Here is a 72,089-nt window from a genome sequence, read left to right on the forward strand (position 1 = left end):
CTCCCTCGTCTGATTGCCAAGGTCAAGCAGGAGAGAGCATCAGTGATTTTGATAGCACCTGCGTGGCCACGCAGGACTTGGTATGCAGATCTGGTGTACATGTCATCCTTTCCACCATGGACTCTGCCTCTGAGACAGGACCTTCTACTTCAGGGTCCTTTCAACCATCCAAAGCTAATTTCTCTGTGGCTGACTGCTTGGAGATTGAACGCTTGATTTTATCAAAGCGTGGTTTCTCCGAGTCGGTCATTGATACCTTAATACAGGCGCGAAAGCCTGTCACCAGGAAAATCTATCATAAGATATGGTGTAAATATCTTCATTGGTGTGAATCCAAGGGTTACTCATGGAGTAAGGTCAGGATTCCTAGGATATTATCTTTTCTCCAAGATGGATTGGAGAAGGGTTTGTCAGCAAGTTCCTTAAAGGGACAGATTTCTGCTCTGTCTATTCATTTGCACAAACGTCTGGCTGAGGTTCCAGACATGCAGGCGTTTTGTCAGGCTTTAGTCAGAATTAAGCCTGTGTTTAAACCTGTTGCTCCGCCTTGGAGTTTAAATTTAGTTCTTAAGGTTCTTCAAGGGGTTCCGTTTGAACCTTTGCATTCCATAGATATTAAGCTCTTATCTTGGAAAGTTTTGTTTTTAGTAGCTATCTCAATGTGATTCTCCTTTTCTCATTTTTCATTCCGATAAGGTAGTGTTACGTACCAAACCTGGTTTTCTACCTAAGGTGGTATCTAATAAAAATAGCAATAAGGAGATTGTTGTACCATCACTGTGTCCTAATCTTGACATGGTTCATGCTTTAAAGTTTTATTTACAAGCTACTAAAGATTTTCGTCAAACATCTGCATTGTTTGTTGTCTACTCTGGACAGAGGAGAGACCAAAAGGCTTCGGCAACTTCTCTTTCTTTTTGGCTAAGGAGTATAATACGCTTAGCTTATGAGACTGCTGGCCAGCAGCCTCCTGAAAGGATTACAGCTCATTCTACTAGAGTGGTAGCTTCCACATGGGCTTTTAAGAATGAGGCTTCTGTTGAACAGATTTGTAAGGCAGCAACTTGGTCTTCACTTCATACTTTTTCAAAATTCTATAAATTTGATACTTTTGCTTCTTCGGAGGCTATTTTTGGGAGAAAGGTTATGCAGGCAGTGGTGCCTTCCGTTTAAGCACCTGCTTTGTCCCTCCCTTCATCCGTGTCCTATAGCTTTGGTATTGGTATCCCACAAGTAATGGATGATCCGTGGACTGGATACACCTTACAAGAGAAAACAAATTTTATGCTTACCTCTTGTGGTGTATCCAGTACATGGCCGGCCCTGTCCTTTTAAGGCAGGTGTGTTTTATTTTTAAACTACAGTCACCACTGCACCCTATGGTTTCTCCTTTCTCTTGCTTGTCTTCGGTCGAATGACTGGTAGTGGCAGTTAGAGGAGGAGCTATATAGACAGCTCTGCTGTGGGTGATCCTCTTGCAGCTTCCTGTTGGGAAGGAGAATATCCCACAAGTAATGGATGATCCATGGACTGGATACACCACAAGATAAATAAATTTATCAGGTAAGCATAAATTTTGTTTTTTAAATTATATCTTTGTGGACTCTATTTTAATATGTGCATCTCCTTTATAAACTTATACAGGAAACATTTATTTGCAAGACACTCTGCTCTCAAGGAGAATCTTGGAAACCAAGATACCTTAAATGGGCATGAAACCCAAAATGTTCCTTTAATGATTTAGATAGAGCATACAATTTTAAACAATTTTCCAATTTACTTCTATTATCAATTTTGCTTCTTTTTCTTGGTGTCTTTTATTGAAGGATCAGCAATTGCACTACTGGGAGCTAGCTGCTCACATTGGTAAACCAATGGCAAGAGGCATATATGTGCAGCCACTAATCCGCACCTAGCTCCCAGCTCCTGAGCTTACCTAGGTATTCTTTTCAACAAAGGATACCAAGAGAACTTGATATTAGAAGTAAACTTGAAAGTTGTTTAAAATTGTATGCTCTATCTGAATCTCTTTTTTCAAGATTATTCAATAGATTTGGCTAATAAGCGTAAGGAATTGTCCACATTATGTACAAACCTTAATAAAGAAGGCACAAGAGCCTTTCTTATGTATCCGGCGAAATTGAAAATACAAACTGACAGGGGGCCAAAATTTTTTGATTCTCCTCAAGAAGCACATAAATTTTTAGACTTAAAATCATAGCCGAATATAGGGAGTTTGTAAATAATGCTTTTGGATAAATGGAAATGTATGGGTCACTCAGGAGAATCTTGAGCTGCCCGATTTTAGACGGAACTCTTTTTTTTTTTTTCTCACACTTATTCACTACGATTATATGACTATAAATAATTTTTTGTCTGAAGAGACCTTCTAGGGTATATAATGAATGTATTAATATATAGAATTCACATAAGAAAGCACCTCTTTTTAGGTGCTTGCATACATTGGAAGGGTGGGGTTCTCCCCCTTCCTTTTTTTTCCTCACACTTATTCACTACGATTATATGACTATAAATAATTTTTGTCTGAAGAGACCTTCTAGGGCAGTGTTTTTCAACCAGTGTGCCGTGGCACACTAGTGTGCCGTGAGAGATCCTCAGGTGTGCCACGGCAGACTGACAACAGTGTGACATATTTTTTAAACTTTGCTTGTTTTTTACTCCCAGTGCAGGGGTAGTTTGTAGGAGGCATGGCATAACAGCACAATACATACAGTATGTGTGTGTTTGTGTGTATGTGTATATATATATATATATGATGTATTAGGCTACAATGTGTGATTTTTTTTAAATTTTGGGATGGTGGTGTGCCACAGGATTTTTTAATGTAAAAAAGTGTGCCACGGCAAAAAAAAGGTTAAAAATCACTGTTCTAGGGTATATAATGAATGTATTCACTCGATTAAAGTATATTTTAGACAAGAGGGGTTTGTATTACACTAAAGATAATTTGGAAAATGTTTCTATACGTAAATTGTTTTTGTTTTTTATGTAGAAGTGTACGTTTTCACGGTATGGTGTTTTGTTTTTTCTTCTCCATCTTCTCTCTTCTCTCTCCTCCCTCTCACTTGCCTCGTTTTTAAATAAATATCACAAACTGGATAGAAGATGGTAATTAAAATTACATCAAGGAATGTGGGAGGTTTCCACTCACCTATTAAAAGACACACGATTATTACACACTTAAGAAGAATAAAAACGGACATAGCGTTTTTATAAGAAATGCATTTATCTGATCAGGAACACATAAAATGACGCAGAGATTGGGTAGGGATAGTAATCTATGCTTCTTATTCTAGGGCTAAAAGGGGGGTAGCAATTCTGTTAGGTACACATCATAATGTTGAAATTATCAATACAATTATAGATACAGAAGGAAGGTACATGATAGCACAGGTTAATATTGAAGGCAGGATGCTGACTCTCTGCAACATCTATGCTCCAAAGGAAAAATCCAATAGATTCTGGACTAAATTGATACAAGAGTTGCTTCCATTTCATGATAAGAATTTAATTATGGGAGGAGATTTTAATCTAGCTCCAGATCCGGTATGTGACAGGTTAAGACTAAATCAGAATAGACCGTACCCTAAGAATAGGGCTATAGGTACATTTGAAAGGAAAATATTTGAAAAACTAAAGGAACTTCTACAATTAAGGGATATTTGGAGATTACGCAATCCAGATGGTAGAGATTATACATGTGCCTCAAAAGCGGTTCCTACTCTATCAAGAATAGATTTATTCCTAGTTTCTGGAGCTAAGATACATAAAATAATAGTGTCAGATCATGCACCAATAGAAAAAAATATTTAAGACAAAGAACCTTGTAAAAATAGAAATACATTTAGATTCTCTTATTACCTATATCCTTCAAAAAAATTCCAGGACTATGAAATACAGACATGGAATGATTATGCAACAGACAATATTGAACATACTAATAAACCAGAGCTATTTTGGGAAGGGGCCAAGGTAGTGATAGCAGGTAATATAATTTCTCATGATGCAAATCTGCGTAAAAACTCTCGACGGCAATTGCAAACTCTTCAGGAAAATCTGGCTAGGGTTTATCATGATTATTGTGACAGACCGTCAATAGAAACACGGGAAATATACTGGAGATGTAAAGAAGAACTTGATGCCCATCTCGTAGAGCAATCATCACAGACACAATTGAAGAACATTAGTAGATATTATAGATGGGGAAATAGATCGGGTAAATTTTTAGCTTCTATAACTAAGGTTAGAGCGGCTCGTAAACATATAGCGGCAATCAAATATAAAGGAATCATATACAAGACGCCGGAAGATATTGTGAAAGCCTTCAGGTGTTACTTTACTGAATTATATACTAAGCAGTATATGGATACAGCCCATTGGAGGGAAAAACTATGGGAAAATATGGATCTACCTCAGATCACAGAGGAGCAATTGAAAAATCTAAATGCTCCCATTTCTGAGCAAGAAATTGGTAAGATTATCTCCTCATTAGCAAATGGGAAAGCACCAGGACTGGATGGGCTACCCATAGAAGTATATAAAATACTGAAAGTACAAATAATCCCACTATTATGTAGACTTTATAACAAATATTTTCATGGAAAAACAAACACCTTCACAGTTTTTCTCAAGCGCCTATATCTCCTTAATATTGAAACCTAAAAAATAGGAAGAGCAACCAGAGTCATATAGACCTATCTTGTTGCTCAATGCTGATTATAAGATACTAATGAAGCTAATAGCAGAAAGATTAAAAATTATTTTACCAGATCTTATTAATCCAGAACAGACAGGATTTATGCATGGAAGAACGTCAGTGAAAAACTTAAGAAGAATTTTGCATGCACTCTCATATTTCTGGGTGGATCCCTGTAAGGAGGATACAAATCACCTGCCGGAGGCCTTCCTGCTGTCCTTGGACGCAGAGAAGGCCTTCGACAGGATTGAATGGAATCACTTGTTCATGACTTTGGAGAGGCTTGGGTTCAAGGGCCCATTTATATCGTTAATACAGAGTATATACTCGACCCTGATAGCGTATATATTGGTAAATGGAGTCTTTTCAACAGGGGTCAAGTTGCAATGAGGAACTAGACAGGGATGTCCCTTGTCACCACTCCTCTTCAATTTAAGCCTAGAGCCTTTAGCCACAAAATTGAGAATGTCGTATCCAGGGATAGGAATAGGAGGAGCTAGATTACACCTGTCGCTTTACACGGATGATATGTTATTGTTTGTAGAAGATCCAGAAAGATATATACCAATAATATTACAAGTATCGGAGATATTCCGGAAAATAGCAGGATATAAGGTTAATATGGTGAAATCCGAGTTCCTTTGGTTGAATAAAAACAGCAAGGATAAGTATAAGTACAATTTTCCATTCAAAGAAGTAGAACAGACTTTAACATATTTGGGTATACATCTATCTAACGACCCTTATGCTATGTATAAACTAAATATCTCTAAGCAGTGTGCAGAAGTTATAGCTATATTGGAGAGTTGGCATCATCTCCCCCTATTATTAGCTGGGAAAGTAGATCTTATCAAGATGGTAATTTTACCTAAAATCCTATATCCCCTTATGATGCTCCCGGTTCTTCTTACAAAAAGAGATCTGCATAACTTAAACAGCGCAGTATGGAAATTTTTATGGAAAAGAAAAAAGGCAAGAATTGCTCTTAAAAAGTTATGCGCACCTTTTTTAAGTGGAGGCTTAGGCCTACCGAATTTCAGGCTTTATAATTGGGCAGTTCTAACATGTATTGTGATGGATTGGCAATTAAACTCACACCATTTCTATGAAGAGGCATTAGAACAAGCAGTTCTGGGAGAAGTGGGTTTATCTTTTCTACCATATAGTCAACATAGGGACTTGCCAATAAATATCCAAACTCACTTTTTATACAAGGATGCTTTATCAGCCTGGAGATTAGCACACAAATACTTGAATCGAGCATTTCCATCTCCTAAATATATTCCATTAGTCGGGAATAGCGAATTTCCATCTGGGCTTGATACAAGCCCTTTTCAAATTTGGAAAGAGAAAGGACTTCAAAGGGTTGGAGACACTTTGGATCCTCTAAATAAAACAGTCCTGGCCTTTCAGGACTTACAAATTAAATACGAGTTGCCTAGAACACACTTGTATGCTTATTTGCAAACGCGACATTCTATTATGAATCTAATAAAAAGGGACACCGCTTTTTGGGATGTTTCGATTTTTAATTCATCACAAATGGAATATGAAAATAGGTCCTTTTTAGTATCAGGATTTTATGAAAATCTGAATCATAGAAATACTGGGGAAGGATTGGATGCACTGGCAGATAAATGGAGTGTGGATGTTGCGGAGGGTTTGACACCGGTACAAATAAGTAATAGTTTAAAAGTAGTTAAAAAAGCAACTCTTGCGATGCCCCTTAGGGAATCTCAGCTAAAATTATTACATAAGGATTATATTACGCCACGTAGAATGATAAAATGGAATCCAGAATTTATTAATAGGTGTAACAAATGTCAAAAGGAAAATGCAGAGTTCATTAATTATTTCTATGATTGTCCAAAGATTAAACATTTCTGGTGTAGAATACAGTACTGGATTAAACAGAAGTTTAAGATAGAAATACACCTAGGAATAGCTCAAATATGTTTGTTGAAATGGGTGAAGGCTCATTTTAAAGGACAAAATGTAATCATAGTGATTATTCTTCTAGCAAGGAAATGTATACTAGAACATTGGATCAACAAAAAAGGTCCAACTATATCACAATTGAAGAACAAAATTCATAGACAGCTGTGGATAGAACAATGGGACACCAAAATAGATTAAAAGGTTTCCTGAATAAATAGCAGATATATATATATATATATAAAGGTGATGGAGCCGAGAGAGCAGAAACAAATTTTATTACCATTTATCAATACTGAAGTAATAATGGAGGGTAGACTTAGAGGGCATTGGCCTAGCTTGGACGATAACAGTTTAGATTAAAATTTAGGGAGCGCCTCACAATGGGCAGGGATATTTCTAAATAACATTGACGTGACTGTGATAAAGATTTTTACAAATTTATTTATACATAAACGATAAAAGATATTTAAAATTAAAATTAAACTGTGTTAAAATTACTCAACACACAGATACATATAATCTCATACAAAAATATATAATGTCATACAATAATATATAAAAACACAAAAAAAATTATCATGGATCCATGAATGCAATAAAAAATATATGAATAAAACCATATAACTGGTACAAGAAAAAATACAATCCTAAATGGTAAAAAATCTCAATGATAAGAGATTCCTAGATATAATTAGTATATTAAACAATATGTTGTGTCTCCAAATATGATACAGAATCCCTGAATACAGGGTTTAGAATAGTGTTCCAAGTTTCTTAGGGGCAATCCAGCCCTGTGATGAGTTGGTCCTATGGGTAGTAACTGTGAAGGTGTCCAAGAAGGTGGTGATAATAAAAGTGTGCCTTAAAATACAAAAAATAGAAAAAATAGTGTCCTTGTGCTGTGGTCAATTAAAAAGTAAGGTTCAAAATTGTGATGAAAATGTTATTTGTAAAAAATCAAAATGGGTGATAAAAATAAGTGCTAAAAAATAATTTCAATATTGACAAACCAGTCAAAAAATACAGGTAATTTTGAAGTGTTCGTTCTAATATCCTAAATCCAAATGATAAAAGCACAAAAGATTCCCAGTGTACCTGTGGAATACAAAACAAAAAACAAATAGTGCAATAACGCTAAAATATTCAAATTAATAAATAATAATAATGAATACATTTCATTTAATTTAGGAATATTTTAGCGTTATTGCACTATTTGTTTTGTATTCCACAGGTACACTGGGAATCTTTTGTGCTTTTATCATTTGGATTTAGGATATTAGAACGAACACTTTAAAATTACCTGCATTTTTTGACTGGTTTGTCAATATTGAAATTATTTTTTATCACTTATTTTTATCACCCATTTTGATTTTTTACAAATAACATTTTCATCACAATTTTGAACCTTACTTTTTAATTGACCACAGCACAAGGACACTATTTTTTCTATTTTTTGTATTTTAAGGCACACTTTCATTATCACCACCTTCTTGGACACCTTCACAGTTACTACCCATAGGACCAACTCATCAGAGGGCTGGATTGCCCCTAAGAAACTTGGAACACTATTCTAAACCCTGTATTCAGGGATTCTGTATCATATTTGGAGACACAACATATTGTTTAATATACTAATTATATCTAGGAATCTCTTATCATTGAGATTTTTTACCATTTAGGATTGTATTTTTTCTTGTACCAGTTATATGGTTTTATTCATATATTTTTTTATTGCATTCATGGATCCATGATAATTTTTTTTGTGTTTTTATATATTATTGTATGACATTATATATTTTTGTATGAAATTATATGTATCTGTGTGTTGAGTAATTTTAACACAGTTTAATTTTAATTTTAAATATCTTTTATCGTGTATGTATAAATAAATTTGTAAAAATCTTTATCACAGTCACGTCAATGTTATTTAGAAATATCCCTGCCCATTGTGAGGCGCTCCCTAAATTTTAATCTAAACTGTTTTTGAATCTGAAGACAAACTAGGTGTCTTGCTCTTTCTGGGGAGCTAGTAGGATATAGAGGAGACGCTGTGAGGAGAACAACTTATTCTAGCTTGGACGATAATATAGGAGAATCTTGAGGCTGGTGGGGGGGGAGAGTAGAGGGGAGGAGAATCTTTTTTTTTTTTTTTTTAATATTATTATTTTTAAAAGCTAGAAATGCTAAATAGTTGGAAATCATCCAAGGGTCCTGCTGGGGAAGCAGAAATCATCACAAAAAAATAGGAAGATGAAACGAGTGGAAGAAAAAAATATAAGTAGAATAGAGTTGTATAAGGTTAAAATCCAGATCTTTAATTAAGGTGACATAAGGGGAAATTATTGTATGGTATCTTGGGTAACAAACTGCGGGTTAAGCTTATTATATAAAGGAACATATATATATATGTGTATTAATAATAGGTTTCTGACAATTGTTCATACGGGATTATGAATGCATACTGTATTTCTCTGAGAGCACTGTGTCATGATGTATTACTATGTTGATAATTCCTGCAGTGTAAGATATGCCAGATGCATATGTATGTAAATGTTATGTATAAATGAAATTAAAAAAAAATAAAAATTGAGTTTCATGTTTCTTAATATAATCAGCCCCTTTACTTTTTCTCTGAAAAAAAAGGCCAAAAAAATTTAAATATATTATGATCAGTCAAAGCATGAAACACCTTCAGTTTTTTAAAGTTTGATTCCTAAATTTGAAACAGATTTCAGATACAAATGATGTCAGCATTGCTCGTATTAAAGGGTACATATTTTAGTTCTTTTCTCACTACCCTAAAGTATATACATCTCTAACACTTAATAGAATCATTATGTTCAGCTCATTGTTTTTGTAAAATGTGAATAACTCAGTCACCACCTGAATACTGCCATTGTGTGAGATTTGTGGTGTAAGACAGGGGATTTAAAGAGATTGAATATCCCTATAATGTCTCTAAGGCAATAAAATGGTTTACCTAGGACAACAATTTCTTTGTGTGCTGATAAAAAAAAAAAAATCAGGGATATTTTACTATAATAAGGTTATTGTGCTCACATGATGAATGCAAAGGTGCATAATTTCAAGATAATGTAAAAGTCTAAAAAGATGGAAGAAATAGTTTGCAAAACATTTAGTGCCGATACTGTTTAGTTAATAAGGTATAAAGGGAGATTTCATTATCCATAAACTATTTAATTATGCAAAATGAACACTTTGCAATGTTCCATTGTTTATTTTGCCCTTTTTTCCTGTCATTTAAATCTGTAGGTGTTTTCACTCCCCCTAGTGGATGAAGTGCAATCTGCAGACTTCAGAACCCTGACCTTACTACACGTCACACAGTGAATGTTCAATTTGTACTGTAATTGCTGGCCACAGAAAATGTGTGCTCCTGAACTGCAAAACAAAACAAATTGTACTAACAAAATACATTTTAATAACAAAATAAATAAATTGTTTATATGCAGATGTTTTGAAATTCAGTAATTCATTTCTGGAGAACATATTTTCACATATTGTTTTCATTGACTATAGTAAATGTTTGTATTTTTTTAATAATTTAAAGGGACAGTAAAGTCAAAATTAAATTTGAATGGATTGGATAGGGCGTGAAATTTTAAATAACTTTCCATTTTACTTTTATTTAAGACTGCATTACATTTTAAATCACTGAAAACAATACTCAATCATTGACAGTACATTCAAAATCTTGAACTTCTTATATGAATATCTGAGAACATCTGGCTCCATAAACGACAAATTATGAGCAATTAAATTATGGCAGCATTAGTTTGTGTAAAGTCAATTCCCTGCTTTTATTTACGTGTGGTCCAAGGTAGGATCAACTTCCTGTCTAAAGTACTGGCGCCTAAATTAAAGGGAAAATTACACAGCGATCTGGGCATAGTGAATCTGGCTACAAACAAAAGACTCAAGCTTAGCTAAATTAAACAGGAAAACCTTTTGCTCCCATCCTATCCTTCAGAAATTCTGTCTATGGTATGTTGTTCCAACAGCTGCTTCCAATTTTAAATTCAAAGAAACAGCTTGACAGCTATATAAATTTGCACCTTCAAAGTGAACCAATTTTAAATCCTGATGGTTGGCTATTAACTCTTTCAAAGCCATGTTTCCCATCACGTCCTATACATAGTGGATTTATTTTTTGTATTAAAATATATTTTAGACGTTAGAGGCATGTGGAAATGGATATTAAAAGTAAAAAAAAAATAATAATATTGGTGAATATTCAACTTCTAGATTTAAACACAGTTTCTAAAGCAATTACCCAGAACTATAGAACAAACATTTAAAAAGAACATTAAAGGGACATTAAACACTTTAAGATGGTATTATAAAATAATACATTGTTCATATAAACTTTATAAAGCACTCTACAATATACTTTCATTATTTATTTTGTCCCCTTTTCCTGTAATTCCATTCTGAAATTGTGAGCATTTCAGTTCCTGTTAATTTCATTTTGTGAGCCCTTATATATTTATTTAAATTATTCTCTTCCCCAACAGTAGTGCTGACACTTTGTTGTCTTTTTAACTGTTAGAAATGGAAGTGCAGAACATGGTTATATTGCACACTCTGGTGACCTATTTATAAATGTCTCTAATTGGCCACAGCAGAGAAGGTAAACTAAGTTACAATATGGCAGCTCCCATTGTTTTATAGACATTAAAACTTTACAACTATTTGTCAAAATGTAAACAACTAATGAAACTAAAAGCATATATCTACATGTTATTCACAGGCTAATCTTTAATTTGAATGCATAATTCTATCTAGCACTTATTTAGTATTTAATGCCCCTTTAAACACCAAATAAATATTAGATAGAATGATATATTTAAAGCAAAGATTATTAGCTTGAGAATAATATGCAGATATACTTTTAAAAATTATATTGGTTGCTAAAATATTAAAAAGAAAATTGTAAAGTTATAGTGCCCATAACTAAGTGGGTGCTGCAACCTAGGTTTCATTGTCTGCTAAAACCATCAGGATCAGGAACAGTTAAGTAAATGAGTCAATAGAGTGTGAAACCAATGTGTGGGATATTGCAGTGTATAGAGAGAGTCTGCATTTCCATTTATACAGAAGTTGGAAAGTCCACAGTTGTTAGAGCAAAATTACAGGATAATGGGACAAAATAAAGAATTAAAAAGTGTATAGCATTTTTATTACACATAAATAGGTTATGTTTTTTAATATCCCTTTAAGATACATATTACAGTATATGTAATATTAGTAATTGGTTTATATATTTGTAGGTGCTGGTTTTATAAAATAATTGCATAAAACTCAATTTATAAAAAATGTTGTTTTTTTTAAAAAAGTCATGATATAAAATTTAGCTGTTATAAATTGCAACCACATTCTGTTTTACCCCTCTATTCTTCTAATGATCGATTTAAAGGGACAGTATACACCCTTTTTCATAGAACTGCATGTAATAGACACTACTATAAAGAATAATATGCACAGATACTGATATAAAAATCCAGTATAAAACGGTTTAAAAACTTACTTAGAAGCTACCAGTTTAGTTCTGTTGAAAAGGTTATCTGGAACATCAACTGAAAGTGCTTGTATAGCAACAATAGCAGACACTCCCCCCTCCCCCTTCCTCTGCATTTGAAAAGACTCTTTACACAAACAGGAGCAAGCTGGAGGAGGTATACATCAGTACTCTTCTAAAACTTTGGGGCTTGGTTAAGAGTCTGAAAATCAGAGCAATGTTATTTAAAAATAAGCAAAACTATACTTTTTTTTTTGCCCAAAACTGTATGGGCTATATAAATGGATCATCTACAAAATATTTATGCAAAGAAAAATTCTAGTGTATAATGTCCCTTTAAAGGGATACTAAACCCAATTTTTTTCTTTCATGTTTCAGAGAGAGCATGCAATTTTAAGCAACTTTCTAATTTACTCCGATTATCAATTTTTCTTCATTCTCTTGCTATTTTTATTTGAAAAAGAAGGCATCTAAACTATGGAGCCAGACCATTTTTGGTTCAGTGCGCTGGACATGATTTATCCACCAATCAGCAAGAACAACCCAGATTGTAAACCAAAAATGGTCCGGATTCTAAACTTACACACTTGCTTTTCAAATAAAGATTGCAAGAGAATGAATAAAAATTGATAATAGGAGTAAATTAGAAAGTTGCTTAAAATTACATGCTCTACCTGAATCATGAAAGATAAAATGTGGGTTCAGTGTCCCTTTAAGTTACAATGCAAAGTGTTGCAGCATTAAGTAAAAGACAAGCAATACGTCTGTTCTATATAAACATAAGCTAATGTTTATTTTATTATTATTATTATTTACCAAGTGTTCAAAATAGGATATTTTGCTCAAAATTGAGCCACTTTAGCAAATAGTAGTAAAAATAAATTGTCGGTGCCAAGTGTGTCCCTAGTTAACTTATGAAACCCAAAACTTTTATTTTGTGATTAAGACAGAGCATAACATTTTAAAAAAAGTTCCAAATTTACTTCTATAATCAAATGTGCTTAGTTTCCATGATATTCTGTGTTAAAGAGATACCTAGGTAGGCATCTGGATCACTATTTGGCAGGAGATAGTGCTGCCATCTAGGGCTCTTACAAATGGATAACATTCTTGCTAAATTGCTGCCATATAGTGCTCCAAAAATGGTCAAACTCCTAAGCATACATTCCTGCTTTTCAACAAAAGTTACCAAGGGAACAAAGAAAAATTGATAATAGAAGTAAATTAGAACTTTTTTTAAAATCACATGCTCTATCTGAATCATGAAATAAAATGTTGACGTTTCATACCCCTTTAAGAGTTTTAGGTCATTCCGTGATTTATTTCTGATTAAATATCATTAAAAGGGACATTATACACTCATTTTTTCTTTGCATAAATGTTTTGTAGATGATCTATTTATATAGCCCATAAAGTTTTTTTTTAAATAAATGTATAGTTTTGCTGATTTTTAAATAACATTGCTCTGATTTTCAGACTCCTAACCAAGCCCCAAAGTTTTATGAGAATACCATCAGATACCTTCTCCAGCTTGCTCCTGTTTGTGTAAAGGGTCTTTTCATATGCAAAAGAAGGGGGAGGGGGGGAGTGTCTTATTTGCCACTTGCAGTGGGATTTCCAGCTACCTTTTCAACAGAGACAAACTGTCAGCTTCTAAGTAAGTTTTTAAACCGTTTTATATCAGTATCTGTGCATCGGATTCTTTATAGTAGTGTCTATTACATGCAGTTATATGAAAATGAGTGTATACTGTCCCTTTAAGGGGAACTTTAATATGGTGTCATCTATGTTTTAGCTAGATTCTAAAACAAATGGACGTATATGACTGAATAAATGTCCTGTTCCTTTATTTAAATAATGAAAAACAATATCGTATTACTATTATTCTGTCCCACTAACTACTCCATCAGCCATTGCTAAGTAGCGACAACAAAGGAGACCAAGCAAATAGATTTCAGGCGGCTTTTCAAGAGGTTTATCTGTGCACTCATCGTGATTTATAAACCTTGTAGGGCCAGATTATAAGTGGAGCGCAAAACTTTGCACGCAAACGATATTGAGTTTTGCCGATCGTTTGCGCGCAGGCTAAATTGCGCTGGTATTACAAGTTAAAAGCAAATGCGATCGTTTGAGTGCAGTTCAAGTTAACACTCGTTGAGTTGGCGCTTCCTCAGAGCTGTGGTTAACTGTTTAACGAAACACAAAAGTGTCACAAAACACATAAAAAATACATTACAAAGTACAGCTACACTCATAACAACACCATCTTATAAAAATGATCAAAAAACATATTGCACACAAAAGTTATATGCGCTCAAAGATATGAGGTCGCAGGCAAATGACTAACATTGAGATACATAGATATTATCTAAAGATGGATATGTATGTATTTATAAATGTCTAGAAATGTGTAGCTTTGTATTTATGTATTTACATGTGTATAAATGTATTTACAGACATATAAACACAAATACATATGTACACATATCTAGTTTACTTCTAGCGTAATTAGCGCTGTAGCGAACGCGCTAAATAGTGCTCCACTCGTAATCTGGCCCAAAATGTGTTAATATAAAGGTATTGTTCTGTGAATTTAAATAAAACTTTATATACAAAGCAATGCAGTAATTGTTTATATAGGTTGTTTTATATAACGTGCTTCACCAAGGTGCAAACATTTTTTAAGTGCAGTTGTGTAATCTGGCATTAGGATTTAGCTCTGTATTTGCTACAAATAAAGGAAATTATAATCCCTAAAAACAAAAATCCATGGTTTTATTTGGAAATGTAAAAAAACATCAGAACTTAACAAATGTCTCTTTTTTTGTTGTGAAAGTTTAAAAGGGACACTAAAAAATACAAAAGAAAAAAGTTAACTATATTCAGAAAAAAAAAAGTGTACTTTTTTTTTGCTTGCTTTCACTGAAATTTTGTTTTTATTTTTACGCCTTTAAGAGAGTCTCAAGTAGATGTGCATTCAGTGACTCATTTCGCCAGACCGAATATGGCAGTGAGTAGCAGCTTTCGGCTTTTTTCTAAGCCAGATTTATTTTTGTGAAAGTACAATTCCAGATCTTTGAGTGTTGAAGTTATACACAAATAAATCCTTTGTTGAAAAGAGCTATCTGTGGCCATATTCAGCATTCATTTGAAACAAATCACCAAATACATATGTCTAGTCTCAAGCACATCCTGTAAGTTTGGGATAAATCAAAAAAGGATATTCCATATGTTTAAATGCTGCTCTCTTCATATAGATAAAAAAAAATAGTTTAGTGTTCATTAAAGAGATATCAAACACAGCCCTATAAACATTCCATTTTTTCTGCAATTTTTGTGCAGTATGTGATTCTATCTATCTCTATATAAAAAAAACATACACATATACACACACACACGGGTTGAAAATTATCAGTATAGTTTACTAGTCAGGGGTTAAAAGCTAGTAACCCAGAGGGAAAAAGTTACTAGTCCACTCAATGCTAAAGATAGGAAAAAGTCAAATTTCTAAGTAGTCAGCTGCAGTCCAGGACTAGCCCTGTACTATTTCAGAATATTTGGACATATGCAGACAGATGGAAAAAATGAATATTTACCACATGATTCCACATTTATGCCATCATTTTTATTAAAATGGGAAAGCAGCTCATATTGCAGCATTTGCTTTGTATCAGTGCATAACATAGCATAGAAAATAACACTAGCAATAGTCCATTTGGTCCGATTTCTTAAAAATTAGCCATATTTAAATGGTATGTAACAAATAACGGCACCCTCTTTTTGTTCTGCAACTGCATGATGAAGGGAACAAAGCAATCCCATTTAATAATAATAATAAAAATAATAATAATAATACTTTAGTACTCATTTCCATAAAAAAAAATCTGACATAAAAAATACAAAAATATTTATATGAATATTTACATTTTTTTAAGTTACAAAAATTAAGACATTAATTTGTATAAAACAAATATTTAGGATAATTAGACATTTCATATTTTTTATGAAAATTTTTCTCTGTTGGGAAACTCGGGCCATTGTGCTGGTCATTTCAATAGATTGGGTATTTCCTTCAATGTTCACAGATGAGGTAGTTTTTTTTATTAAAGTCTTGGCATGAAATAATCTCTGATCAGTCGCTATGAATCCAGCTCATAGCACTGAAATGTTGAAGTTCTATAATTTTCAAATGGTTGCTTCTGGCATAAAATTCCATTTTCTTCTGGAAAAACTGTCCTTTCTTGCTTTTCTATATCAGTCTCTAACTGTATATTCAATGACGAATGAGGAACAATGTGGCCTGGGATATGGCAAATGGTTGATTGAACGTATCCAGGAAATGAGTCAATCGGCGGTTTCCATAAAGGTTTTCCAAACGTTCCTGTAATAAAAATTAGCAAATTGTCTATTAATATTTAAAAATAAAATACAAAAATAGTAAATGGAGATATTTACAAAACTACAAAATAATCATAATTTTATGACAATATATTAAAAACAGGAGAGAAAAAAATTCTAGAATATACCTATCCTATTTTCATTTTATTTAAGAGATTAAGACAATTTATTGTTAATATTATTCTAAAACTAAAAAAGTGTAATGAACTCCATGTGCAATTTGTAGACAGAAATCTGGGACAGTGTCCCGAGTATCCGGTGATATCACCGTGGAGACGAGAGATCTGGGAGCCGCAATAGAGACATCTATACAAAGGGCTAGATTTATCAAGCCCTTGCGGCAGCAAGTTCTCACAAGAACTTGCTCGCCGCGATTTATCAAGCAGCGGTCACCAGACCGCTGCTTCCCTAACATCTTCGCCACATCTATTCTGGCGAAATTCAATCTCCTCGGTCGAGTCCGACCGAGGAGATTGACAGCTCCTGCCCGCGCGTGATTGGCTGTGCGCGGGCAGGGGGCGGGATTGCACGCGAGCGCAAAATTGCGCTCATGTGCAATGTTAATTACCTGCGGGTAATTGCGCCCCACCACAGGCGAGCTGAGGCGTACAGGGGTGCGTATACGCGCCCCTGTACGCCTCAGGGTTGATAAATCTAGCCCAAAGTGATATGTAAGTGCTTTCCCTATATCTCCCTAAGCGCAAGGGATGTCAAAGCTGAGGAATGTTTGATCTGATGACGGGGATATATTAGCCTACAGAGCTTATAAAGTGAAATTGTGTTATGGTGGTCATATAGAATTTTCCATTTTTTGCATTGTTAATGTAATTCTACATATATCATATTCAAAGAAGGGTCTGGATGAACTCTGCTAAAGTGCATGAATACCAATAAAAAGGATCTTCTCAGATCCATTAGAAACACGGACATTCTAGAAAAAGTATAAAACAATCTAGCACAGTTAAAGGAACATTAAACCCAAAAATTTTCTTTCATGAGTCAGACAGAGAATACAATTTTAAAGAACATCCCAATTTACTTCTATTATCTAATTTGCTTCATTCTTTAGATATCTTTTGTTAAAGAAATAGAAATGCACATCGGTGAGCCAATCACATGAGGAAAATACGTGCAGCCACCAATCAGAAGCTACTGATCATATCTAGATATGCTTTTCAGAAAAGAATATCAAGAGAATGAAATTATTCGATTATATAAGTAAATTAGAAAGTTGTTTAAAAAGGTATTCTCTATCTGAATCATGAAAGAAAAAATGTGAGTTTAATGTCCCTTTAAGGACTGAATTATTTAAAAAATGAATGTTGCAATCCACGTTAACCATTATAAATAAGGTTCATCCCATAGTTTATAAACACACTCAAGAGCCACATGACAATGCATCTTATAAACAGGACAAGGCCAGTAAACAGTTACCAATCAGGAATGGCACAGGGTTTGCAGAAAACTGTTTAATAATAATAATATGCTTGAATAAATGAAGTCTCTCCTCAAAAAATATTTTTGTAGGCATTTGCAGATACTGTATTTCAGGGGCTTGACAACCCGGGTGTTAGGGAGCCACTAGCGCCTTAAAATTAGGCCCTGATTTAGACTCCAAGACACCCGTGGCACCTAAAGTATAGCTTGCTGCGTGTGAATACTTTCTAGGCATCGCAGCCTAACGTGTGTATAAACGCACAGATGTGTATCATAGGGATGGCCAAATGTTTCTGGCTCCTAAAAGTATGGGCTGGCTCCTAGATTTTGAACAAATTTGTCAGGCCCTGCTGTATTTCATATAAAGAATTCAGCAAAGAGGCATTCAATTATAACTGCACTGTTAATGTAGGCCCAATAACCAATGCATAACAATGTCATAGAGCAGTTGTGGGGAAGCTTGGCCCTCCAGATGTTCAGAACTACATTTCCCATGATGCTCCACTGGACTTCAGAATGCGTAAGCATCATGGGTAATGTAGTTCTGAAACATCAGGAGTGCTAATGTCCCCTAGCTTTCAATTAAAACAATATATAAAGAAATACTAAAGCCTACAAAAGACAAGGGAATACACTACAGCTTTGCTCAATGAGCAACTTCCCCAAATAGTATATTAAAAAGTACTCAACAGGAAAAAAAGAAATGATTTTGTTTACAAAGAAGTAAAATAAACAAAGAAAACAGGATGTATACAGCTGAGCATGTATTGAAACCATATGTTAACAATGGAATAATGCATAGCCAATTAGCACTTAAAATCAGAGATATTTCTAGCATTGATGTGTTGTACAGACTGTAACATTCTGTAAGTCAGACACAAACAAACTTAACCCCATGTGTGAATTAACACATTTCTGGTACAAGTTAAGTAACTTATTGGACTCTCACCTATGAATTGTTAGTTTACAGTTTATATCTAATTATTTGTTAATCTTTCTCATCTTTTTAACTTAATGAAATTTACTTTTCAAATTGTATTTGAAATTTTCACCATATACTTTACAAGATTAGTAGCTATGAATACTAAATTAGACTTTAAAGGAACATGATATTTAAAATAAAAGATTCAGTGTTCAGATCAATCATGCAGTTTTAAGATTTTTCAATGTATTTCTATTATTGAATTTAATTTGTTCTACTGGCATCCTTTGTTGAAAAGCATACCAGGGTAGGCTCACATGCAGCAGTACACTACTGGGACCATGATTGTCTCACTACATGTGTTAAGCTAGCTCCTAGTAATGCATTGCTGCTCTGGAGAGGATTTTAAACATGTGTTTAATCCACTTACAGGGGTTAAATAGTTATATGCAAGAAGTAGCACAATAATAAAAGTCTCCAAAACTTTTTACCTCTGTGATTACCTTGAATTTCAGCCTCTGCAGACTGCCCCATAATCTTAGTTCTTTTAACAGACTTGCATTTTAGCAAATCATTCCCAACTCATAAATAACTCCACGGGAGTGAGCACAATGTTATCTATATGACACACTTGAACTATCGCTGTCTAGCTGTGAAAAACGGTCAAAATTCACTGAGATAAGAGGCGCCCTTTAAAGGCTTAGAAATTAGCATATGAGCCTACCTAGGTTTAGCATTCAACAAAGAATACCAAGAGAACAAAGCAAATTTGATGATAAAAGTAAAATTGGAATGTTGTTTAAAATTGCATGCCCTTTCTGAATTATAAAAGTTTAATTTTGACTTATACAGACTAAACAGGACTTTTGAAGGTACCTCCAGTATACTAAAAATTAAAAATGTGATTTTAAACCAGAAAATATATTATCTCCGATAAAACATTTTAAATACCTACCCATGAAAGTGCTATATGTAGCTATAGTAGCTTGCTCTGGTTTGTTTTTTACTCCTACTATGTCCACTTCTGAATTCATTTTTAACCCATTATCTTCAGACTGATGGCAAAGTGGGGTAGCAATCTGTTTCGACAAAGACTGTACACCAGGACAGTCCATACTACCGCCAAATGCATCCTCACATTGCTGTGTATAGGAACCAAAGTCTCTCTGCTTCAAATAATCTGACTCATAAGCATCCATGTTTGCAGATGTTTGATCAGCACAATACCCTTGGGGTGAAAAAAAATTATATGTAAATGGTGTCAATATACAAAAAAATAAAACCACAAAACAAGAACTAGCAATAAAGAATGTGTAAATAAATAAGCCTCACCTGTATGATAGGTATTGCATGCTTCGGGATTGTACACATTTCCTTTTAAATATAAAGGGCCAGGTTGTCCCATATAGTGAAAGAGAAGCGGATCCGTTGCACCTTCCAGGTCTGTTTCACTCCCATTATCTATTTGGCAAATTCCTTAAAAAAAAAAAAAAAAAAAATTATAAAAACATATTCCAGTCCCAATATTAAAAAAAAAAAAAAAAAAATACAAATAAAATTAAAAAATAAATACATTAAATATATATGAAATTTCAAGGAAATAACATTACTAATCAGTTTAGTACTTAACATACCATTGCTGTCTCTTTGCTGTATAAAATATCCACTCATTGATGAGGTTATAAAATGATGGCTTCCATTTTCAGATGAGCCGTAACCGTCCTGTCTATCAGCCAGCGTCCCTTGGGAAGATAAGTAGCTTGGTGTATCTACTGGCAGATTTGTCTCATCTGTAAAATAAATGCACAACTTTAAGCAGGTAGAAAGTAAAAACACTACATTTTCGTGCTTTAGAAAACGAAGGGATTCAAAAGGTGAAACCATAATGTGAAATAATTAGGAAATAATGACTCCCTGTAGCTTAATTTAAGTTATAGGAAACTAGATAGGAAAACGTTTTTGCATTCCCTGTAGTGGCTTTGTGACATATTTGGGTATTTCAGCAAGCTGAAGTTATTTTCTAAAAGTGATTGGTATGTTGGAGAAAACAACCCTAATTTGTGTGGGTAACTCAATACAAAAGACTGAAAATGGCTTCAACACGCAGATATGAATAAGTGCAACAGTGAGAAATGGTTACACAAATGTTAAGTTTAGGTTCCCCCAATTTTTTTAATGAATATTTATTACTAATAAATTTCTGCCAAAAATACATTTTCCTTTGACAGGATAGGTAAAATGAGCATGCTAATCACACAATAAATCTTGCATTGTGCATGTACATATTATGGGGATTATAATGTTGCTTCTACCACAGTTAGGAAGGTTTTTCAGTATAGTATGGTGTTTATTCTATATGGAAAAAATGTAATTTATGTCTTAATTGAAAAATTAATTTATTTCATGGTGGCGAGAGTCCATGAGCTGTTACATATGGGATATACATTCCTACCAGGAGGATGCAAAGTCTCCCAAACCTCAAAAGCCTATGAAAACCCATCCCACCTCACTCATACCTTAGTTTGACGTACAGCCAAGTGGTGAGGTGTTAGAAGGAGTAAAAGCCAAAATGAGGAGCAGGGAAAAAATATATGTGCTTAAACAAAAAAATAACACCAAACGGGTGGGAGCTCGTGGACTCTCTCCACCATGAAAGAAATTAATTTATCAGGCAAGTCATAAATTATGTTTTTTTTTTTCATATAGGAGGTCACGAGCTGTTACGTATGGGATAAAATACTCAAGAAGTGGAATTCCACTAGTAACAATAAATGGAGGGATTAAAATAAAAACAGCTTTTTTCACTGAGAAAATAATCTATAACCCAAAATAAATTAATCATACTTTAACCACCTCCAGCAGAGGCAAAGTTTAACTAAGTTTAACTAAGGTATGAGTGAGGTGGGGAGGGGTTTTATAGGCTTTTGAGGTTTGAGAAACTTCCTCCTCCTGATAGGAATATATATCCCATACATAACTCGTGGACTCTCGCCACCTATATGAAAGCAATAATGTTGTAATATGTTACTAATCAAATCTGAACAATAAAAATAATCTGGAGTTAAAATTGCTTAAACAAAAGCACTAAACAAGTTGTTTATAAATAACATAATAAATTACATAATTAATTACAATATTTCCTAACAAACTGCAATTATTTTAGATTAAGCAACGTTAAAATAAACATCTGGATCTTTTTCATGTTAGGCGTCAGCTTACCCACCTGTGTTTGTAACACTGCAATCTTCATTTCTTCTCCTTGTGTGGTATATGATGACCACCCACACAAGGGAGGTTCCTACCACACAGCAAACCACTGCTATGATCACAACGCCAACTGTAGCCCATCCATCATCTTCCAATGATGGGGCGGCATTTGCTGGAGAATCACAGGTCGGATTAGGAATGACATTAAGCTGGATGTTGCCTCTTTCTGTTCCTAGTATATTGGACATTTCACAAGTATACTTTCCAGCATCTTCAAAATCTGTGTCCACAATAATGAGAAGTTGATTTCCAGCCGCAAAAAAGTGTTTCTCTGTTATGACTAAGGGATTGTCATCTTTGGTCCAGTTTAGTTTTGGTACAGGACTGCCACCAGCAATGCACTGCAGCACTGTGGTCTCTCCCTTTGATACAGTTCTGTCTACTAATGGACGCAGGAATAATGGAGTTTCTGAAATATTAATGAAAAATAGAAAAAAAAATGTTAAACATGTCTAAGCTTAAGTCACCGAAATGATACCTTCTTGATTGAAAGCAAGATTTATTTTTTTATTTTTTTATTTTGACATCCGATAGAAAACAATATCAAATGTTATTAATTTTATTAAAAAATAAAATGCCTTAGCATTAAACTTGATTTTCTTGCTTTTTGTGCCCATTACAGCTATGGGAGCTGACCCTATCTATTAATAAGCAACAATGCTGCAGTATCAATTATATATTTTAACGAACCTCTAAACACAGTAGATTTACATAATCAACAAATGCATGATAAAAAGACAATGCAATAGCACTTAATCTGAACTTCAAATGAGTTGTAGATTTTTTTCCTGTATCATGTGACAGCCAGCAGCCAATCACATATGCATATATGTATATTCTGTGAATTCTTGCACATACTCAGGAGAAGCTGGTGACTCAAAAAGTGTGAATATAAAAAGACTGTGCACATTTTGTTAATGGAAGTAAATTGAAAAGTTGTTTAAAATTGCATGCTCTGACTCATTAAAGGGACACTGAACCCAAATTTTTTATTTCATGATTCAGATAGAGCATGCAATTTTAAGCAACTTTCTAATTTACTCCTATTATCAATTTTTCTTCGTTCTCTTGCTTTCTTTATTTGAAAAAGAAGGCATGTAAGCTATTTTTTGGTTCAGAACCATGGAAAGCACTTGTTTATAGGTAGGTGAATTTATCCACTAATCAGCAAGAACAACACAGTGTGTTCACCAAAAATGGGCCGGCATCTAAACTTACATTCTTGCATTTCAAATAAAGATATCAAGAGAATGAAAAGAATTTGATAATAGGAGTAAATTAGAAAGTTGCTTAAAATTGCATGCTCTATCTGAAATCACAATGGAAAAAAAATTTGGGCTCAGTGTCCCTTTAAAAGTTAATTTTGACTTGAGTGTCCCTTTAAATGTATGTCTGTCCTCAAATGGATTCAAAATCTTTAACCTTTTCTAATGCGCAAAAATAAATGACAGAAAAGAAAAATAAGGAGATTTTGCACTTTACAGAAGAGCAGAATATTGTTTTGTAGCTAAGAAATAAAATTGGTGTATACTTAAAAATGATTAATAGAGTGAGGTTTTAGAACAAGAATTTAAATGGTAGACTAAATGCCATCAGCTCTAGATACAGATCTACAAACCATCTCTCTTAAAATGTATCTGAATAAGCAGTTTTTAAGACATTATAATTCTCACCTAGCACTGTGAGTGTGGCATTGGCAGAGATGCTTCCAGCACTGTTCTGAGCAGTACAGCTGTAAACTCCAATATCTTCAATTTTCACATCCACAATAAAAAACACATCATCTTCTGGCATAACATGCATCCGCCGCTCACGGGCAGCAGGAAAGTCTGTACCACCATTTTTTTGCCAGGCTATCTGCGGCGTGGGATGACCAACTGCAGCACACTCTAACCGAGCCATTGCTCCAGCACGGATGGTGAGATCCATTGGGATTTTTGTAAACGAAGGCAACACTGCAAGAAACAAAACAATGGGTTAACAGAATACTGGGGGGAAAAGGATGCAAATCAGAAAAAGAAAAAAAAACTGTAAGGAAAGAAAGAATGTAGCTGACAAAAATACTTACTATTCACAGTAAGCTTGGCTTTTACAGAGTATGAAGAACCAAAGTGATTAGAAATGACGCACTGATATTTCCCTTCATTGATAAACTCCACATTGCGAAGTCTCAGAATAGTAGTGTATTCCATTACATCTCCACCTTGCGCCCTTAGATGAGCATAATTCTCAATTTCATCATCATGCAAAATTTCATTGTCCTTTTTCCATGCAAAAGTCATTGGAGAGTCACTACTACTGGCGGCAGAGCAAATAAAACTCACATTAGAACCCTTTATTGCAGATTGTGTTTCTGGCTGAACAGTGATTTGAGGTTTTGGAAAATCATCTGCAATTTGTAAGGAGAGAAAATAGATTTAGGATTAGTTTGAAATTGAAGTTACAGATGTTCTTTTGCAAAAGGATATCATGGTATACATGTCAATCAAAAAATATTATCAATATGCAAGACCAAACAAAATGTTATTACAGTTACTCAATCCTATTGGGAAGATATGAAAGTCATATGGATTTTGTCTTTAGTATTTTTATTCTACAATAAAAACACATTAGTACTATTGTTTTTACAGTTATTTCATCTGTCTATTTGGGCACAAGAGTCTATGTATGTAAACCTAAAACTTTAGAAAATGCAATTTAATAATCTCATTCAAGTACACTATTTTTTAATCAGTCCGTTAAAAACAATATTCTAAAAATACTAACTCAAATCTAGAAAAGGATTGTATAGACAATTTATAATCACACATTTTCTCTATTATTTATATAAAAAAAATATTGGATTAAACATTGGGTTAAGAGTATTTATTTAACCTGTCTAAGTTTATAATGATGAAGCCAGCCAGAGGGGGGGGGATAAAAACTTACCACACACAAATTCATCAGGATTAACAGCAAAAATGCTTCTGCCTTTAAGAACTTGGGGATGGGAGCAACTTGCATTTACAAAGGTCTGGAAGTTGTTTTCCGCTAACCACTGGGGCAGCCATTTCATCTGACAATCGCACAGAAGGCTGGAAGTGTTCAAGTGCCTGTTTAATGAAGAAAAAAAAATATTATCCAAAGGGCAAGTGCAGTTTGTGGACAAATGTCAGAATCTGTACGTGTAGTATTTCTACCTGTGAACAGATTCAATATCTGGTTTTAGTATTTTAAAGGTTATTAAGGGGGTTGAATCACTGCTGCATTTTTCTGCAATGAAGGGTTAAAGCTATGATATCATTTTCTAGAGAAAAAACAATAATTGATGAAAATCCAAAGTCTTTACAAGTGCAGTGGATGGTCTAGAATCTAGATTTACTAAAAATGGAAAAACATCACCCCTCTCCAAAACCATTATTCTATAAAGCCTGAAAAGGTTATATACTCTTCAGTGAATGTAGTTCACAGAATAGCTTCAAGATACATTCCATGAAGTTATATTTGCAATAGACAAACATCCATTTAGCATAAGAAAAAAAAAACATAGCCACAGTATGGTCAGCCGGGCCCACTTAGCTACTTATTGTTATCCACAAGGTTGTGGGGTACTAAATCGCCATAGCAGTGCCTTTATTACTTATAAAAAAAACAGCAATGGTGCAGCACATTTAGGATCATACAACCATTAAGATCAGAAAACATTCAAAGCTTTTAAATAAATATGAAAACTAACAAATATAAAAACAACTTACAACTGCTGAAGCTTTTTCATTTGGGAGAATGCATTTCCTTGCATTGACATTATTCCATTACTGCTTAGGTCTCTGTGAACAAAAGAAAATTAAAAATGTACACACACATAAAAAGGACAATTCATTGGAAATATAGAACATATTTAAAAAGAACAAGAAAAAAATAATAATAATTAAACGGTGTTAAAAAGGGCAAATATGAAATCCTGTCAATATTAGTATTAACATGCCTAGGCCTAAATCAATTACTTACAGGTATTCAAGTGAATCCAACCAAGAAAATGCTTTTTTTGAGATTGATCTTATTTGGTTACCTTGAAGCACCCTGCAAGAATAAATAAAGAACACAATTTAGATAACTAATGCTGCGTTAAATAGAAAACGTATTGTGCTTCTATTCCATTTTAAATAAATAATGTATCTATATTACACAAATAAAAGAATACATGAACATTTCTTACATAAGCAAATCGTACTTTTTGTGCAATTTACTTACAGTCTTTTAAGTCTTTCAAGTCCAGAAAAAGCTCCATTCATATCTTCAATTGTCCATGATATCTCATTGTTTTGAAGGTCCCTGTGAAATAATTGAAAATGAAAAAACTCTTACATACAAGATACTGGCAGGTTCTCAAACATTAACTACAGATTAATACATTTTAGTTGTGCAGTTCCCGTTTTTTCACTGTAAAGCTTCAATTAGAAAAAAAAAAAGAAGCTATTGAACAAAGCAACCTGAGGCAATGATAACAATCTCACATTCAAGCTTACATCTGCCCTTTAATGACCCTGTATGCATCTCAATGGATGTGCTTAAAAGTTTCACACTCCCGGAGAGCTTCTCAGGGCAGAGAACAATACATTTCATGCATTTTGCACCTTTTTTGAACCTGTTCATCTCCTCCTCCGATCTCCTACCTTTCAAAGCCTCATTCACAACAAGAAAACCAATATATGACTGATAATGATTAGTCTTGAAAACCTTTTGAATGTACTGAATCTCAAAGAGATTCTTTATGGTTAATAAAGCTTTGAACAATTCTCAAAGAACTGAGCACGAAGGCTGATTTGCACTGCAGAATAGGTAGACTTTTGTAATTAAAAAAATACCATATTATGCAAGTGATAACGGAGAAGAAAGAAATTCCAAGATTTTATAACTTAGGGTTTCAGTTTTTTGCTTCTCAGTTTTCTTTGATATACATATTTTACCCACAATATAGTTCTATCCTTTTTCTGAACTAAGAAATAAGTTTAATTAAAGGGACAGTCTACATCAAAATTGTTATTGAATAAAAAGATAGATAACACTTTTACTACCCATTCCCCAGCTTTGCACAAACAACATTGTTATATTGATATACTTTATAACATTTAAACCTCTAAATTTCTGCCCGTTTCTAATCCACTACAGACATCCTCTTATCACATGCATTTTTATTTGCTTTTCACAACAGGAGACTGCTAGTTCATGTGGGCCATATAGATAACATTGTGCTCACGCCCGGGGAGTTATTTAAGAGTCAGCACAACACAGCACTAATTGGCTAAAGTGCAAGTCAATAGATAATAAATAAAAAGTCATGTGATCAGGGGGCTGTCAGAATATGCTTAGATACAAGGTAATCACAGAGATAAAAGTGTATTAATATAACTATGTTGGTTGTGCAAAACTAGAGAATGGGTAATAAAGGGATTAACTATCTTTTAAAACAATAACAATTCGGGTGTAGACTGTCCCTTTAAAGTTACTTTAGTACAAACATTAAAATACCAGGTATTCCTGTCCTGAAAAAAACTGCATTCATCATTGTGGGGGTGGGTCCATGATCACCTACAGCCAGATCTATATATCGCCAGTGATCGGCTGTTGATAAATATTATATTTACAATTTGTTTCAATGTCAATGACATAATATTAACTTAAAAGGATATAATCAAAAAATTGTTGAAAATATGCTGTGCTGAATAAACCAACTTTTTTGTGTGTTGCCCGGTTAAATAGAGTCACATGACCCAGGCACAACGGCTTTAACTTAAATTTGTTTTTTCATGCAAAACTTAAATTTAATCTACTATAAAATTGACAGAGAGCATTTAAACTGATGCAATAACACAATGTATATGCAGGACAAACCCTAAATATGTATATAAAAATAACATTTAGAACAACTTACAATGTGTTCAAACTTGATAGTCCACGAAAAGCCCCATCAGCGATATAACTAACTTGATTATTTCCTATAAACAGTCCGCCAAGTAAACTTAATCCCACAAAGCCTGACTCATCTAATCTTGTTAGTTGATTGAAGGTTAAATCTCTGCGAAATGCAAGAAAAAAAAAAGGTTTGTCCAGATACAAATAATGTACACAGTGTAATTTCTTAGAGAAAACGAGAGAGAGTAAGAGAAAGAGAGTAAGAGAAAGAGAGAAAGAGAGAAAGAGAGAAAGAGAGAAAGAGAGAAATAGAGAAAGAGAGAAAGAGAGAAAGAGAGAAAGAGAGAAAGAGAGAAAGAAAGAGAAAGAGAAAGAGAAAGAGAAAGAGAAAGAGAAAGAGAGAAAGAGAAAGAGAGAGAGAGAAAGAGAAAGAGAGAAAGAGAAAGAGAAAGAGAAAGAGAAAGAGAAAGAGAGAGAGAGAGAGAGAGAGAGAGAGAGAGAGAGAGAGAGAGAGTGTGAGAGAGAGTGCAAGAAAGAGAATATCTATTAAAGTTTTTTTTTTTTTTAAGTAAATAGACCTAACAGCAAGAACCAAAAATATAGCCAAGATGACAAAATATGACTAAGTACAAAAATATAGAAGTTATTGCCTTGGAAACACTGTTATGAAAAAATGTACAAAACTGTGGTAAGAAACTCATGTTTTGGCATGAAATCTGTAGTAAGTCCTGGAACTAAAGAAAAGCAACTCACAGCTCACTGAGCTTTTGGCAAAACTCCCAGGCATCAGGGCTGATCTTGCTGATGGCGTTCTGGCTGAGATGGAGTTGCTGCAACATAAGCAAGCCATACAGCCAGCCTTTAGTAATCTCTGTGAGGTTGTTATAGTCCAGCTGCCTAAAGGGAAGAAAATATAGAACATAAGTCAGTATTCAGACAAGATGATTACTTACAGATAACAACATCAATACCAGACATCTAGATACATTTTAAGGACACCAAGTTTATGTGTTAGCTTAAAGGGACATTATACTCAAAACGGAACCCTCCATAAAACATTTTATTAAGAGAAATGCAACTGCTTTGCAATACAGATTCCTTATAAACTATGCAAATGTTTTTATGTAAAATACCTCTAAAATGTGAGCTTGTTCCACTCCATCCAGGAGGCTGGAGTATGGTCATAATACTGAAATATTTTACAATTATCTGACCCAGCAACATTATACTCTGTGATTGGTTAGCTCAGAGAAGAAGCTCATTATCCTACTAGGCTTTTCAAAAAGTGTAACCCTGAAATGCTCTTCATGTGAATAAAACACTTTTTTGGGAACAAAATGCTATTGTTAAATTATTTATAATTACTTACAAGATTTCCATGTTACTTAGGCCCCAAAAAGCTCCATCCATGAGTTTAGTTATTCCATTACGCTGGATTTTCAGAGATTTCAGTGTATCAAGGCCTTGAAAAGTAAGTCCATCAATTTTCCTTATTCTGTTACGGTTTAACTCTCTGCATAAAACAGAACATGGCAATGGTTAGTAACCAAAAAAAAAAAAAAGACTAAACACAGTAAAAATGGAATCCGAACCCCACTTCCTCACGTCATTCATCCACTGTTTATTACAGTCTAGCAAACAAACAAATGGTACTAAATTTTAATGCTGTATTTGGGTTAAATGTTTAACATAATTGACACAAGCATCAGTAAACTGTCCCCAACAAAAAATACAATTAAACATTTAGTATTTTGCAACAATATACAACATTTAGTGAGCATGTATATGCTAAGGGAAGCAATGCAGCATATGTACTTACAGGTGTTGAAGGTTATTAAGTTTGAACATCTTCGGAGGAATACTGGCAATACGGTTGCGGTTAAGTTTTAGCACTTGCAATGTAGGAGATAAATGGTCAAATGCACCAGATTCCACTGATGTTATTCGATTGCTGTTGATATACCTAGAATAAGAAAAAGAGTCACTTTTAATTGAATTAAAAGGCACCATAAAGTCAAAAGTAAAAAAAATCCAATATTTTTATGTGCACACTTTATGAAGCACCAGCTACTACTTTGCATGTGCAATAGAACACTGTATACAAGTCTGCGATTGGCTGACACTGTTACATGATTCAAGAGACAGAGAAATGACAGGACACTTTAAAATTTCCCTGGAAAAGAAAATCTACTACTCATTTCAAATTCAAGGTGTTATTATTTAACAATCCTTCAATGCCTTTCTACATTCTTAAAGGAAAAACTCTATACTAAAATGTAAATTAAACAATTATTTTACTTTGAGACCTCATTACTTTGTTGCCTACATTAATTATAATACTATTACTCACAGATATTTGAGCTGCAGTGCAGGAAACGATGCTGTTTTAAGTTCAGTTATAAAATTATTACTTAGATCCAGTGTTTCTAAGGACTGATAAGGGGTCAGATGTTCTGGCAAAATTACATCAATTTTGTTGTTGGTCCTGGTAAAAAATAAAATAAAAAGACATACTGAAAATATATTTTGAGTTTCTCAGCTTATTATTAATATAATCAGAGTTGCAAAGCAGTAACATTCTATAACACTATAGTATGTTTTCTAAATATTTTGTAATACACAAAATGGCATAATTATACCAAAAACTACATTTATATATAAATATTTTGTGGTAAAAAAAATTCTAATGACTAATACAGGTGTAGTTTGTCAAATGTGTATTTAATAAGCGAGACAGGTCATACTATAGGTTTATTAATAAGGTAACTTCTAGTAAAGTGTAAAAACCATAAATTACTATAGTGAGAAAAATGACTCCTTGCAGTAAGGCCGCCTTTTGCAGGGGCCAGCAATTTCCTGTGCTGCATAGTGTCTAAATTGCAGCCTGTGTTCTGTTATACTAGGGAGCAGGTAAACAGTGACGTCTTTGTGTAGTTCCTTCGTTACAATATTTCTAATATACAGCTGAAAACAGTCTATATTATACAGCATACACTATTATCTACTACACCACAAGTTCATTAACAGATCTGTCAAATTGGTTCTTCCTTAACCCATGCCTGTAGCCACCTGTAGCATAGGAGTTAAATTGAAGCGGACGTACCATAAAACTTTGCTAAAACTAAATAAATGTGATCTAGCATTTGATATCCAACTGATATCTCAAGAAAAATAATATTTATTGGTAAATGTATCAAGCTGCATTCACAGCTTTACCAGCTATGTGGCACAGGTTTGCATAAGCGAGCCTCCTCCACATATTTAAGAAGCAAAAACTGCTTTTTTCCTCTCTGCCACTTTAGAAGACACTCACTCATTGGGGGTGATTGACATCCCCTGCTCTAGCTCAACTGGATGCGAAGGAGCAGGGGGCTCATACATTTCGCCCTGTGATGAAACACTGCAAGGCAACTGCAGGTGGACAGGTTCACTACTTGCCAACCTATCCACTTGCAGGATGGTAAATTTACCCCTTAATGTCTTCATAAAAGGGCCACAATAACACCAAGAAGTTTGCTGGATATTATGAGGGATGTTCTTCATACTTGATCAGGCACATCAACCATGCCACAGTTTATAATAAGGGCTCCATTTATTATGCCGTAGTGGACAGCTACGTAAATATTTGCCCCTGTACGTTTGGCTTTTCCTCTGGCGGGCAGCAATCCGCTGCGAGCATTTACCATCAATTCCAAGAGGTGGCGAACAGGGCAGGAAATAAGCGGTCTGATGACCACTGCTTGTTAAATCTTGGCTGCCATCACAGGAGGGAGAAGGGCTAGATAAGTGGTAAGCCCTAAGTGACTAAATGACTAATGTAATATTAACAAACTTTCACTTTTACAACCATTACAAAACTAATTAGGTTAAACGCTGGATTTTAAAATGTCTTTGTTGCATAAAAAAGGTAACATTTCCGTACAAATTATATAATATGATGCTGGGCTAGTCATTTGTTGATAGACAAATAATGGGAACTTGGCACCGATAACTACACTAAGTTATCCCTATCATATGAGTCACTGGAAATACTATTGAATATATAGGATCTGAGGCTGATGTATTACTATATGTTCAAAGAGGGATGGGCATGCATGAAAAATAAAGTATTATTTTAGATAGTTTCCATATTCCTGAGTAGTTAATACCAGTCTCCGTGCACTGAAAATGTTTTTATAAAGAATTACATTTACTTTGTTGGAATTATTGCTAAAATAAATAAAACATGAAAGAACATAGCATGTCTTATTAGTGCAGCTGTCTCCCTTGTCTTTGTTAGAATACAAAACAGAAGTCTATGAAATGTCACCTTTAAATAAATAAGTCTTCCTACATGTGATTAGTGAAGTACAAACATTTTATGTTTAGACTTGCAGTTAGTGTTGCAAAGAAGTGTGTAATACGTCTGTAATGCATTGGGATCTTTTTACAGGAACTTTGCATTCACAGCTAAACCAGAATATCCAGTTTTATTTTGCTAACCATAAAGGAATATATCCTTCAAGCTCACAAAATGTCAACACGCTGATGCACAGATAAAGAAGCTGTATGGAGAACCTTTGATTTAATCTAGAGCTGTCCTTATGTTAGATAAGATAAGACGGAATTGTTACAAATTGGCCCTAATATTTACTAAACATTTTAAAAGAATTATTATTATATTACTGGCAACTTATTTTTAATTATCAATAAATGTTGCTATTTCAAATTTACTTTGTACACATACAAAAAACATTTCTGCAGAAGACAGTGGTTTACAAGGTTAAAAAAAGTGGATTATTTTTATTTTTAAATAAGCAATGCTGTACTAGAACAAAAACTGTTATCTGAAATTACTGGTAAACATTCAAGAATGAAAGTGGCAAATAATTAAGAATAAACAAAATAGCTAACCTCAAGTGATATCAAACTTTAGAATTTTACAAGTCTCTTTATAGATTTTTTCTCAGTGCCCACGTGTTTGTTTTTTGTGTTTTTTTTTTTCTTTTTGTTTGTGATCAGTAGAAGGGGGGAAGGGATTTTGTTGGTATCAAATGTCACAGGCTATTCAAACAGAATACCTCAGACAAAGTGGCAGCATAAACTGATCTAGTGCAGCACTAATCGTTGCTGCACTAAATGTATTAAATAAGGAATTGCTATATAGTTGCCATGCAGTCAAAGCATCTTCATTAACACTAAAGTGGATACATTTTGGGCTAGATTTATCAAGCCCCTGCGGCAGCAAGTTCTCACAAGAACTTGCTTGCCGCGATTTATCAAGCAGCGGTCACCAGACCGCTGCTTCCCTAACATCTTCGCCACCTCTATTGTGGCGAAATTAAATCTCCTTGGTCGAGTCCGACCGAGGAGATTGACAGCTCCTGCCCGCGTGCGATTGGCTGTGCGCCGGCAGGGGGCAGGATTGCACGCGAGCGCAAAATTGCGCTTGTGTGCAATGTTAATTACCTGCGTGTAATTTCGCCCCGCCACAGGCGAGCTGAGGCATACAGGGGCGCGTATACGCGCCCCTGTACGCCTCAGCTTTGATAAATCTAGCCCTTTGACTTAGTGGAAATCACATAACTTTGTACTGTATCAATGCATAAAATGTGTCACAAAATGGGACATTAAGAAAGAAAACAAAAATCTAGTATCCGTCAACATGTGTTGATATACATATCTCCCACAGTTCTACTGGAGGAAATTTAAATCATTTTTTTTTTATTTTGCTGAGTGAATTTGTAAAAAAAATTAGAACAGAACTTGAAAAAACAAAAATGCAATATTTTAATTTTACCATAAACACAAAAAATGGTTTTAAATGATAAGGCAACACAACAATGTGCAAATAGTTTGTGCAATACATCATATTGCTACGGAAATGTAAGATTTAAAAAGACATGAAAAGCAAATACACACTTAGCTGCAAAGCAAACAAAACAAATGTCTATACACTGAGAATGCAGAGTTAAAGGGACAGTCTAGGCCAAAATAAACTTTCATGATTCAAATAGAGCATGTAATTTTAAACAATTTTCCAATTTACTTTTATCACCAATTTTGCTTTGTTCTCTTGGTATTCTTAGTTGAAAGCTTAACCTAGGAGGTTCAGATGCTAATTTCCTAGACCTTGAAGCCCACCTCTTTCAGATTGCATTTTAACAGTTTTTCACCACTAGAGGGTGTTAGTTCACATATTTCATATAGATAACACTGTGCTCGTGCATGTGAAGTAATCTGGGAGCAGGCACTGATTGGCTGGACTGCAAGTCTGTCAAAAGAACTGAAAAAGGGGCAGTTTGCAGAGGCTTAGATACAAGATAATCACATAGGTTAAAAGTTTATTATTATAACTGTGTTGGTTATGCAAAACTGGGAAATGGGTAATAAAGGAATTATCTATCTTTTAAAATAATAAAAATGCTGGTGTAGACTGTCCCTTTAAAAAAAAGTCTGACATGATGATAGCATATGCTCAGCCTCCTTGCCTGTGAGAACTTTTATGGGAAGACCAACCACAAAATATACCCTTATCCAAATGTTCACAGTGGAAGAATGGAGGAGGTGAGACTGCTGTTTGTTTCAGGAATGTATTGTAAACCACAGCATTGCTAAAGCGGGGATCAGAGAGTACAGAAATCACCAGCAAATGATGTGCATCTTATGTGTGTGCACACTAGCTATACATTTTAAAATAAAGCAAAGTAAATCTTAAACATTTGTATATTCTTCATACTTACAATGAGAAGAGTGTTATATTTGCAGAAAGTGGGCCCAGATCTGGTATGGTTTGCAGTTCATTATTATTTAACCTCCTGTTAATAAAAACATTTAAAAGAAAATACTCTATTATAAACCTTACAATTAGCAAAGACTCATGATTAAAAAAACTAAATAGTCTGATAAGCATTTTTGCCATTGCCACAAAAAGATTATAGACATGCACATTTGTCAAGCATAAAAATAAGTTTAGGGATATGATTGATGAGCCAAAAAGAAACTTACAGTTCTCGAAGATTATGCAGATGATTCATGGAACTTGCTTTGATTGAAGATAGTCTGTTATGGCTCAAGTCCCTAAAATGAAACACATATATTGAGATCCTGTGTTTTAACATCTACTAATAAAGGAGACATTTTACACTTAAAGTTGCAAATAAAACTGCTTTAAACTTTTAACTCTTTGCCTGCCTGAGAGTGTTTCAACAGATCATTATGAGAAAAAAAGTTGCGCCCTTTTCTGACAGTCAAGGTGTTAATACATTTTAAAAAACACCATTACAAATGTGTTCAAATGCTGTGGCTGTCTGTTCTCGCTATAATGGAAACATACGTTCTCAGGAGTCCTCTTCACATGCAATAAAGCTATTAATTTTAAATTGTTGCGGCAATTAACCATTGCTGTACAAACATAGCAATAACTTTATGCTCATGCATGGCGAATGGGCATATATGCACAATTCTAGGTTGAAATGTGCTTCACATTCTTAATGAATCAACAGTCAAATGGCTATAAAGCTAACAGTCTGACAGCTGACATAACAGACCCCGCAAAGAATAATAGGGGAAGCTATGAAAGCTATGTAGACATATCATCAGGAATATAAATGAGCTCATAAGAGGCCCAGTCATAGACACATAAAGCAAAATAAAGGTAACAGAGTATGGTATTCCATTACAGAAACTATAATGTCTTTTTAAGCATCTTTGCAATATACTAATCTAAAAATATGATTCAGCAAAGAATTCTATCTACTTCCCTTACCACTGGTACGTGTGATTGGTCAGATGCACAAGAGTGCACTTAGGTTCTTTGGCATGTCACTTGTACCCATGCCTATATGTGAATACCTGCAGCTAATCCAATCAGAATATTTATTACATAATCACCAGCAATGGTACTTCAAAAATGTTTATTATCACTAGGGTATTGTTTCTCTAATGAACTATAAAGCCCCTTTAGGATATTCCTGCTTGACCCAGGTGGCTGATCTATTTGTTCTTTTATTTGGACTCATCAAATGTCATCAAAGCAGTCTTGGAACAAAGAACCACTTTATCTATACCTACATAGAACAACACTGTGCTTTCCATTGTCTCTCAATTAAACTTTCCACTAGCCGAGTTGTACAATTCAACCTGCCTATTTTTTAAGAAAACCATTAATTTAGTCAAAACCACCCTGGGCATATGGCCATCTATTATTTTTATTTTGGATTATAGTAAAATCATTTGCAGTCAGTTTAGCAATACGACAAAAGCTCCATTTCCCCAACGTATATGTCTCATTTTTATTTACTGTGCACAAATACAAAAATAAAAGTATATAGGGTCATGGATTTATTAAAAATATACCTACAAATTTATAAATGGTATTCTGTTAGGAACATGGAGATGTTTTTTTTTTTTTATCCTTTATTTATAGCCAATAAAAGGTACAAAATAAATAAAAATTGTATTCTCAAACCACCTCGCAGGGTGTAATAATAAGCACAAACAACAATAATACAAAAAAAAACAAAAATTCAAATATCGTACATTTGAAGTTATAGTGATAAAAGTCTTCAGGTGGTTAATAAGCACAAAACAGTACCACAATATTGGAGTTTTTAATATTGTTAACACTTAACCTAAAACACAACAAACTCATAAAATAGACAGAACAAAACAAAACAAACAAAACAAAACAGGCAGGGGAAGCCCCCCCAGACTCCCTCCTCTTCTACCCCAGTCCCTCCCCCTCACCACCTATCCATACACCTTCACAGGTTACCTCTCAATAAGGATTCATCCAGAACCGAGTATGCAGAAAAAAAAAAAAAGAAAAAGAAAAAAAAGAAGCATACTCTCCAGAACTGGCTCCCCTGGCACAAAAAGAGAATCAGAGACCTTCTATCTATACCGACTGGGCAATTCGCCTCTTAGCATAGCTTCTTCCAAAAAATTAGAGCCATGAAATGGGTGCATTATCTGCAGTTGGGTTTCCTCTGGAAATTATGAAATAAGGGGTAACCATCTCAAGAAGAAGCGTTTACTTTTCCTTTCCAGATTATCAGTAGTATCATATTGCTCTAGAGTCATTTGATTTAACAAGATATTTTTAAATTCAGCCATCTGTGCTTCTTAGAAATCCACTGTTTCAGAATTAAGTTCCTTCCTGATATAATTACAATATTCAAACATTTGTTAACACCTGTTTGGGTAGAGTTACTTATAAGGAAAAATATATGAATATCTTGTAATTTGAATGTGCAGTTGCACAATTTTTCAAACCAGAAATTTATTTTACACCAGAATTTTTGGATTTTAGGACATTTCCAGAAATAGTGATATATATCGGCTGCTGGAAATCTACATTTACTACAGACACTTGTTGAATGTCTCCCCCATTTGGCTGTCAATGCTGGTGTAATATATGTCATATTCAAAATCTTCACAGGAACATGGAGATGTTACAATATAAATAGGTATTGGAAAACAAAAATTGAATTTAACCTGTTGGCTGCCTGAGCGGATTACAGCACAAGGAGTTAATAAAACCATGATAATAAAAATGTGGTTATAAGTAACTATTGCACAAATACTACAAAAGCATTATAAATATACAGTATATATATATATATATATATATATATATATATTTTTTTTTTTTTTTTTTTAAATAAATGACCTAGATGTAAAATAGCAATAGTTTTAAGAAACGACAGAATGTTTATTTGATTATTCCAGAACAACAGAATTCCACTAACAAAGTCACACTATGCTAAGTACTTAAGATTTATTGAGATATTATCTGCAGGTCAAGAGAGCACTGAAGGCTTTGCATCAGTAAGCATTGCTGTGTATTTATTGCAGCTCTCTAAGAGACTTGGGGTCTTAAAAATTACTCTACATGAAAGGTCTATAGTTTTAAAATACTGTTGAATCTTACTTTCCTGCAATGGAGTAAGTCCAATTGTCATATTTGCTTCTTACAATTTCAGTATTTACTGTACTTTTAACTTATACATAGTAGCAATTCCCAATTAAAGGGACAGTCTAGTCAAAACTACACTTTCATGATTCAAATAGAACTTCAAATAGGACATGCAACTTTAAACAACTATCCAATTTACTTTTATCATCAGATTTGCTTTGTTCTCTTGGCATTCCTTGTTGAAAGCTAAATATAGGTAAGTCCATGAAGGCCGCCTCTTATCTCAGTGTATTTTGACAGTTTTCTCTGCTAGACAGTGCTAGTTTATGTGTGCCATATAGATAACATTGTGCTCACTCCCGTGTCGTGGATTTATGAGTCTCCATTGATTGGCTAAAATGCAAGTCTATCAAAAGAACTGAGATAAAGGGGCAGCCTGCATTGGCATAGATACACATTTTACTTCTGTGATTACAATGTATATAACAGTGTTGGTTATGCAAAACTGGGGAATGGGTAATAAAGGGATTATCTATCTTTTTAAACAATTTCAAGTAGACTGTACATTTAAACACTGATTTGCAAAAGATAAGCACACACCCGGCAGCACAGCGAGGACCCGGCAGCACAGCTGATCAGTGAAACAAAGCAGCGCGAGGACAGGCAAGGAGAGAGAGAAAGAGAAAAAGAGAAAAAGAGAAAAAGAGAGAAAGAGAGAAAGAGAGAAAGAGAGAAAGAGAGAAAGAGAGAAAGAGAGAAAGAGAGAAAGAGAGAAAGAGAGAAAGAGAGAAAGAGAGAGAGAGAGAGAGAGAGAGAGAGAGAGAGAGAGAGAGAGAGAGAGAGAGAGAGAGAGAGAGAGAGAGAGAGAGAGAGAGAGAGAGAGAGAGAGAGAGAGAGAGAGAGAGAGAGAGAGAAAACACAACACGGCCCGTGTGAACGGGCTTTAGGACTAGTATATATATATTTCTTTAGCAAACTTTGCATTGTTTTGTAATTCATGAATTACACAATATATAAAAAAAACTGTCTGGCATAGGATGGGATGTGCAACTCTGTGGCCACTGCACTGGCCAACCTAAATATGTACACAAAAAAGGAGAGGAGCTCCTTCCAATTCTCATTCAGCTTAATACACTTTTATTCCATAGGGACAAGAAGCAAAAAAACCAGCAACATTTCGGGACATGACCCTTAACCATGCACGATGTCCCAAAATATTGCAGTTGTTTGCTTCTTTCTCCCTATTGAATTAAAGTGGATTAAACTAAATGACAATTGTAAAGTGCAGCTCTCCTTTTGGGCTCGATTTATCAAGCAGTGGTCATCAGACTGCTGCTTCCTACTCTCTTCTCCACCTCTTAGGTGGAAAACTTTAATCTCCCCCGGTCTCGTCTGACCGGGGAGATTGACAGCTCCTGCCCGCATGTGATTGGAGGTGTGCAGATAGAGGGCGGGGTTGCAAGCAAGTGCAAAATATCGCTTGTGTGCAATGTTAAATTTGGGCAGCAGATTGCTGCCTACCAGAGGAGAGTTGGGATGGACAGGGGTGAATATATATGCTCCTGTCTGCCCTTTTATTGATAAATCTAGCCCTTTGTGTTTACTTGTAATTCATTAGCACAGATTGTTTAGTATTGCTCATCCTATCTTGTTTGCCAATTAGGGAAATATTTAACCCCTTCATGTCGGGGACAAGTGTTAAACATCAGAACTTAATTTCAATGTAAACATTTGCTTGTGAAAGGAAATCACACAATCGTCAATGTGATCACGTGATTTTCTATGCACGAATCAGATTTTGGGGGACTGCCTACAATGCTAGGCATGCCCCCCCCCCCCCAGTTGGCTTTTCCATTGCTTAAAACCAGGGGAAGCAGCACACCAAAAAAGGTAGTATGTTCCAGCCGCCCCAAAAGGCATTTAAGCCCAGTGCTTTTGGGACAGCATGGAACGCCCTAACGGCGTCTAGGGGCTAAAGTTACAGGCAACACCTAAATTTTATTTCATGATTGGATAGAAAATACAATTTTAAACAACTTTCCAGTGTACTTCTATAATCAAAGTTGCTTCATTATCTTGTTATCGTTTGCTGAAAGAACAGCATTGCACTACAGTCAGCTAGCTGAACACATCTAGTTAGCCAATCCCAGGAGACAAATGTATGCAGGCACCAATCATCAGCTGGCTCCCAGTAGTGTAGGATACGTGCATATTCTTTTTCAACAAGTAATACCAAGAGAAGGAATCACATTTCAAAATAGAAGTAAATTTAAAAGTATCTTAAAATGAAATGCTCTATCTGTATCATGCAAATTTAATTTTGACTTTCCTATCCCTTTAAATAAGTTCCTTTATGGATCAAACAGTCACTGTGTAGAATGTTTAGGGTTAGAGTTTAAAATCCTACAGAATCCACTCAAACCTCTAAATATTAATTGCCAGGAAAAAATATTATTAATAACAAAACCTTTTAAGAATTACAATTCAATGTTCTTTTATTTACAAAAATAAATGTTTCAAAGGATTCCCAGTTCTCATATGTGTAGCCTTTCTTACAGTTACCGAAAAAGACAAGCAAAAAGAAGAAAAAAAAAAAGGAAGAGGTCAGATTACATCATTGACTAGGCATCCATAGTTACTGGAAGCCTTAGCTTTCTATACTCCACTTCCAACCTATTCCGCAGTATACAATATAACATTATTTTTATTATAATAATGAAATCCAGATGACACTGGATATAGAGATAATTGGCTTGGAATTTCTTGACCTTTAACCTGTGCTTGGCTACATACACTGCTAACTTTATATAATACACAAGGAAGCAACTAAAACGATACCTTGCGCATTGCTTGGAATGCGTTGGACTTACCAAGCTAACGTTCTAAAACAGATCTGTGCTTCAGCTTAACCAGAAAGATGTCATTTTGAAAACACATTTTTCATGCAAAATTACTTTGTAATGTTTAACATATGTTCTTTGGAATACACGACAGCAGACAGAGTTTGCAAATACCAGAAATTAGAAATAGTTGTCTTAGAAACTTGCACCGCTAGTCTAATTAGTTAACGCAACACCTTTATTAAGTTACTATTTTGTTATTTTAGGAAGAATATTTTCACAGCAAAATATGTCTATGTTTGAAAACTGCAATATAGGAGATTTCAGAAAGAAAGGTTACTCCCATGAGACTAAAACCTGCTTCAACCTACCAAACACACAAACAGATTTGTTCTGTGGAATTATGGCATGCACAGAAAGTCAGACCTCTTAAAACGTACAAAAAAAAAAAAAAAAAAAATGCAGTTTCAAATACTGCTGTGCTTGATCACCACAGTGGAGCCAAACACTTTCACTCACAGCTACAAGCCCCTATCCATCTGGAATCTATCAAGACAGCCACAAGCGTAAAAACTTCCATTATGCATCAAAAAGAACTAGGCATTTCTAACACTAAAGATATGCAATTTTTTACAACTTGACATTTTAACTTAAACAACCATATAGAAATAAAGATCAATTGGATATTTTAAAAGATGTACATTAGTCATATATGGATATTTAACTTTTTGGTTGCCAGAGACAGGCCTGCAAACTGTGAATCAATTTATCTGTGTTAAATAATTAGAATATTCAATTATATCAATATAAGGGTTGTTGCATCTCTTAAAACAATAGAAAGAGCAATAACCTTGACTAGAAATTGACATGTATCAAGCTGCAACAATATATAAAAGTAATACAAAATGAAAAAAAGTGACTTGTACAGAAGCACAAATACAACGCGTTTCTCAGTGTACAGATGCCGTTTCCTCAGGCATAAGGTGCTAATCTTATGGATTCTTATTTAAAATGCTCAAGAACCAATCAAATCTGCAGTCTCACTACCTGTTGAGCTATCACAGAAACACCAGCTGTGGGATACTAATCGTTTACTGACTGAGTTAACAGACTGAATTGTTTTCATCAATATTTGTATAATCTACTTTAATATACCAACATGTGTGTTTGACTGTTCTCAAATCATACCCTACTCACAAGTAATATTTATAAAGATTTATAAACAATGTTGTTATTTTGTAACAATCCTCTCAATATTGGCACTCTAGCAGATGGTTGTGCAAGAGCAGGGGGGAGCTCTTGTGCAATGTTAAATTTCACCATGAGATGCTGCAACGCAAATGGTAATTACAGGTGGACAGGTTGTCTACTTGAGAACTTGTTTGCTTGTAATCTTGATACATTTCTCTTATCTATGTAACAAACAGAGTTGACATAGTAGAAATAACTATCTGATACATATATGGGGATTTTACGGTTTACAAATTGACTGGAACACTTTAATAATTGGTGAACCTCCCTCCATCCTGCACTGGCTTTAAACATCTTTTCACAAGGCCTAAAATTATCAAAAATTCATCAATGTGGAGAGAAATCACTAGCAACTTTTTATTTGGAGCGTTACATTGCAATGTCAATATTTCTCCTTTAAATCCAGAACCCCTCTAATCGAGAAACACTCAATCTACAAATTTCCCTTATAAAAATATGAAGAACCTTGCGGTACTGATGAGATAAACTTGGCAGAGCAGAGAGCTTTAGAGAATCGGGTCCACTATGCGTAACAAATTATCCATATTGTGACACACTGATGCCTCTTCTGCAGATCACATCACCTGATATTGTAATTTGACATCTGTTTAGACAAAACATGTCATTCTCCAGAAGCCAAAGGATCAACAAAGTTTTCTAGCAAAATAGATGTTAAATAGTAAATAGCTGTGGTGGTTCAACAATTGAGTAAAAAAATAAAAATTCTAATTATCAAAAGTAAAAAAGTAATGTCATATACCACCACCAAAAAAACAGTTACTACAGTGAATGTATAACGTTTTACACTCCCACAGTCTAAAGTCTAACGGTTAGGGAAAATTTAGCAATTAAAACATTTGTTTGCCAGATTACAAGGGGAGCTTTACATGCGCTAGAAGTAAGCTTTTTGCGCTTGTATTATGAGCTGAAAGTAAACTGTTTTCACTCGTGTGCTAACCCAACGAGCGCAAAAAGCAGAACTTAGAATATCGCATGCCCGTTCACACATTCCCCCATAGAAATCAATGTAGAAAAAACACTCATGTGCGCTAACCCAACATGAAAATAATTCCAATATTCTTAACATAGAAGAATATATTATTTTTTTCATAAATACATAATTTTAACATACATTTGATGTCTTTTTTGACACAATATAAATCTATAAACACACACACATATATATATATATATATATATACACACACACATATACATATATACACACACACATATATATATATATATATACATATAGTCACATATACATACACACAAATAAATATATATATATATATATATATATATATATATATATATATATATATATATATATATATATATATTTGCGCTCAAGTGATCACGTTTACTTTCAACTCGTAATATGAGTAATAAGCCTGACAAGCGCAAACACTTGCGATAAACCCCTTACAAACGTTTGTGCTTCACTCGTAATGTAGCCCAAAATGTATAACAAAACCTACTAGAAATTAATACTGCATGCTGACAACTTAATACACAATTCCCTCTCAGGTGAAAGATAAGTGTTTCCTTTATAGCCATATAATTTAGGTTAGTACATTAAACTTAATATATGATTTTGGCAAAATTACTTTGTCATACACATATAATTAGCAAATAAAAATGTTTATTGTATAGAGGCACGTAGACAGGTCCAATGAATAATGGGGAAAAAAAAAAAAAAACACTTCACAGTGACGATAGGGAAGTAAATCCTTTGCAACACTTTAACTAGAGTAAAATGGTCATTCCACAGAATTGTCCTCCCCTTTAATTTGTTCCCAATGATCCATTTTACCTGCTGGAGTGTATTAAATTATTTAAAAATAGCTCATTTGCCTTTATTTCAACACCTGAAATAGCTGGTTTTGTCTGTGGTATCTCTACCTATACTGAAAGTTTCTATACTTAAAAGGGACACTAAACCCAAAATGTTTCTTTCATGATCCAGGTAGAGAAAACAATTTTAAGCAACATTCCAATTTACTTCCATTATCTAATTTGCGTCATTCTTTAGATATCCTTTGTAGTAAAAATAGTGATGCACATGCGTGAACCAATCATGAGGCATCAATGTGCAGCCACTAAGCCTATCCAGCAAAGAATATCAAGAGAATTAAGCAAATTAGATAATAGAAGTAAATTAGAAAGTTGTTTAAAATTAGAAAGTTGTTTAAAATTGCATGTTCTTTCTATATCATGAAAGAAAAAAATTAAGTTTTATGTCCCTTTAAGTATTGCTATAAAAAGGCTGTGTAAACATAGCCAGTAGAAGAAATTACGCTCCCAATGGGATGTAGGAGAGATAAGCAATAAAATTTTAACATTTTTCAACTGTTCTCTCTAAGTATTGGACTTTGTTTTACAGACAAAGATAATATAAAGAAGCATGTGTGTTTATAGAAAGTAATAAAATAAGCATATCTGATTTCACTGCAAGCGCATCAAATTTTAATAAGTTGTGCTTTCAAGGAACGCCAGTCATTTCATGTACAAATATAAACCTAAAGAATCAATTATCAAACATGTTATACTCTGCAACTGGTATAACAAACAATTCTACAGTACAGTGTACACTGTCCCTGTAAAGGGACATAAAATTCAAAATTAAAAATGTTCACATTTGAGATAGACCATGTAAGTTTAGGAGACATTACAATTAACTTCTGTCATCAAATTTATTTAATTATTTTTGTATTATTTGTTGGTTCCTAGTTAGGCTTGGGAGCTGCTGATTGGTGGCTATATACATATGCCTCTTGACTTTGGCTCACAAGATATGTTCAGCCAGTACAGCATTGCTGCTCCAGAGCTGACTTAATAATGGTGTAACAATAAAATGCCTTAACACAAATTACTTTATTTTTGCACTTTTATGTCCATTTAGGATTTGGTTAAAGTTAGAATGTGTTTTCCATACAGTATTATATTATAAAACTGGGCTCAACAAACCCAGGAGCCAGGTAGCCATTGGCTCCTAGAATTTTACCCCTGGCTCCTAACTTTTTGGGTTATTGTCCATATTTCTATATACAAATACCCCTGCCTGGCTCCTAAAAGTATGACTGGCGCCTAAATATTCTTACTGGCTCCTAAATTTTAAACAAATTTGTCGACCCCTGTATAAAACATATTTCTTGTTCAGTAGCTGAAACAATTTAATCAATGTGTTCTTTTCATGTGCCATAAAAATAGGTCTGTATTATGAACTGCATGTACCAGTTAGTCAGTTTACTGTGTTACTGTGTTGCAGAACTAGATCCTGTGCCAAAAAAACAACCAGAAATATGCAGGTGTTATGAAAGAATCCTGAAGACTTTTTTTTTCCTCTGTTATTTAAAAATATATGACCGTGCTTTTCAAATAACACCAACATTTATTGAAACTTTAAGCCGTATTTTCAGCAGTTTGTTTAGAGCAAACAAAAATTAAAACTAGTTATAACTAACGCTAGAGCTTTAAAGTTTAGAGTTAAATATTTGTAGTTAGCAAACTCTTTTTTATGACTTTTTTCAGCATGAAATTAAGCATGTTTATTCAAAGAGCCGACCACATGTGTTCCTCACACCTATAGAGATGTAGGCCTGCGACTCCAGGGCCAAATGTCACAGCTGTTAATTGGGCAAACACAGTAGGGTTCTGTCTTAGCTTCAGAGTTTATTTACACAGATGCAACTTGCTTAGCTGAATTTTAGGAATGTTAACTTGTAAAAAGAACAACAGAAATGAATCTGACTTGCAAAAATTTTATTTACGCGACACATAAACAGCTATATAAACAACAAATGCTATTGTGTACCCCTTTGTTCTAGCAAAAAAGTAATTTGGAAATTCCAGAAAAAAAAATCTAGTAAAAAACAAAAAAAAAAAAACACAATAATATTTGATTTATTGTCACCTTTCTTCTTGAAATAAATTATAAATTCATAAGAATGCATATAGACAAGTAAAAAAATACCTTGACCTCAATTTAAAAAGTAAAATAATAAAAATAAAAAATCTGAAAATGTCACTGACCTCAGTATTTTTTGTATAAATTATGTGTAGAAATTAAATCATAAATTCATAATGCAATGTGTGGACAGAAAATTACAAAATAATAAAATTGTCCAAAATGATCTAGTTATAATCATAAACTTTGACCCCATAAATTAAAAAAAATATATATAAAGAATTAAGAAATGTTGCTGACCTTTGTCTTAAAAATTATTTACTGGAATTTATAAGTTTTTATTAAAGAAAAAGTATAGACTACAAAAAAAAGCAGTTCACAAAGCTTATTTGCTCTCCCTATTGCGTTACCAAAGGAAGTTGCGCACCTCACAAAGCCACTCAAATGCTCAATTCCATATGTTGTCAATACAACTATTCACTCTCATGAATAAAACAGCATGACCTCCAGATGAGGTAATTGAACAGAATTAGCCACATCTAATTGAAAGCCTCCCTGCTTAGTTTAACTTTAAAACTCTTATCTATACTGGGTAAATGTAACAGAAAACTTAAAATGATCTGGTAAAACATATGATAAAAGACTAACAAATTGCATACATGTTATTGAATTAAGTATACAATATAAAATGTGGCATACACAGTATGATTATAATATTATTGTTAACAACATGTGTTTAACCAAAGTTTGGCTATGCCACCTTCAGGAATAAAAAGTAAACAAGTATGCACAATAGATTTAAATCTAACTTTTATTTTAAACATGTGTAACAGCTGAACAATTAAAAAAAAAATTGAGTTGGAAGGGTCTTAAAAATGTTTAGCAATTTATTTTTATTTTATTTATCAAATGTTTATTTTTAGATAACAGAATATGTTGAAAAGACACTAATAAAAATAATTCTGGCTTCTAAGCCGTGAGCCCTCAATTAAGTTTGTTATATGAAACACCAGCTATAAAAATTGTCATAAAAATCCTGGGTGTCAAATTCAAGCACCTTCAGGATTATTAAACATACTGAGTCTACAGAAACAAAATGACACCAAAGTATAAGCAATCCTCTCCAGAACTTAGAAAAAGTTTCACAGAAGTTTACAAAGCAAGTAAAAGTATACTACACACAAGAGTTTAATATTAAAATGGAAAGAAATAACCAGGCCTTATTTTGCTGCTGCAACAGTTGTTACCAACTACACCTAACAAAATATATAAAACATGTATGGCAGAAAAAAAAACTATAATATGTAGTCACAAACTACAGAACTGTGTAAATTATTAAAATCTTAATTTCCAAATTGTAGATTCCAGTATTGTAAGCAGATAAACACCTAATTATATTCCTTCATATTTGTTTTAGTAAAGTAAATGTTACCCTATTTTTTTTCATAATGGGATGTAGAAGACTAGGTTATGTATATGAAGAGTTATATTTCAATTTAAGGGACATTCTGATACAATAATGATATTGATATGCTTTTATTTGTTTGTTGATTTTCATATTACTAACCATTTGCCAACTATGGCCTAGTTTCCATTGATGTGGTATATTTTGGAAACTGGTGATAAAATAAACATCTATCTCCATTAAAGTCTTGGAGATATTTTTTTGTTACCACCAGTTTCCAAACTTTACCACCTCAATGGAAACTAGGCTTATGTCTTTAACCCCTTACAGACGTTAAAGGGACGTTAAACAGAGTCTGTTCACTGCTGTAATAAAAATGCACTAATCAGCGAGTTATATCTAATTGAAATCATTGTGATATTTATTTTTCAACATTTTAAAAGGATTTTACCTTTTATTTCTTAATTTTAACTTAATTTGTGCAGTATCCATTACTTCCTGTCACAGCCCTACAAGGAGGCTATGGTCTCTACAGGAACGTTAATCTAGCTTGATATCAAATCTTCTAGAGTAACTTTATCTGGCTTTCTATTCAGATAATGCCGGAAAGACAGCAAGTCTGTTTCGCTCATGCTCAGTAAGTTAGTTTGAGGTAACATTTGTTTTTACTATAGGAGCACTGTTTAATATCTCTGTAAACACATAGAAAATTCATGTCCATGAGCCACAAGCAATGAAGCACAAAAAGTATGAAGCTGTTGATGAGCCAATAAGTATTCACACAAAACCTCACTCAATGTACATGTTCTGTTTGGAAGCTGGAATGCTTGCGGCTCCAAAGTGGGATGTTACCTATGTGCGCAACTCAGTTATCAGGAATATGAAAATTAAATTATCTAACAAATTTGAACATGCCCCATTAGTATGCTACTACTACGTGTTTGGATAAAATATATATTCAAAATATATACCCGGGTAATTGTTTTGGATGGCTCTGTAGATGGCACTTTACAAATTAATTACACTTATGAAAACAAAGTATATTGGCTCTTTACTTCTACAAAGTTCTGAAACATTTGCAATATTAATGTAGCGTTCCTGGACATGAGTCTGCATCATATAGAAGAGTACTGTATAGCCAAGATATGAAAAGCGTTTGGGAGGGAAACATCTGGTCAACACACCAAATACATGAGTCATGGCAAGTGATTTAAACATAACTCATCAGCAGTATGTACAAAGTAAGTATGATTATAGGAAAATGTTAACTGTACAAGACTTGTAAACATAAATTTGAAGTCAAAACCCTTATCATGTCTACAAACAAAAATTTTATGTAGAAAACTTCTTCTAACTAAATACATTATACACAATTATTTTGGTTTAAAAAAAAACACTGGTTAAATATATATTAATTCACAACATTGAAAATAAAACAAAATTCCAAACCTAGATGTTATGTATCACATGTATTTTAAGTGTAGGCCTCTTACTGTAGAAGGCAATACAAAATGCTATTTCTCCTAAATTGATATTAAAACCTTGACTACCAAACAGTGCTATGGTGTATTGAGTCGAAGGGTTAACATTGGTTTCTGAATGGAATGCATTCAGAACTTTTTTTTCTTTAACATGGCTTTGCTGGGCAATCAAATCAAGATAAAACTGACACATAATTTACAGTTCTTTTGTGAGGGGACAATCAAATGCTGTGTTGAATGAGTGTGTTGGTGAGAATTGGTAAATAAAAGTAATCATTGAGCCATGAGTGGGTAAAACAAAAGATCAGTGTATTACCATAATTAAAGTAGAGTACATCCTTTTCCAGTATACAAATCCCAAACAATGAATATTTTGGGTTGCAATTCAAGGCTGCGAATTCAAACATCCTGATGGTTCCCAAATGACTAAAACGCATAATACACATTTTATATAAAACCTATAAAAAGAACATTGTGTAGTATTTGCCCTGTTACCAAAAATATTCTAAAAACACGTTTTGAATAGCCACATATAAAATGTGCTTTAAAAATGGTCTTAATATTTTAAGCAACTTTCTAATTTACTCCTATTATCAATTTTCTTCGTTCTCTTGCTATCTTTATTTGAAAAAGAAGGCATCAAAGCTTTTTTTTTTTTGTTCAGAACTCTGGAGAGCACTTTTTTTATTGGTGGATGAATTTACCAAAATCATCAAGGACAACCCAGGTTGTTCACCAAAAATAGGCCGGCATCTAAACTTACATTCTTGCATTTCAAATAAAGATACCAAGAGAATAAAGAAAAATGTGATAATAGGAGAAAGTTGCTTAAAATTTCATGTTCTATCTGAATGACGAAAAAAAAAAATGTGGGTTCAGTGTCCCTTTAAGTGTTTTATAGGGGGAGACCTAATCTGCAGATGTGTGAATTAACATCTGGTACCAAATTATTATAAAAATACATAACTGTTAAAAAATAATCGAAACCTATAACTGAATGTGGATTTGTACATAGATAGATATGTGCTAGAAATGAAATAATAAACGAAATTTCGCCAGTAAGAATCTGGTTAATGAAGCAGATCCTTGCCTGCTACCCTTAGCGCATACTTACAGCTGTACTACCCATCCTGGGAGATTGTCCGGGACTCGGGTCAGCTTCTTGCGGCTGCAGTCTAACAGATCCCCCAGACACCGGCACGGAGATGGACAAGATCCGCGATCCCGACCCACTCCAAGGACCGAACCTCCAGTCCCTAGTAGGGACACTGCAAGCAGAAGGAACAGCATTCCTCGCCGGAAAGCAACCATAAAATCCGACCAGACACAAATCCACATCGCTGTAACCCAGGAATCCTTTATTCCAACAATCAGATTAGTAGAAAAAAAGGAGAGAACTCCAAATCTAACAATAAACCCTCCTTATTCCAAGCCCAGTGACTTGCATGCCTCTGATCCGAGTAGAAAAACGCAGCATCCAAATTCTAAAAAAAAAGTAAAAAGAGACAAAAGTTTCGAGCAGAAGCAGCACTAAACCACAACTCCTGCAAGTAAACTTTCCCCCTACTGTCCCCCTGGCTCAGCGTAAGGAGGGTGCTGGGCTCTCTTCTCATTGGTTGGAGCAGCCCCCCTCACGTGACCAAAACAAGCTCTGCAATGTAGCTGGGGGATGGTAAAGCTGGCAGACTGAGGAAAGCAATGAGTGGAGATTTACAGTACTCCACCTAACACCTCTCAATCAGCAGATTACACAGATTGCAGATAACGAGTGATTAAATCGCAGTTTCTCTCCTTTTGCTATAGACGTTCTCAGCATAGAGGGGGATGGAAATAAATCCAATTTAAATCTTGCTAGTCAGACAGACACTGTAATGTTATTTAAAGGTGGATTTGGTAACGTGAAAACGAAACAGTTTTTAATACAATAAAGATAACGCTGTTCTTACTCCTATTCAATATAAGCATGTTTGTTGTATGCATATGTGTATTATACAGATTCTGTTCAATTTGTATACAAAATAAAGAACTTATATGGTAGCAGCCACAGTTAGAAACCCTATATACACATATACAGATTATTTATAAAATAAACAAAATATAGTCCCAATCTACTCTGTAGGTAAGACCTATAATACTTCAATAATAACTACAAGATGTTTTTCACACAAACATTACAGACCACAGTAAAATGATAACTGTTTCTCTGTGCTAGGAATTAGCCTGACATAGTAGTCGAAGGGTATTAATTTAGTGGGAAGCACATACTACTGTATTCGTTTCAATTTAAACATTTTTTTTCAGGCCACATTTTTAATTTTTAAATGCCCCTTTAATGTTCAATATTGCAATGTAACTTCTTCTGGGCTTTTCATTGGTCAAACGTCTCCTTTTATATGCCCACCTGTACACAATTGCCCAATTTCTATCTGTGCCCATTATCTTTGTTTATGCATTTGTGATGGTAAAACTTGTGTACTAAAGTTTTTGCACATTTTTACAGTTGTATATTTAGTTTTTACTTAATATAGTATAAGAGTTACTAAAATATGTTTGAGTCCAGTGCATACAAAAATACTTAAATATGTTTCAGAGTTCTGTACATAAACATCTTGCTGACTAAAGATAAAGCAGCAGGTAAGGCTAAAAGAGGAATTTAACCCAGCAAGGCAAAACATGGTACATCATGCAACAAGTTTCCTATATGTCAGTGGGGCCAGGTAGGTAATAACAGGGGCATCGTTTCTGGACAAAGATGGAATGTATTCAGATGTGGGTCAAGCTGATACAGTATACGGAATTTCATGGTATATAGAGATAATAGAGGACTAATGGAGTGATGCAGTAGGTGAAGAGTGGCGAATAGTAAAGTTGAATCTAGTAGAGACATTTTGTATTATTATTATTACTTACATTTAGTAGAGCTGGTTACATGTACAGAGGTACACAATGTCACTAATTCATAGTTAAACATAAAAAAGAAAAAAATACAGCTACACACAACTTAACAAAACACATTTACAAGAGCTTACAATCTACAAGAATCATAATGGATTGAATGAGGAAAGATGGTTGGTTGTTAGACTAGCAAGGATGCATGTGAAGTTTCAGTGTAGGACTCAGATTTTATTTAATGAAAAATGTAAGGGCTTTGGAGATTTTCCCAAGAGGTTCATACAGAATATGATTGGAAGTAAAGAAAAAATATATTTTGAAGTCAATTACAACATAATGGTATATGGCATGAAACAGCAGGGTTTAATATTTGCAGATGTGATGTGTAAGGATAGCAGACAGCATTTACAGCATGTGCACTGTATTTTTGGTGTCAGCAGGTATGCGCCATAAAAACATATTCATTAATATAGCCTTATATAATGCTTGTCCTATTTCCTTTAAATTATTTCATAAACTATACTAGAAAATCTACATTTATTTTAAAAAGAAACAAAACATTTGCAATGAGTACCACACCCTTAGATGTGCAGAAATATATACTGGATAGGGAGCTGCTTACATAAAAGTAAAGAAGAGGGTAGGATTGTGTGAAAAATGTGACTCACCAGCTCTGGAATGATCATGAAACCAGTTTGATTTTATAATAAGGTAGGATATATTGACTAAAAAAAGAATAACTATCTCAGATTGAAACATGTGTCACTAAAGAAAGTATTAATGAGCGAATACGTTTTAGAGAGAGAGACTGAGATTGTGGTTAGAGAATGAGACAGCTGCATCAAAGGCACCATATGAGCGGAGAGTTTTGAAGAGCATGTTGAAACCTGAAAATATGTTCTGAAAAATTAGAAAGAAGCAGCCTTTAAACTTGGCCCTAGCTACTCATGTGTAAGTTAAGTGAGTGCTGTGCTGTGTTTGCAGACAGAAACCAGATTGCAGATGTAATAAGTAGGGAACATGCAAGAGGAAATACGTGAAGGTGTTATAGACAAGATGTTTGAGAAATTTCAGGCAAAAAGAAAGGGATAAATGAATAGATGGAGATGGAAGGGAAGCTAAGAGAGTATTTCATTAGGATAGATGTAACTAGTACAGGGGGTGTCAATCAACCCGATCGTATCTGATTAGTCTGATTGCTGTCTGCCGCCTCAGAGGTGGTGGACGAGTTAGGGAGCAGTAAAGTTGCTTCTTAACTTCCACATCAGGCGGACCTGAAGCAGAGGGGGTCGAAAGCAGCATTCGCTGCTTCATAAATTCACCCCTTAGACTGTAAGCTCTCTTAGAAAGCTCAAACCCGATGCCAGTCAGTATAGTTATGTTTTGCTGGACTTTCCCGGCAGACTGAAATAGAAAGCTCGTCGGACAGCCCCAAGTAGACCCGTGTGGATCTAGCCGGGTCTGCCGAACTGGAAGGGGGGAGTTGTCACCGATACCGGGCTGCAAGGGTTAAGCACCTACCCCCTACAACCTCACCCCTGTTGTTTCTCAGTGGTTTTGGACACCTCAGAGCAACCACAATCTCTGGAAGCTTTTTGTTTGCTTTTGTTGGCTTGTTTTTGTGTTTTAAAACTTGTTAAGAGAAGAGCTGGTCTATGACCAGGAAAACCCTCCTAGGCTGGCCGGGCTCCTTGAACTCCTGGTCGGCCGCCTCACAGCAGAAACCCGCCTAACCCCTCTCAGGCTGGTCGGGCTCCTGGAACTACCGGTCGGCCACAGGACATCAGGACACCCGCTAACTTTACGCCTGGTCGCTCCAGCAGCCCTTTGACCCAGAGCTTCGCTCTTTTGGGGATTGGTAGCCCCTAGGGAGGACAAGAGCTGGGGGAATTATCGGAGCGGAGCTCCTTTGGGAACCGGGTGTTTTGGACACCCCTAACCCCATAACTTCAACAGACTCTAACTCCGGTCCCCAGTAACGAATCATGCTGATTTTTTGACTGTGGAATCTGGGAACCGGGAGCTTCAAAATGACACACTAGAAGTGCCAAAACCATCACCCCTGTGTACTGGGATTTTGTGGGACTATGGCTGCTATGGAGGTGCCGGTCTGTCTGGAAGGGCGGGAATGGCGGGAAAATTGTGGGATTGTCAAGGCCCTTTCAAGATGGGCTGTGTGTATGAAAGGAGTGTGTGTTTTCAATAAAATCAGTTCTTGTTTCACCTGAATGCTAGTCTGTCTAGTTATTTGAGTGGGCTCCAGCTAAAATCCCTTTCCTGGGCTACATAGCAGCCTGTCCCAGGCAGAGGAAGGACCATCAGGCAGAGCTACCCAGTCGGGGTAGCTGGACTCTGCCACAGGGTGAGACCCTGAATACTTGTGCTGTCGGGCATCAGGGGTGGCTACAGGCTGTGGTCACTTGCCAGCTACATAGCTGCAGTCACCAGGGAGGAAGCAGGACACGGTTGGCAGAGCTACCCAGTTGGGGTAGCCGGGGTATCCGTTACATTGGTGGCAGCGGTTGGATGCTTCCAACTTCCTGGGACATTCAAACCACCAGCTAGAAGTAATATTGAATGGAGACTCGAGGAAAGACTGCAGGTACCAGGAGCAGAACTACCCCCACCAGAGAAATGCTGGGAGAGGACCAGGCGGCCGGTGGGTCAGATGATGACCAGGGCAATGAGCCATCCGTTACAGTGCCAAATTCAGCACCAAGTACAGTATCCACCCCGGGGACATCCACGTCTGATATCCAGCGGAAAGTGCAGTGGCGGTTGGCGTTGTATGACACCCGGCCACCAGAGGAGGTCATCACCAAGATCATCTTGGATGTTACCCAGCTCAAGTTTGCGTAAATCCACCAGTCCATAGGAGGGTCTCCATCAGCCCATGGAGTGCAGGCTCGCCGACCGCCCAAGCTACCCCATGGGCCTTCCAAGCCTACAAGGAAGAGGAGGAGGATATTGACTGTTATCTTCAGGTCTTTGAGACCCAATGCGAACTGCAGGGGGGAACCTATGCCAATAGACTGTCTGTCCTGATCAGTAAATTGTCAGGGCGGGCTTTGGCAGCTTTCCACGCTACCCCTTCTTAGGACCAAAAGGATTATAACAAAGTGAAAGACCGTATCCTTGCCCGATATGGGCTCACACCGGAGGCCCACCGGCAGATATTCCGGGCACTAATGAAGCAGGACGGACAGCCTTTCACAGAATGGATCCACCAATTCATCCGGTCGATGACTTCCTGGCTAGCCGGCTGCAAGGCCACCACTGGGGCCGAAGTGGCACAGCTTTTCCTACTGGAGCATTTCTATAACCATGTTCCAGTCGAGATTAAAGAATGGAACCATGACCGTCGGCCCACCACAGCAGACCAGGCGGCCGTCCTGGCAGATCAGTACACAGATGCCCGCCGCCAAGTTTGCTCTGCCCCGCAATCGACTCCCCGCCCAGCTTCGGTTGTAGTCCGACCCCCAGCAGCTACCAATAAGCCCCCGGGCCGCCCGGCCTTTGTCCCTCCGGCTTGAGTCAGGGACTCACGGGGATGTTTCTCCTGCGGGCACCCCAGCCACCTCAGGTGGGAATGCCCGAGTCAGGCCCGACAGCAACTGGCAGCCCAGCCAAGACACCCACAGCCAACAGCTTGGGTGAGCGCTCCAGCGCCGACCTACTCAGCTGCTGCCACGTACGGTGGTATGACCGTAACGCTCATAGCCGAATTCTCACAGTAGGGCAGAGGGTTCTAGCCTTGAAGCCTGTCAAAATGGACAAGTTACAGGCTTCCTGGCAAGGGCCCTACCAGGTGGTGGAACAATTTAATAACACCACCTACCTTGTAGCAAAATGCTCTGATGACCGGGTCCAACGGAACTTTCATGTGAACATGCTCAAGGAGTATGTAGAAAGACCCCAAGACATAGTCACTATCTGTGCTCCGGCTGTGGAAGACTCGGAGAGCCTTCCCATGCCAGAGCTCCCTGGGCCGGACGAGACCCCTCAAGGAGTAGCCAATGTAATCCTGGATGAGAGGTTAGCAGCTGGACAGAGACAGCAAGCCTGACATTTACTAGAGGACCGCCAGGAGATGTTCTCCAATGTCCCTGGGTACACCACAGCAGCTGTGCAAAGAGTGAAAACCCCGGGACAAACTCCCCTGAGGCAGGCAGCTTACAGAGTAGCTGAAGCTGTCAGAGACAGTATGCACCGGGAGCTCCGGGGAATGTTGTATCTCGGTGTTGTTGAACCGTCCAACAGTCCCTGGGCCTCCCTGGTGGTGCTGGTCCCCAAAAAAGATGGTACTACCCGGTTCTGCATTAACTACCGTAAGCTCAATGACAGAACCACAACCGACGCCTACCCCATGCCCCGCATTGATGACCTCTTAGATAGAATTGCCAGGGGTCACTTCCTAACTACCCTTGACCTCTGAAAGGGGTACTGGCAGATCCCACTAGACCCTGAATCCATTCCCAAGTCCGCCTTCATCACCCCTTTCGGCCTCTACCAGTTTAAAGTCATGCCGTTTGGGATGAAAAATGCTCCAGCCACCTTTCAGAGGATGGTGGATCGCCTGCTGGATGGCCTCCAAGACTATGCCTGTGCCTACTTGGACGACATTGCCATCTTTAGTGACACCTGGGAGGACCATTTTATCCACCTGGGCGTCATTCTAGATCGCCTCAGAAACTCCGGGCTAACCCTGAAGCCCAACAAATGCACCATAGGCCGCTCGGAAGTCCAGTACCTGGGCCACCGAGTGGGCTGTGGGCAGCAGTGGCCGGAGCCAGGCAAGGTTGAGGCAGTGGCAAACTGGCCCACTCCTCGAACTAAGACCCAGGTTTTAGCCTTCCTAGGAACCGTCGGCTATTACCAAAGGTTCGTCCCTAATTATAGCACCCTCGCCAAACCCCTGACTGACCTGACTCGTAAAAGACTGCCCCAACAGGTACTGTGGTCCCCAGAATGTGAAAACGCCTTTCAGAGCCTCAAGTCTGTCTTGATCTCTGCACCCGTCCTGGCCGAGTCTAACCCCACCAAATGTTTTATATGGAAGACCTTCCACTGTCCTCACCAATCACAACCCCCTTGTGTGGCTTAACCGAGTGTTGGGAGATAATGGACATTTACTAAGATGGAGTTTAGCCCTGCAGCCCTATAACTTTGACATTCAGTATAGGCCGGGAAAGAGCAATAGTAATGCCGATGGACTTTCCCGGCAGACTGAAATAGAATGCTCTTCGGGCAGCCCCAAATAGACCCGTGTGGATCTAGCTGGGTCTGCCGAACTGGAAGGGGGGGAGTTGTCACCGATACCGGGCTGCAAGGGTTAAACCCCTACCCCCTACAACCTCACCCCTGTTGTTTATCAGTGGTTTTGGGCTCCTCAGAGCAACCACAATCTCTGGAAGCTTTTTGTTTGCTTTTGTTGGCTTGTTTTTGTGTTTTAAAACTTGTTAAGAGAAGAGCTGGTCTATGACCAGGAAAACCCTCCTAGGCTTGCCGGGCTCCTGGAACTCCCGGTCCACCGCCACAAAACGGACACCCGCCTAACCCCTCTCAGGCTGGCCGGGCTCCTGGAACTCTCGGTCGGCCACAGGACAGCAGGACACCAAGTAACTTTACCCCTGGTCGCTCCAGCAGCCCTTTGCCCCAGAGCTCCACTCTTTTGGGGATTGGTAGCCCCTAGAGAGGACAAGAGCTGTGGGAATTATCGGAGGAGAGCTCCTTTGGGAACCAGCTGTTTTGGACACCCCTAACTCCATAACTACTGTGGCATCTGGGGACCGAAATCTTCAAAATGACATCCTGGAAGTGCTGCCGCTCTACCGGGATCACCCCGAAACCGTCACCCCTGTGTCCTGGGATCTTGTGGGACTATGGCTGCTATGGTGGTGCCGGTCCGTCTGGAGAGGCGGGAATGGTGGGAAAATTGGGATTGTCCAGGGTCTTATCAAGATGAGCTGTGTGTATAAAAGGAGTGTGTTTTTTCAATAAAATCAGTTCTTGTTTCACCTGAATGCTAGTCTGTCTAGTTATTGTGGTGGGCTCCAGTTAAAATCACTTTTCTGGGCTACATAGCAGCCTGTCCCAGGCAGAGGAAGGAACCTCAGGCAGAGCTACCCAGTCGGGGTAGCTGGAGTCTGCCACAGGGTGGGACCCTGAATACTGGTGCTGTCGGGCATCAGGGGTGGCTACAGGCTGTGGTCACTTGCCAGCTACATAGCTGCAGTCACTAGGGAGGAAGCAGGACACGTTTGGCAGAGCTACCCAGTCGGGGTAGCCGGGGTATCCGTCACAATGACATTGATAGTTGGCAACATTTCTGCAACAACATTAGCTAAATGCTCATGTTGTAGCCCCAGTAATATCTTACAGAAGTGATATTGTTGAACTGGTAAATTCGAGTAGGGAACAAGGTGAGATAACTGTTTCTTCTAGACATATCTAACATGGATTGGAGTTGTGATATGGGCTGATTAGATAAACACTGTTGTATCCTGGTCTATTTCTCAAAAATCTTTCCTTTTATTTTCTTCCCTAACTTATTCTGTAGCTGTTATGTTAGGTGCAAGTATTTAATATCCTTAACTGCAGGACCACTCAGTCTCACACCAAACCTTTAGGTTCATTAGATGTAATCAAGAACCTAGTTTTTGCTCATAGATCTGAGGGTCACTGCTGCATGGATGCAGAGTGAAAGAAATGAGATTTAAAAGGTATATTATCCCGATTGCAATAGCAGTTTGCAATATGCAGATAATTATGCAGAGAGAAAGAAATGAGATTTAAAGGTATATTATCCCGATTGCAAAACCAGGTTGCAATATGCAGATAATTATAGAGATAGTAGATAAATGAAAGATATAGGTAAGGTTAAGTATTAGTAGGTGAATGTCAGCCTCAAATAACACAGGTTGCAACCAGGAGGTGTTTCTATATAAAGTAAGCAGGAGAGCTCTATAACAGGTTATGTTGTTTTTAGTTAACAGGCAGTCCTTAGTTAGTCTATAACGTTGTTACTATTCATATAAACAGCAGGCAGTCTTTCACAACCAATAGTATGATAATTTGATAAAGCACATAGAATAATTAAGCACAGTTCATCAAGCTGAATCAAATGATATTACAGGCAATCAGAATGTTAACGGTAGCTGTATTTGCATAAGCGTCACACTGTAAAACATGCAGGAAAGTCCTTCAAAGTAGTAAGTGAATTAAGGTGTAATACGTTACCAACTTCAGAGAGTAAGGAATAGTAACGGTTACCGCAGCTTCAAGGTGAGTTGCTATTAAGCACAGGAGTTGGTTGTTTGCAGCCAGAGTGAGAGAGAGCTCCAGAGACTTACGGTGACGTCAGACGCCGATACACGGCTTCAATGTAGAAGCCGGGAGAAACAGTATTAACAAGTAAGAGATACTTTAAGGATTCCGGACAAAACAAGGAAACCTGGTATATGACGATCCAAAGTTGAAAAGCACACAGCAGTTGTAGTTATTATGAGTAAATTCCTTGGTTAGGAATATCAGCAAGGTGTCTTCGTTGTTGCTCAGCTTATAGCTAAGTGAATACAAATTACCAAGCATAGGTAGACTGGAGGAGGGGCCTTATATAGGGATGTGAATACCTGAACATCCTGATTTAAAGGGACAGGAACATAACAGTAGCTTGTAACCACATAGGAGCTGGTCCTCAAATGTCTTTATTGAATATACAGACTGCTACAAATCTTATTTATTTTAGCACATTGTAAAAGTATTTCTTGTTGCGTCATAGAGGTTCATTTTTCTACAAGTACTGCACTAGTTTAGCATATTCTTTCCACTTGTTCAAAAGATTGCAGACATTTAGCATAATTCTATGCATTATTGTTATTTTTAATGTTATTTATATACTGCTTGCAAATTCTGCAATGCTTGACATTACTAAAAGTTTAGGGTTGCCATAAGTCCAGGAAAACTGGGAAAGTCCCAGATTTGATTGAATAAAGAGTCCTGCCTGGTTCCCTATAAATCCCGGTTTTCTCCCCCAGGAGAATCCACATGCGTTTTAAAAGTGCGCACTGCGCACCTGAACATCAGCACTTTTTTTTTAAATAGAGATTTTATTTTTTAATGTTGCTCTAACCAGCACTATTTATTTGGAGCCATAACATTCTTTTAAGATGCATCGTGACTCCACCCCGCCTAGCAGACACTCTGGTAATTTGATTGTTTTGAGCCTAGCCAAAACATCCCTATAGCTGCTGCTGGATGCAGACCTCGCTCAGTCACAGTGTCAGTGCTTATATAAAAGAGGGTGCACTTGAAGGATGTTCACATTGTCTGTAAATGTGAGTCGACAAATTGTAGTTACTTGTTGATGAGAATGAGTTGTATTTTTTCAAGCACTGAAGACCAAACAAATGTATTTCAACTACAAAAAATGTTGCTATTAAAAGGACAACTGAAAAAAACAACAACTTTGCTTTCTTCTGCACTTTCATGTGTGCCTGTGTGAGAGTAAGTGTGACTGTGTGAGAGTGTGTATGTGTGAATGTGTGAGAGTATGTTAGTGTGTAAGATTGTGTTAGTGTGTGTGTGTGACTGTATGAGTGTGTTTGTGAGTGTGTGTCACTGCGTCAGAGTGTGTGTGACTGTGTGAGTGTGTGCGTGACTGTACGAGTGTGTGTGTGACTGTGTAAGTGTGTGTGTGAGTATGAGTGACTGTATGAGAGTATGTGAGTGTGTATGATTGTTTTAGTGTTTGTGTGACTGTATGAGTGTGTTTGTGACTGTATGACTGTGTGAGTGTGTGTGACTGCGTGAGAGTGTGTGTGACTGTGTGAGTGTGTGCATGTGACAGTAAGTGTGACTGTGTGAGAGTGTGTGTGAGTATGAGTGACTGTGTGAGAGTATGTGAGTGTGTATGATTGTGTTAATGTTTGTGTGATTGTATGAGTGTGTTTGTGACTGTGTGAGAGTGTGTGTGACTGTGTGAGTGTGTGCATGTGACAGTAAGGGTGACTGGGTGAGAGTGTGTGTGAGTATGAGTGACTGTGTTAGAGTATGTGAGTGTGTATGATTGTGTTAGTGTTTGTGTGATTGTATGAGTGTGTTTGTGACTGTGTGAGTGTGTGTGACTTCGTCACAGTGTGTGTGACTGTGTGACTGTGTGAGTGTGTGCGTGACTGTATGAGTGTGTGTGTGACTGTGTAAGAGTGTGTGTGAGTATGAGTGACTGTGTGAGAGTATCTGAGTGTGTATGATTGTGTTAGTGTTTGTTTGACTGTATGAGTGTGTTTGTGACAGTATGACTGTGTGAGTGTGTGTGACTGTGTGAGAGTGTGTGTGACTGTGTGAGTGTGTGCATGACTGTACGAGTGTGTGTGTCTGTGTGTGTCTGTGTGACAGTAAGTGTGACTGTGTGAGAGTGTGTGTGTGAGTATGAGTGACTGTGTGAGAGTATGTGAGTGTGTATGATTGTGTTAGTGTTTGTGTGACTGTTTGAGTGTGTTTGTGATTGTGTGAGTGTGTGAGAGTGTGGGTGAGACTGTGTGAGACTGTGTGTGTGTGTGTGTATGTGTGTCTGACTCTTTAAGTTATTCAAATTTTCAACAGATTCTAGAATATACAGTTAAAACTTGCGGTGTTCTCAATAATAATAATTGGGGGGGGGGGGGAGAGAATTATGGCAATCCTATGAAAGTTGAACACAATATTCAGATTAACAGACAGGGACAAACAAATGGTGCAACTGGCTAAGCAATTATACAATGATAGATAAATAAATAGATATATGATAAAACACAAGAAATAAAAGTTTTGGATTAGTCTAACTGATTGGTGATTCTAAGGCCTATAGTTATAAAGCGGTCAACCTCAAATACGCTGGAATTCCGCAGCGTATTTGTGGCGAGGCTGATTCACCTAAGTTATCAAGCCCTTTACACCGGCAAAAGTAGAATTTTGTGACATAAGCTTCGATCCGCCGGACTCAGTCCGACACAGATCGATTCTTACATCACTCCAGATGTTCCGCACACAAGTTCGGCACAATCTGACTACTTTTGCTAGTTATCAAATGAATAGTAGGTACGCTCTGCACTTTTCCGGCCTAGCGTACCTGGTTTTCAAACCGCCGCCCTGGAGGCGGCGGATCCATAGGAATCAATGGGAGTCTGACCATAGCAAAAGTTCATGTTCGCTGCTGCCCGACATCCCATTGATTCCTATGGGAGCTGTCTACACCTAACACCCTAACATGTACCCCGAGTCTAAACACCCCTAATCTGCCCCCCCTACACCGCCGCAACTAAATAAGTTTATTACCCCCTAAACCACCGCTCCCGGAGCCCACCGCAAGCTACATTATACATATTAACCCCTAATCTGCCCCCCTACACCGCCGCAACTAAATAAAGTTATTAACCCCTAAAACGCCGCTCCCGGCCACCGCCGCAACTATAATAAATGTGTTAACCCCTAAAACGCCGCCACCTATATTAAACTTATTAACCCCTAATCTGCCCCCCCTACACCGTCGCCACCTATAATACATTTATTAACCCCTATCCTGCCCCCCCCTACACCGCCGCAACCTATATTAAACTTATTAACCCCTATCCTGCCCCCCCTACACCTCCGCAACTTTAATAAAATTATTAACCCCTAAACCTAAGTCTAACCCTAACCCTAACTTAAATATTAATTAAATAATCTAAAAATTATAACTCTTATTAACTAAATTAATCCTATTTAAAACTAAATACTTACCTTTAAAATAAACCCTAATATAGCTACAATATAAATAATAATTTTATTGTAGCTATCTTCGGATTTATTTTATTTTACAGGCAAATTTCTTTTTTTTTAACTAGGTACAATAGCTATTAAATAGTTATTAACTATTTAATAGCTACCTAGTTAAAATAAAGAGAAATTAACCTGTAAAATAAAAACTAACCTAAGTTACAATTACACCTAAAACTACACTATCATTAAATAAATTATTCCTATTTAAAACTAAATACTTACCTGTAAAATAAACCCTAAGATAGCTACAATGTAATTAATAATTACATTGTAGCTATTTTAGGATTTATATTTATTTTACAGGTAACTTTGAATTTATTTTAGCTAGTTAGAATAGTTATTAAATAGTTATTAACTATTTAATAACTACCTAGCTAAAAGAAATACAAAATTACCTGTAAAATAAATCCTAACCTAAGTTACAATTAAACCTAACACTACACTATCATTAAATTAATTAAATAAATTACCTACAAATAACTACAATTAATTACAATTAAATAAACTAACTAAAATAAAAAAAATAAAAAAAACTAAGTTACAAAAAATAAAAAAATAAGTTACAAACATTTCAAAAATATTACAACAATTTTAAGCTACTTACACCTAATCTAAGCCCCCTAATAAAATAACAAAGCCCCCCAAAATAAAAAAATGCCCTACCCTATTCTACATTAAAAAGTTAACAGCTCAATTACCTTACCAGCCCTTAAAAGGGCCTTTTGCGGGGCATGCCCCAAAGAAAACAGCTCTTTTGCCTGTAAAATAAAAATACAACCCCCCTCAACATTAAAACCCACCACCCACATACCCCTACTCTAACCCAAACCCCCCTTAAATAAACCTAACACTACCCCCCTTAAGATCAATCCTACCTTTAGCCGTCTTCAGCCAGCCGACCACCATGGAACCGAAGAGGAGATCCGGAGCGGCAGAAGTGATCATCCAAGGGGCGCTGAAGAAGTCTTCCATCCGATTGAAGTCATCATCCAGGCGGCGTCTTCAATCTTCATCCATCCGGAGCGGAGCCATCTTCAGACGAGCCTACGCGGAGCCATCTTCTTCCACCGACGACTGAACGATAAATGACGGTTCCTTTAAGGGACGTCATCCAAGATGGCGTCCCTCGAATTCCGATTGACTGATAGGATTCTATCAGCCAATCGGAATTAAGGTAGGAAAAATCTGTTTGGCTGATTTATAAATAGGAATAATTTATTTATTTAAGAGTTACATTTATTTAGATGTATTTAATTAATATTTAAGTTAGGGGGGGTGTTAGGGGTTAGGGTTAGACTTAGGTTTAGGGGTTAATAATTTTATTATAGTGGCGGCGGTGTAGGGGGGGGCAGGATAGGGGTTAATAAAATGTATTATAGGTGGCGACGGTGTAGGGAGGGCAGGATAGGGGTTAATAAGTTTAATATAGATGGCGGCGGGGTCCGGGTGCGGCGGTTTAGGGGTTAAACAATTTATTTAGTTGCGGCGGGGTCCGGGATCGGCAGGATAGGGGTTAATAAATTTATTATAGGTGGCGGCGGTATAGGGGGGGCAGGATAGGGGTTACTAGGTATAATGTAGGTGGCGGTGGGCTCCTGGAGCGGCGGTTTTAGGGGTTTAATATATTTATTATAGGTTGCGGCGATATCTGGGAACGGCGGTTTAGGGGTTAATACATTTATTATAGTTGCGGCGGTGTCCAGGATCGGCGGTTTAGGGGTTAATAACTTTATTTAGTTGCAGGGGGCTCCGGGGGCACCGGTATAGGGGGTAGAACAGTGTAGTTTAGTGTGGGTGCTTAGTGACAGCTTGTCAATAAAGCTGTCAAAAAGCCGAAGAGCAGCGAGATCGGATGAGTGATAACTATCACAGTCCGCTGCTCATCGTCCCGTACTTGGTGCGCGGCTTTTTGACAGATTTATTGATAACTTTGGCGAGATTTTTCAGGTCCGCGGAGGCGATAGTAGGCGAGCTTTGGCGGGCGTATTGGGCCGGCGAAGGCAGGTAAGTAGACACATTGATAACTAGAGGCCTAAATATGGAAGGGGAATACTGGTCAGAAAGATGATGACACTGTGTATAATTTATTTCAATAAAGTAGTGTTAGAAAAATCTAAATCAGATTAGCTAACTTTAGAAGTGATTCAGATTACCCCAGTGGGACAATGTGAAATATATTTTAATTAGAATTGTTTGTTAAAATGTATATTAACAAAAAGAAAGTTGCAATGTCCAAAGAGGGAGATAATTATTTAAAAATATTCTGCAGCTGGTGACAGAAGGCCCGCTTAGATGATTAGACAGACATTGTAATGTAATAAATAAAAAATTGCTTTAATTGTTCATGGATTTTATGATTTAACATTTTTTGTTAACTATGGGCTAGATTACGAGTGGAGCGATATTTAGTGCTCCCGCTCGAGCGTAAACTTTGCTAGACAAAAGCTTTTTGCACACACATAATACATGTTGAAAGTATCAAAGTTTGCGCACGAGCGCAACCACAATATCCAAATATCACGACCTCATTAACGTATTCTACCCTTAGAAGTCAATTAAGAGCGCAGAAGAAAAAAACCTATCGCTTGCAGGCTAACCCAACAAGAATTATGAATAGTTCACATTCCAGTGTTCTTCAAACACAGAAAAAAATATTATTCTTAATATATATATATAATGAAGAAATAGTTCCGCACTCACTGGACTTTTAAACATCAGGTCTGGTTTATTGTGACGTTTCGGGGATCAAACCGTCCCCTTCATCAGAACCGAATATATATATATATATATATAATACCTGTATATCTATTCCTATAGATATATAGGTATAGATATCTATTTGACGTTAATATTATAAACATATATTTAATAATAAAACAATAAAAAAAAATTATGTGAAGAACATAGGAATGTAAAAATATGCGTAACGCATCAGGGTTCGCTATTTTGGTCGAACGCGGTGCCGGGTTAGCGCCAATGAAGAATTGATAACTTCAATGTGCATTATTGAAATATTAAATAAAAAATAATAATAATTCTGATAAATTATTATACATACTGTAAACAATTCTAAATAATCCATATATATATATAGTGTGTATAATATTTTAAAATATTTTTTCTTAATATTTTTTAATTTCGCTTGCACGGCGCAAACATTAACCCTCCACCTGTAATCTTGTTGGGATCCCGCACTTGCTGCTACAGTATGTTGCTTGAAGTGTTTACATCTGCAGGCCTCCATACAAATCCAATATTAGTGTTTTAAAATTCAAAGCCATTCTAATCTGTTTGAAAACCCTGTAATAACCTACTTATATCAAGCTTTTTATATGGTATTTGTAGCAACATAACACCCACAATATCTTGCATGAGTTCAAGCTGACAGCAGTGACAGAGGTTTTGCAATCCATTAGAAAACACCTTTCCAGTTGTTTCCTCTCTATTTTGGGACTTCTAATTCTACAACCTTGACCTCTTTGTGCATACTCTGTTCACGTTACTAAACACTATATTTGTTTGATATGTTTGATAAATAACAAAGTTAAAAAGTTAAAAAAAATATTGCTTAAATCAAACCATATTAGCTATGAAACTTGAACTCAACATCAATACAATATCACACCATTTATGGAAATATAAATTAGTAAATCCATGGATTTAATAAGCATTATGCAACTTTAAGAGGGACTATTCAATTTACTTCTATCTGGTTTCATTGTTTTGGTATCATTTGTTGAAGAATTATAATTTGCTTGAAAAATAGGTAGGCTCAGGAGCATCAGTGCACTACTTGCTAGCTAGTGGTAGGTGGCTACACACAAATGTCTTTGATTAATGGCTCACCAGACGTGTTCAGCTAGGTCCTAGTGGTATGTCCTGTTAAAGATATTTTTTATAGTTATATATTTCTGTACTAGAAACCAATTTGGGGAAATATATGTAGCAATGTTAAAATGTGAACTTCTTGCACATGCTCAGTAGGAGACAGTGCCTTATAAACTGTGCACATAAAACAACTGTGCAATAATTGTATGATAGAAGTAAACTGGGAAAATTTTATTTTTTAAATTTCATGCTCTATCTGAATTGCATAGTCTTAAAATACCATGAATTTCTTCAGTCAAGTCCAAAATTAAACTTTCATGATTCAGGATAGAGCACACAATTTTAAACAACTTTCCAATTCACTTCCATTATCTAAATGGGCACAGTCTTTTTATAGGCACACTTTCTGAGAACAACCAGCTCCTATTGAGCATATGCAAGATTAACAGATATACATATATGCATTTTTTGATTGGCTAATGGCTGTCACATGACGCATCAGGACAGAAAAATTAAACTAAATTAAACATTTGTTTAGAGATAAATCTACTACTTATTTTAAATTCAAACAAAGTACTTTTGCATTGTATCTTTATTGTGCACTTATCATTTACTCTTCTCTACTGTGTTTATTGGTTGAAGTTTACACATGTCTGGACAATTTAGAAATCACTAATTAATTTCCAGGTGATATGCTCCAGTAAAAAAGTATAGCTCGAACTAGGAAAAAACAGCTTCTGGCATAGGTTATGAACTACAAAAAAGTATAATTTGTAAACATTGTATGGAATGTGTGGACGAGGCTTATCTGAAGTGTTGGCAAGGGCAGTGACTCCTGAGAAAAAGAGTGAGGTGATAAGCTCCATATTTCAACATTTTGGCAGTAGAAAAAAAGGGAAACATTCTGCACTTGTTTTATCTTCACAAGCTATATATTTTATGGTCTATATCCAGGACAACATTTTAAGTGTGCAAGCACAGTAGGTGCGGCATTTAGCCTGTTTTAATCACATGAAAATTCTCTTTTTTTTTTTTTTTTTTTTTTTTACAATGCTAATGAGCATGCTGAGAATGCAAAAGTATTTATGATAAAGCTGAGTGTTCCTGCAGGTACAGAATAATAATTGTATCTATGCACACAAATATTAAATATTTCCAAATGTTTGCCAGAAGATATGGTTACATACTGTATCATTAAAGTATTAAAGGGATGTTAAACAGTAAATACATGCTAGACATAATGATGTATTCAAAGCAAAGAAAAAGCCTTAGAATAATATGTAGATTTATTTTTTTACAATTATATTAGTTGTTTAAATATTGGAAAATATAAAGTGATGGTAAACTTTACATGTTTTAAACTCAGGATCAAGAATCTAAGCAATATTTTACAGGGACTTTAATGGACCAGTTCTAATAAAGATGCAATGTAACTTACTTTTTAATCTAGCTGTGTCATTCTAATACCCTGTGCTCCAGCCACCCACTTCCAAACTCATCATTTTGTAATGTTAATTTTTTTTTGTGCATGTCTCTGTTATACAGTTATTGATTATACAATCCTACTGTATTGAGTGGCTATATATATATATATATATATAATGTATGAGAAATACAATGTATCAGAAATTGTTCATTTTGTTTATTTTTGTATTTGAAATGGGCTGTTTTTGTTCTTTGAACCCCACAAGCCATCAAATGGGTTGAGCTTGCAGGGAAATCAGATATCCTTAGTTGGTCACTTTCTGTACACACACATGCTTAGTTATATTATCTCAGTCTGTAAAACAAAGCCTGATACTTAGAGAGAACAAATGACAATCAACATTTTATTGCTTATCTCTTTTTCCTTCTACTAGGAATGTAATATGTTCTGTTGGCCATGTTTACACTCACAGCTTTTCTTTAGCTTCTTAAAGGGACATGAAACATTTTGAGATGGTAATATAATATGATATGATGAATCATATAAATATAGAAAAGTCTGCAGTATGATTTAATTATTTATTTTGTCCCCCTTTTCTGTAATTCCATTTTGAAATTGTGATCTTTTCAGTTCCTGTTAGAAATGGAAGTGCAGAACACGGTCATATTCCACACAGCCATTGGCTGCACACTTTAGTGACCTATTTATAACTGTATCTATTGGCCACAGCAGAGAAGGTTACCTAAGTTACAACATGGCAGCTCCCATTGTTTTATAGACACTAAAATGTTACACTTATTTTGTGAATATTAAACATGTAATGAAACTTGAATAAATACATCTACATGGTATTCTCAGACTAATCTTTTCTTTGAATGCATCATTCTATCTAGCATTTGTTTGAGTATTAATGTCTCATTTGTAATAATGGTAGTATACTCCCAGCAGGTAAATAGATCATTGCAAGCAAATTGGAAGGAGAGGAAAAAAAGTAGGATATACTGTACCGTGGCTCTAAACCTAGGCCCATGACTAACTTAAACCTATCCCTACTCCAGATTTTAAACCTTACTAACCTGAGTACCATGACTAACCCTAACCTTGTTAGTTGACCCAAAACTTTAAGATTTTTCGTGAGCCCTATTATAATGTATGCATTGCCTTCACATAATTAAAAAAAGCAGGGAACACCCCCTTTGCTAGGCAGTAGGCACTACTGTTCTAAAAGGTGAAAAAATGCCTTTATAGAATTAGGACAAGGCGTTCATAGTAGCTGGTGAGATTCTTAGAAAGTCTCACATGCACCGAGAGCTTTAGATCATCTGACCCTATGTATTAGCTTTTGTTTATATAAGGAGAGATAACGTAATGAGTTTTTTGTGTGTGCATAGAGACATGAGTAGGAGGTTTGTTCTTCCTTAGCTCATCACACTTCAATAGGCAGTAGTTTTCAATGGGGGGGGGGGGACCAAACCAGCTAATTTCAAATACAAAAACAAAACTAAATGAACAATTTTCCATACAAGTCAATGAAAACACATTAAGGTGAAAACAAAATTACAATACCACTTTCTCTTTAATCCTAATTTTGACCTTAATTCTAACCCTATTGCTATAACTAACCTTATTGCTATAACTAACCTTTCGTAATTCAGATAGAGCATGACATTTTAAGCAACTTCTAATTTACTCCTATTATCAAATTTTCTTCATTCTCTTGGTATCTTTATTTGAAATGCAAGAAAGTAAGTTTAGATGCCGGACCATTTTTGGTGAACAACCTGGGTTGTTCTTGCTGATTGGTGGATACATTTATCCACCAATAAAAAGTGCTGTCCAGAGTTCTGAACCAAAAAAAAAAAAAAAAGCTTAGATGCCTTCTTCTTCAAATAAAGATAGCAAAAGAATGATGAAAAATTGATAATAGGAGTAAATTAGAAAGTTGCTTAAAATTGCATGCGCTATCTGAATCACGAAAGAAAAAAAATTGGGTTCAGTGTCCCCTCACTCTAACATCAGCTCTAAACCTAAACTTAATATTATATGGTAGCAGACTAGCAGAGCTTGCAACAATGTAAAGCTTAGTTACACACATTGTTGCAAACACTGTTATCATATTGTGCTAAAGACACATAGAAACTTCTGAGCCTACCTAGGTGTGTATTACATCAAAGGATACCAGAAAATAAGGTAAATTATGGAAAAAAAGTAAATTGTTTTAAATTACATGCTCTTCATTTTTATATTTAAACATTTTGTGAACCTATGAAAAACCTAAAGTACAGGTTGTCATTATTAAAGAAGCTGAAAAGCATTTTTTTTTCTAAATTTTATGGTACAAAAAGAAAAGAGAAAAAATACAAACAACACACACATACACACATTTCTCCATACATGGAGATTACAGCATAAAAGAGAAATGTGTAAGAAGGGACAAAAGCCAAATAGCTAAAAAACCCTTTCCCGGACAACTATAAAAAAATAAAAATAAAAATAAAAAAAAAATATATAGAAATATTCCCACTCTCGCTCTCGCCCCCCCCCGCGTCCCCCTAACCCCCCCTCTAATCTAGTTTAATGTTGATGATTTGTTCTATTGATTGTACGTAGTCATTTCCCTGAAGGCCCACGAAAACCCCTCCACCTTCTACAGAATTTCTCTCCTGAGGGCCCCTCCAGTTTTGATTCATACGCTGCCTTAATTGATGAATCTAATAATGCTTTCCTCACTTCTGGGATAGTGGGTGTTTTACAGGAAATCCAATATTTAAAGAGAAGTGTTCTAGTAATTATTAATGCTACTAGTATAAAATCAACATCCTTATCCCAAGCGGCGTGGGATCTTAAGAAAAGAATAGAGTCTCGTGTTAGCTGAAGCTTTTTCTTTACTATATTAGAGAGAAAATATTCTACCTTCATCCAAAATTGATTTTACCTTAGGGCATCCCCAGACTAGATGAATCAAGTCAGGGTCTTGAAAGTGGCATTTAGAACAGATATTAAACACATTTTTGTTCCACTTAGCCACTCTCCGAGGGGTTAAATAATCTCTGTGTATCAACCTAAATTGAATTTCCCTATAATAAGACGAGGAAAACAACCTCTGTGCAGTCTTCACACTCTTTAAGAGTATTGTCTCAAGATCAGGGGAATCAACCAGTGTTGACCACTGGGAAGTCAAATCTGCTAAAACCAATGTTTCTTCCAGCGATACCAAAAATTTATAGATAAAGGATAATAATCCCTTCCTAACCTTTACCAGATCAACCAACGGATGTTGTTCCCACATCTGGGGATCCAAATTCACTAGTTTAAGGATATAGCTTTTTGCTTGAATAAAATAGAATATATGTTTTTTCTGAGCTTCCGGGAAAATCTCTTGAAATCTATTGAATGTGTAAACTTTATTTGACTCAGAGTCATAGAAGTCCTTCACTATAAGTGGTCTTCCTGGTGACCATTTTTTAAAAGTGTCCACCATATTACCTAGAGGTGAAGTGTGTATTGCCAGTTATCGGCAAACCATTTTGAGATATTCTGCCTCATTCCAACCGATTTAGTTAACCTTCTCCAGGACTATTATTATATCTCTATACAGAGGGTGTTCCAATAATCTCTTTCCTAATTCTTTATTTGAAGCAAACAAAATATAATTTAAGGAGAGCGGGGCACAGACTTGATTCTCGAGGATCTCATCCGAGTATACGAAAGATCTTGTTAGCCAATCCATAGGGAATCTTAAGCTAGCAGCCTGATTATATCTCTCTAAATCGGGTAAAGCGAGCCCGCCTTTAAAATAAGGTTGATATAGCTTGGCTGATTTCAGTCTTGGCTTTCTCCCACTCCAAAGAAACACTCTCAGAGCTTGATTAAAGAGACGTAGATCAGCCTTGTTTATTAAAAGAGGAAACATCCTCAAGGTGTACAGAATCTTAGGGACAATAAACATCTTATAGAGAGCTATCTTACCTGTCAGTGAAACCGGGAGTGAGACCCATGATTTTAATTTTTCTCTGCTATCCCTCAGTACTGATACAAAGTTATCTTTGTACCAATCCGCTGTATTAGGGGAGATCTTCAACCCCAGATATTCCAACGAGTTAGTTTCTATAAACTGAAAGGGTTGTGCTTCCCCTGAATTGTGCTTCAGCCACAAGATTTTAGATTTTAAGAAGTTTGTTTTGTACCCTGAGGCTCTACCGTATTGTTCAAGCAGATTAATAATTGCACCGATCTGTTTTCTTGGCT

At 36.0% G+C, this 72,089-nt stretch overlaps 1 protein-coding gene across 1 annotated transcript; it reads right to left on the minus strand.

The window, feature by feature from the left end:
- Window positions 1–15,797: 15,797 nt before the first annotated feature.
- On the minus strand, window positions 15,798–50,460 carry LRIG3 (leucine rich repeats and immunoglobulin like domains 3). Its single transcript, XM_053716747.1, has 19 exons — window positions 50,013–50,460; window positions 35,098–35,169; window positions 34,833–34,907; window positions 30,461–30,595; window positions 29,930–30,073; window positions 29,480–29,623; window positions 28,864–29,007; window positions 28,130–28,273; window positions 26,449–26,529; window positions 26,206–26,277; window positions 25,953–26,024; window positions 25,147–25,310; window positions 24,287–24,607; window positions 23,892–24,173; window positions 22,175–22,627; window positions 20,586–20,741; window positions 20,284–20,427; window positions 19,907–20,179; window positions 15,798–16,575 (listed from the first exon to the last, which is right to left on the minus strand). Exons 1-19 carry the CDS (start codon window positions 50,234–50,236, stop codon window positions 16,334–16,336), a joined length of 3,342 nt encoding a protein of 1,113 aa, XP_053572722.1. The 5' UTR covers window positions 50,237–50,460; the 3' UTR covers window positions 15,798–16,333.
- Between the last annotated feature and the right edge of the window lie 21,629 nt (window positions 50,461–72,089).

The sequence above is a fragment of the Bombina bombina genome, chromosome 6 (assembly GCF_027579735.1).
Source record: "Bombina bombina isolate aBomBom1 chromosome 6, aBomBom1.pri, whole genome shotgun sequence".
Taxonomy (NCBI): domain Eukaryota; kingdom Metazoa; phylum Chordata; class Amphibia; order Anura; family Bombinatoridae; genus Bombina; species Bombina bombina.

Coding starts and splice junctions, on each gene's coding strand:
- LRIG3 (XM_053716747.1), bottom strand. CDS start 50,236: ATGTGGATTTGTGTCTGGTCGGATTTTATGGTTGCTTTCCGGCGAGGA. Junction 28,274..28,863: donor TGCCAAAAGCTCAGTGAGCT/GTGAGTTGCTTT, acceptor TGCATTTCGCAG/AGATTTAACCTTCAATCAAC. Junction 22,628..23,891: donor TGCCACACTCACAGTGCTAG/GTGAGAATTATA, acceptor TTAATATTTCAG/AAACTCCATTATTCCTGCGT.